Genomic DNA, 72,089 nt, shown 5'->3' with positions numbered 1-72,089 from the left:
GCCGCCGCCACCACCACACCACACCACACCACCACCACCACCGACCCACCACCAACCCAACCCAACCCAACCCAACCCAAACCAACTCAGGCAAAACCTAAAGACGCCTGCGGTGTCGGCAATCCCCTAACTTTTGGCGGGAACACATCGCGAAACGTCTTCGCTTTGAAACTTTGATCGCACACAAAAGAGGCCAGTCAAGAGAGACTGAATGATCTTATAATACCCTCGATTCCACCCCTCCAAAACACTCTGTACCACGCCACCCATCCTTAGACCTTTACCTGAAGCCTCCTGCTGCTCCTTTTTCCTATCGCTACGTTTCGTTTCGTTCCGTTTTCTTTTCTTTAAATTTTAATGATGTTGCCAAGAGGATGAGGATGAGGACGAGGACGCATTGCACGGCGGGCGACGTCATCGTCATCGTCATCGTCATTGTCGTCTTTTGATGACTTTCACTGTGCGAAAATAGAATTCAATTAAGCCGTAAGTGTACGCCCAAGTCAAAGCAATTGCAATTGCATTTGCATTGACATTCGATGCAACCAACATCAAGTCGAAATAACCATAAAAGCAAATGTCATGACATTGCCAACTCTCCACTGAGAAAGACGCCAACAGCAGCTGCCACATTTTTCCTTCGTGTTGTCGCCAATTAAAAACAGAATAGAATAGTTAACCAAGTCTAATTTGCATGAGATTCTCATGGATAAACACCAAGGAGGATGACTTTTCTCTCCCCGATCTCTCTCTCTCTTGATGTGTCACATGAAATTGCCGTCTTCTAAGCCTTCTTTTAATTAGAGTCTCAGTGTGAGTGTGCTCTATGATTAATCTAAGCCAGCTGGCTGATGTTGCTGTTGTTGTTGTTGTTGTTGCTGCTGCAATTATTAATAATAATGGAAAATGTGTAGAGAAAATAATTAAAACTGTGAAAGATGATTAAATGAACACCAAGCAAGATGCTCTGATTTGCTTTTAAATCCATGGAACTAATTTTGTGTAAAGAAAAGATCAAGGGGGATCCCATACCTTCCCCCCACTCCATAAAAAAAAAAGAAAAGAAAAGATTGATTAATGATGGGCAACTGTAAATATAGATAGATTATTGCATAAAATCAAATTCAACAACCAAAAAATGATACAATCAATAATATTTAGAAACTTTCATTAACCAAATTGAAGATAAAACTTGAAATCTTAATTCAAAAACAAAAACAACATTTATTTATATAGATTTTAAAACATTGCACATTAGTTTGTTTCTAATTTTAATTGAAAGAAATGGTTTTCTTAAATTTAATTATATTTTAAAGGTTAAAAACAAATATTTAACACAATTTTTCTTCTCTCAATTTTAAATGTGATTTAACATAAGAAAAAAATTGCACATTTCATTCATTTATTTAATTGTTAATAAAACCTAATATATGTATATATATATACATAAGCCACATTGAAAGTTTACTCAACTTAAATAAGTTCATTTCATTTCATTTGTTATTCTAAAACGAAACTTAAGGGGGATTTCTATTTTGTTGGGCCGAAACGACGCTGACAAATGGCGGGTGGTCGGCGCCGACTTCTCCCGCTCACGGAATTTGTGTGAATTTTTGAGATAATCTGAAACCAAAAATGAAAATATTTTTTGAATCTAGACACCATAGCGCATGGAATAGACTAGAATAAAAACAAAAAGTTGAAAAATAAACAAATTATGCAATTTTGAAAAAAAAATAGTTTTTTTACTTTTTTTCTACTAATTATTTTTTTTAAGAAACAATTTTCAATATTTTTTAATGATTCTAGTCTATTTCATGGGGACACCTTCTGAGCTCCATTCAACGGCCTATAACTTTCGAAATTTTGACTTGAAAATTACAGGTACATTCTTGAAACATGTATCTATCAGAAAATGCAAAAAAAAAATCGAATTTTTTGACTCAACAAGGTAGAAACCCCCCTTAATGCAATTTTTTACTTATGAAAGTTGTTTCGTTTAGTACAAAGAGAATAAAATTAAATTAAATACATAATTATAATCTTAATAATATTAATTATTAAAAACAAAATGAAGACTATCGACTATCTTAATCATTTATATATTTGGCCCACATGTGAGGCCAAGAGGTTGATCTGCTTTCGCCCAGTTCGTTTTCTTGATCCATCCAAAAAATGTTTAATTCCACGTCGACTTCTTTTAAAATTTCGTGAAATACTTGAAATAGACTCTCCTAACTGGAAAAATGAGAAAATTGAAAAATTATTCAAATATACTTAATTACAATGTCTGTAAATTCAAAAGTCTGCTCCGCAATTCATAAAATCAAATTTGCTAAAATTATGATATCAAAAGTTAAGGATTCTTTCTTCGTTTTCTTTAAATAAAATACAAATCGCGCTAAATTCTACTTAAAATGCTTCTGTCAACATAGTGAAGTAAAATTTATTTTTGAAAAACCTTAAAAAATTTCGTTAAAATTGATTCAGAGGGTTAACCCTCTAAGACTTAAGAGTGCCTTGAGGCCTTGAGGCACATATCGATACTTAATACAATCATTAATTCTGACCATTTTCTAAATCATTTGGAAAACTATTAAATGTTAAAAAGTTTAATTTGTTTATTTCTAAGTTAAATAAATTTTAAAAATGTTTAATTAGTTCTGTATTAGTTTTCATTGTTTGTTATATTTTATGACAATCGACTAAAAACTCACGAGCCTTAGAGGGTTAAGCTGCTGGGTGGGTTATAGATATGATAAGCACTGTATATTTCAAGTAAATACAACAAATTATAGAGTGATATTAAGATGAAAGCTCTCTTAAGTTTAAAAACCTAAAAATACGTATTTATTTTTCATAAAAATCCTTAAGTTTATAGTCTATTTGATATAAATGTTATTCAGCAATGAAAGAACTAACTTTTATTAGAAAAGAGTTTAGCCATTCTAACAAGTTAACAATTCTTTCTATTGCCAATGAAAAGTTTGGCCAATAAGTTTTGCACGCTTCGCTTTTCTTTAGGCAAGCTTTATTTAACCCTTCCCCTTCACCTTCACCTCCACCCCAAACCTAGTTTATAACATATATAGACATTATTTACGATTCTTGGCTTATATTAGATTATGCTTAATAATACTTAGTTAATACTTTTTATTAGCATTAGGGATTAAAAAGGCTTTTTTATTAATTAAAAAACATTATCTACCTAACTAGCTTAATAAACTTAGAAATTGTGTCTTTGTGTGTGTGCGTGCAGTTTTGTTCATCAAGTTTGTTGCTTAAGTCTTTCGTTTTTAAGCTCCAAAAATCGGCACTCTGAACGCTTCGATGCAGGGCAAGTGCATTATTTATTATTGAATGGGAAGCAAAAGCATTAAGTCAGCTTAATTTTCTTGTACAACATGGCATTAAGGGTCTTAAAGACCCTCCTAGATAAAGAGAGAGAGAGAGAGAGAGAGAGAGAGGGAGAAAGGGAAAGACTCCCACAAACTGATAGATTCAAGAGAAGAGATTCCCTGGCTACCTTTTGCCACTTGCCATCGAAAATTAACTGTTCATTCGAATAAAAATTAAACTATTAAATGGTTTTTCCTCTCTACTCCACCCAACTTTGCCTCCGCCTTCTCCTCCTTCATCTCGAATGCCTCTCATCGTGGCAGAAATGAGCTTAAACTTATAAACGATTAACATACTCGACACACACGATGGTTAAAGGCCAACAATTTGAAGCGTTTCCAATATGTTTCGATGTCTGTCTGTCTGTCTGTCTGTATGTGTGTATGTGTGTATGTATGTATATATATAATCCGTATAATAAAATATAACAATCATGCGATAAAAAATCTTTCACAAAATCGACTGCCCATCGATGCCCATTCACCTGTGCTGCTGCTGCTGCTCTGAGTGTGTAAAAGTGTGGGAAAGCGAACAGAAGATATCGCCCATCCAAAATAGAAACGAAGCGAAAAATTGAAGAGAAGGCTAAAAACAAGCAGCACCAACAACAACAACAACAACAAACGAAATGTTGAAAATTCAAATTAGCTCACTCAACTCGTAAATAAATGATATTATAGCCAATCCGAGACATAAAACCAGTTAATCTCTAAATGTGGCGAGTGGAAGCAAAGTGCCTCGGCCTATATAGGAAAGGAACTACAAACATACAGATGCCAGATACAGATATATATACATATATATGTACTGAATGTTCTGTGCAGATTTTACGAGGAGGCGTAGAGAGAGAGAGAGAGAGAGAGAGAGAGAGAGGGAGAGAGTGTGAGCGATAGAGAGAAAGGGAGCGGGTGTAGGCCTTTATTCGAGCTGACTGACCGACAACCAAATGAATGAGTAGGGCAATCAAATCAATTTTATGGTTGCTGTTGCATCTCTTGTTCTTTTCTTCTACTTCTTTAAGCCATTTTATGGCATTTCTAACACACAAAACCGCAGACCGGAAGCGCGTTTACAACGTTCAAAAGCTCAGCTTAGCCACAAAATGCACTGAGAGGTGGATTGGGACAAAGAAGAAGGGGGAGAAGGTGGAGGAGATGTGGAGAGAGATTGGGGTTATTAAGCCATTTAGACGACGTGAGAAAATCTGCCAATCTATTGAAGCGGTTCGAGCGGATGTTGTTGCTAGGTTTTTGATTAAGAAATTGTAAAAAAAAAAGCAAAAGAAACACAAACAAAAACAAAGTAGGGGGGCTAGAAGGGTAGCAAATTATTTATTAAGGCCAATCACATAACAACAACAACAGCAACAACAGCAACAACAACAACAACAACACTGCCTGCCTACACAAGAAATTAAATGATTTCGTTTAATGACTGTAATAAATACGTTTTGGCTCTCTGTCTAACTTCTTTTCCCCTTCTCTCTCTCTTTAGTTCCTTTTCTTCTTCTTTTTTTCTTCCAGCTTAAACAAACCAACAACAAAATCAATTAAACAAACACCAGTGGCTACAACATCACTTACAATAATCACGACAACAACAACAACAATAGTCTAATGAAGGGACAGAGAAGGCAATAATACAAATTTCAACAGGGACATAAAATTGAATATCTAATACAACATATTAGATATAGATGAAAAAGGGGAACGCCTTTTGGGATAGAGACTCACAAGGGATCATAGATCTATGGTAATTAAATGCGAAAGCTTTGCCCCCTAAATTATGCCAAGGAATTTGCTTTAAAAAAAGAAATTTTAGTTTCTCCTGTGAATGAAAGAAGAATTAACGAATCAAATATTATCTATAGACAATTTTTAAGTTACAAGCCATTCGAACAACTATTAATTTGTTTGATTTTTCAACATATTGCCTACTTTAAGGGGCAATATTCCCACATTTCATAGCCCTGAAACGGTCTGTAGTGGAATTTATCAAAAGTATATCAAACTAAAAAACCCAAGATACTTTTTTTTTACAATTTTTCAATCTTTAGGCTAGTTTATTTCATTCTTTTTTTTTTGTTAGCACAAATTTTGTTAATTTTTTACAAAGTATTTTTTTTTTTAAATTTATTAACTTGCAGCAAAGTAAAGTTTTAAATATTTCATAATGCTTAACAAAAATTTATCAATTAATACAGAGAACCAAAAAATTTTACAAAAGTTGAATATTCTAAGGATCTTTTCCAACCTTTATGATGTTCCACAACAAATTAAAGTTCTAAAAGAGAGAGAGAGACAAAGAGTGTGAGAGAGAGAGGGAGAGAGAGAGAGTAAAGAGAAAGAAGATAAGATGATGGTGCCAAAATATACTTATAACTAGGCAAAATATGTATTACTTATATATACTTATTCAATAACAAGAGAAAATGAAAACATAACTTTTTGAAATATTCTTTTCATCACCTCTCTCTCTCTCTCTCTCTCTCTCTCTCTCTCCCTCTAAGAAGAGAAAGAAGATGCATTATGTTTCTTGCCCTAAGAATCTAAATTAAGATCAGTTGAATTAGTTTATAGGAAAAAGCCTTAATTTTAAAACCCCCCCTTACTTTGCTGACTTCCATCTACTTCCCTGGATTGTGTCATTAAACTTTGTTAGAGTTTTTTTCGGGATTGGGTTAAGTCGACCTTCTCATTTAGTTGGCTCTGTGTTGGTCTTTTTTTTATTTGCTGTTGGCCAGATTTTCATTAAGACAAACCAAGTGTTTTTTTTTTTGTGAATGAAGTTGAAATCAGCCCCCGCCCAAAAAAAAACAACAAAAAAAGAAGCAAAAAAACCCAAATACAACGCTGTAGGTAAATCATTCGAAATTTGTCTTCACAAAGAAAAAGAGAAGATCTCTTGGCCAAGATTTCAAGGCGTGCGCGTGATTTAAGTTCATGTTGGTAGCAAAACTACAACAAACGTTTGTTGTGCTTTTTGTTGTTGTTTGTGGGGAGGAAGTGCAAAGTATTTTATGGATAAGATCTTCAAAGAAAAAAAAAGTGGCAAGAAACAACTAGAATTAATTGCTCCAAAACAGGCCAAGACCAGACCAAGCACACAGGGAAGAAAGCAAAAGCTCATCTAATGCAAATCCTTTGCGACGGCAGCTGCCCTCGGAATAGAGTCCCAGAGTCCAATCTAGGGAATAACCGATTCAATTGCGCATCAAAGAACCTTAATTCTCTCTGATTCATTAACCATGCGCAGCTGGCATTATCTTTTCTCATAAGAAAACACACACATACATGGGTTTATGTATTTTTTATTTGTGCTGCGACGCAGTTGAGGAAAAAAAAAGAGGGAGGAAAGAAGGAGGTAGGTATAGCCTAAGGGTGGTGGTGGTGGTGGTGGTAGGAGGAGGAGGAAGAAGGTAACAAAAAGGAGCAGCCCTCAAGCCGGTCTATCCTGCTATATGCAACGGGTTTTGGGGTGGCGGCGTTGGCGAGAGAACTCAAAAAGGATCTTCGAACTACTTGCAAATGCGCAAAAGACTTATTCTCAAGTCAAACAAGGGGGAATCAGAAGGGTGGTGGGTTGAGACAAGAACACAAAAACCGTGGAAAGTGAAATCTTACCTGGCAAACGCGTTTTCCCTAAATGGACAGCTGCCGTCTTTTGCCAAGGCAATGACGACACATTTGATATAGTAAAGGAGAAGACGCTAGATTTCCTGCAGAGATTTCATCCACTCTCCACACTCAATCTCATCCTCCTCCTCCTCCTACTTCTACTCCCCATTCCTCTGAGCCATTGGACTGCTGATGATTCAACTGTGTGTGTGTGTGTGTGTGTGTGTGTGTGTCTCTGTGTATATTTATGTCATTAAATTTAAGCATTTTCGTTTAGGCCATTCAGGCCTGAGTATACCCTGTGATTAAGTTGAACTCGGAGTCGGTTTTGCCTGTGCCTCTTGGCCAATTGCATGTCCGGCCGAGCCTAATAGTTGGAGAAGAAGAAGAAGAATTTCATATGAAATTATAAACGCTTTAGTTTTATTGTTGTTACTGTTTGGTGGAGGAGTAGGTAGAAGAAGGCGGACGAGGAGGCGGAGGAGGAGGAGGAGGAGGAGGAGGCAGTGATAAATGTTTCCTACGCGCCAAGGTATTTCACCCGCGGCAGCAACCACAAAAAAAAACAAAAAAAGAAACCAAACAAAGAGTGAAAAAAATATCATACAAATGCAAATTTAATTGTAGAGAGAATGCTTCTCTGTTTCTCCAGTCTCCAGTGTTCAGTCTTCAGTCTTCAGTCTCCCCGGTCCTTCTAAAATGAAGGCACGCAATTTAAGTGGGCGTGGACCTTGGGGGCATACACAGATATACGAATTCATTTGAATTTCTTTAAATGTTTCTTTAAATCATCATTTCAGTATGCCATTTGTGCTAACGGTATTTAGTCCGACTTTTTTTTGGGTTTTTTCAACGTCTAGCCAGATCACGCAATATATATAAACATACATATGTCTAACATATAGATTGAAATTTGGGTTCTTTTTCTCTTTTGTTGGCGTCTTGCATATGTCATTTTTTTTGGCCTAGACACTTGTTTCGGATCCTTCAACTAATTAATGGACAACAATTGCCTCCTCCTTCACTTTAACCAGCTGACAATTCTCGCACATTTGTTCACGCTCTTCGGGAATATGGGAATCTAAACCGCAATTGCCTTTTCCCAACTCTAATTTCACATTTCCCTTGGATTTTGGCGCGTGCTCTGTGTAGGTCGGTTTTGTGTGTTTTTCCTTCATCTTTTCATCTGTCAGCTGTTCGGCTAGAGATTTTCCTTCCTTCGCTTCCTTGGCCAATAACTGCGCGCCAAAGACGTCTGCTGATCCATTGCACAGCTGGTCGAGTTGGTCCTGTGCTACTGCAACAGCAGCAGCAGCAGGAGCAGAACAAAGGACTCTTCCAACCATCGTCTTGGGCCTGGTATTTGTCAAGAGGTCAATAATCTCAGCCCTGGGGTTACTTTTTGTGCGCTTGAAAAATGGGAAAGGGAGGGGAAAAACAAAAACCATTGAGGAAAAACTGAAAAGAAACAAAATCAAAACAAATTCTGTTTGCCATATGAAAACTGCTTATTTCATGTCTCTTAATAAAAAATCAATAGAACTAGAACTAAAATACTTTAATTTCCATTTTAGAAGCAATCTTAACCCTCTAAGACTTAACAGTGCCTCAAAGCACATATCGTCACTTAAAATCATTAATTCTGACCATTTTCTAAATCATTTGGGAAATTTTCTAATGTTAAAAAGTTTAATTTGTTTATTCCTAACTTAAATTTCACAGTCGACAATCGTCTAAAAACTCACGAGTCTTAGAGGGTTAATTTAATCTTATTTACTATACATTAATAATGTGAATAACAAAATTTTCTTTCATTATTTTATAAAAATTTATATTTAATTTATAAAAATATTCGCTTTTTTTGCAAATTAACATTATATAATAGGTTCAAATAGGTCGTAATCTAACCAGATAATATAATAAATATTTTTAGTAAATTTGTTATGTTGAATAAACTTAAACATTAGATAAATACTATGAAGACTCTCATAAAATTTAGAACAAATGATTTACTAATTCTATTTACCCTTGTTTTTTTTCCTGATATAGCTCTTACTTTTATATATATATATATACATAGTTATATATAAAACCGATTTTGTGATTTGCTTAAAAAAAATATAAACGCCAAGTTTTCCTTCTTCTTGAAATGTGCAAAGAAAAATTCAAACTCTAGTATTGCAAATATAAATTTTAGAACTTGGTAATTCTTAAAAGAACTGATTATGATATAATATTATTCAATTACAAGTAAGTAATTACATATATAGGTTTTCCTATTCCATTCCATTCCTTTCCCATGTAAATACAAATACAAAGTACAAAGTACATTCGAAATATTATATAATATCCTAAACGAAAAGACATAAAATAAGTCTAAACTCAGAAATGTTTATAAAATAGCTATAAGCTAAATAAAATAATTAAGGCAATAGAGCATAAAATCTGAAAATATTTGGAATCAATAATTATTGATCTCAAATAAAGAAACAACTTCAATTATATATAATTGACACTAAAAAAAAAAAAAATAAATAAAACTTCAATTATAATTAAAGTGGTTTTGATTTGAGATTCCTGGGTTTGAAAACTGTGAAAACTTTGAAACTTATACTTAAAATACAAAAAAGGAGTTAAGCAAATTATGAGTAGATAAATTCTAAAGTAAAGTAATGGTCACGAATTTATGACGTTTTCAGTTCAGTTTCAGTAATTTGTGTTCAAGAATGTTCAGATGCATTTGAACAATTAAAACGCCAATTTCGGAATGGGTAAATATTTATTAAGATTTTTCTAAAATCGTTAATACTGCATATTTATATCTGAAATCTTTAAGAAAGTTGTAGATCTCAGCTAATAAAGTTCTGAATTTTGTACTACGAAGGAAAGTAAATCAAATTCCCCGTCGGAAGATAATTTTCAACGTTTTCTGAAGTTAGTCATCTAGACAGAGTCGGAAGAGTTCCAAATTCAATATCATTTGCATCAACTTTTAACTGATTCAGAAGCAAAAGCAGTTTTTGCTGTTTGAACAACAATAATGTATATAAGACAAGTATTTATTATTAATTGCATTCCTTGATAGTTAATGAACTATTACATAAAATGCCATAATCCCCTTGGGCTGTAGTTTAGTTTGGTCTTGTGAAAACTTACTTGCTTCTGAATGTGGTATTTTGAAAAGAAAAAATAAAAAAATTCATTGGATATGGATATAAAGTAATGAGGGGCATTCATCGCCTTTGAATTTGATGTTCGTCCTGCCTTAAATATTTAATGTCATTAGCGTGGAATACAAATATGCAACATTTGCTACTTCAGGAATCCTGAAATCCTTATTGCGGGATGCGGGTGTGTGTGTGAGTGAGTGTGTTTTCTTCCTTTTTATCAGATGTTTCTTTTCTCCTTTTGAAGACAAATCAGAGCCAAAGCGGTTGATGAGACATCTTTGGCTGGGTAGGTAGGGATAGGTAGGTAAGAAAACTGTTATGTAGAGGTCTCTAGGTAGGAAATTAGATGTTATTGTATAAGAAGAAAACACACCGGGCCGTAGAAAATAATGATAATAATAATAATAATAAGAAGAAAAGAGAAGAAGAAGGAACGCGCGCCAAGAAGAACAGCTGATGATGAGGGAGGCAGTAACAGAGACAGAGAAAGAGAGCGAGAGAGAGAGAGAGGAAGGAACTGTTTGATCAGATTTCAGATTGTATGTCATGAAAGTCTCAGTTGTCAGTTCTCAATTCTCAGGTGCGAGGGTGTCGGATGTTGTTCTCGTTCGTTCAGCTCTGCTTTGTTATCGTCGTCTCCCATGCAATTTGTAGCACGTGTCCCATGTTGGCGCTCTTTCTCCTTTAGGAATTTTCGTTTTTTTTTTGGATTTTAACAAATTATTCAAGCAAAATAGTTGAAGGCAAGAGGTAACACTATAATCTGATACGATATGTAATACTTTGTTGCACCCACACACACACACACACACACACGAGACGGTGAAGGAAGTGCGACAAAAGGAAATCAGTTTTGATGGGGCTTCCCAGGAAACTGTTCTCGCTCGATCTTGCCATTATGATCTGCATACAAAAAAAGAGTCTTACAACATCAACATCAGTAACAAGTCGAATGCCAAATACCTATAACCAAACTTGGTTATAATTGGCCCAAGGCAACAGCAGCAGCAGCAGCAACAACCAGAGAAACAATTTATCAACGCCGATTGCCTTTTCTGTTGACAACTAACATTGTGAAAACTTGGACACTTCTCTCTGCTCTCCTGTAGTTGGCATGAAGCGTGTTGATTTCGCACTTTACAGCTTGTAAAACCAACCAGCAGCAAAAGTAGCCAATGCCAATAGCAAAAATGCAGCAAACGGGCACTAACTATGAAATTATGTGTATTTAATAATCATCCAATCACTAAATATGAGAGACTATGGACAGTCAGTCAGTCATTCAGTCAGTCAGTCAGTCAGCCAGTCTCGGTGAGTCTCTAAAAATGCGCTAATTGTGCTCGAAAATGCCGACTATAGAATTTATTACATTTCAATTATGTATATGGGCAAATGTTGGCACATCCAATTGGCATAGAATTCTAACTAGACTCTGGGCCAACATCTCTCTCTCTTAGCTGTCAAATTAGTCATCAGCATTTGGCATTTGTTTAGCATCATGCTCAAAATATGGCAACGCTGTCTAGCTAAAGACTTTAGTTCTGATTAGAAGACACATACAGATGAAATATTATTTTAAGATTTCGTTTGGTCCAACTTGCCTTACGAAGAACTGACTAGAATTTCGATCTAAAATGTTTGAATTCACGTGTTTACAATCAGTTTAATTCTTTTAATCATTAAGTGTACGATTTATGGGACACTTTTTTTATCGGGAGCCTGTTTTTCGAGTCCGGGAAAAGTTATTAGAATTATGTTTCCCCAATGGGATTAAGAACAAATTTAAGTGCCAAAAATGCTTTCTCGGTACGAAGGCTGTTTAAAAAGTTAGCTAAAGAGGACTGCTGCTGCGGCAAAGATAATCTATTAACTTGATGCAGGATCGTCTGGATGTAATTCCGGTGCAAACGTCATTCAGAATCTTGGCCTTTTTTTGACACAAGCGTTTTGCTTATTTTTTTATTTTATATTTGTGTTTGCTTATTTGTTTTTTTAATAATAAATTGTATTTTCCCAACCAGGAAGACCAGGAGGAAGGATCCTAGAATGAATCATTCTTAATTTATTTTTTATTCTCTATAGTTTTTTTTATTATTTTATATTAACGTAGTTAAAGTTATTGTCATTTTCCCGTAGAAATATAAAATTTTGGTCTTTATTTTTCCTGCATTTCTTTCGAAAATGTTTAGAAAATATACTTTTTAAAAGCTTAAACTTTAAATTCAACATTATCTACAAGCAAGCTGACTCAAAATTAATTAAGAAATTTAAAAGAAACAATTGAATTGAGAACTGAAAAAAAAAACTTAAGGAAAACATTTGAAATAAGCTTTATTTATAAATTTAATTAAAGAAATCGACGAAGGAAAGATGGGACTTAAATGAGATTAACAATAAGTTCAATAACACAGAATTTTCACCTGATGCTAGATCTATAATGTTTTTTAAAGAGTTCATAGTTCTATCTGTAATATTTAAGATTTTAGAAAAAACGACAAAAATATTTTGCCAGGCAAAAAGGGAGTTTCTTTGTTCAAAATCACCTGTAGAAAAAAACGGACAAAGCTAAGATGATCAGATTTACGGATCATTATCTGAATACAATAACCACAAATTTCTTCATTGAGTTACTTGGAAGCTGAGAAAATCAAAACCAAAGTCGGAAAATCAAAAGGTCATAAATTGGTGGCCAGTACTGTACATCTACCGAAAGTATAAGAAAAGTTTTTTGTAGTTTTGTTAATTGTAGTATTTTCCTATAATATTAGTTAACCTAAATAATCGAAATAATAACTGATAAGAGTCATTTAAATACATTCCAAGGACTTAGAATACCCTATCGACTAAGAAGAAATATGTGAAACTTATTGTTAGGCTCTAAGTTAGAAGAAGAATCAACAAATAGATTAAATGTTACAAAAAAGTCAATCTTTGCATTTAAGCCGACTCGAGGACAATCTTGAAGAGAAGATTATTTCAAAGGCGGCACAAAAAGGTGAGCAGGTCATCAACAGACTTTGTCAAAGAATCTCAATGGCCATTCCATACGCTACAACGCCAAAACTACGCCAAAAATGGAGCGAGAACAGACTGGCAAGGCTTACATTATTAGAGTCCTCCTTTAGAAGTCACTTGATTTGCAATGAAATACTGCTTGACTTAGAGAAATACTGCTTGAAAACTATAAAACTGATCTATAAATTTTGCTCTGTTGGGATGAAATATTCTTGACATTTTCTTAAATTTTTCTTTTCTTTTTTTATTATTATTTTATTAAAGAAATCTCAAGCATAATGTTAAATCAAATAATTTCAAGTCATCTCATCGCGGCAACATTTCTTGGCAACATTGAAATGTTGCCAGTACCTTAAGAAGCAGTGGCCACAACATCAACAGGAGCAGCTGCAGCAAGAGAATCTTCATCTTAAGCTACGCTCCCCCCTCTCTCCTCACTCCCCATGGTCACAGACAATGTGTGTGGTCCTTTAGTCACATATGCCAAGTTAATGTTGCTGATGCAGTTGCTGTTGCTATTGCTATTGCCGCTGTCGTTGCCTGTTAGCCAGTTGCAACTTTTGTCGTTGCTTTGTGCATAAATCGTGTGAAATATCGCATTTCGCGCATTTTCGCTTCGTGTTAACGAGTGTCACACATATATATGTGTGTACACACACACACACACACACCATATTTATTTGTCTTAGTTGTTGCTGTTTGCTTGGGCCCTAGTCTAGGGGGCATTTGCATATTGACAGCGTTGTGTGATAATGCTGTTGACATTGATATAGCTTCAAAAGTCAGGTTAAAAACTATAGAGGCCATGCATATTGTTGTCAGTTGTTGGTTGTTTTTCCTTTTTTTTTTTTTTTTGGTTTTGTTTTTTGTTGCTCCTGCTTGCTGTTGGTTGCTGTTTGCTGCCTGCAACGCCCACCAAACAATTGACAGTCAACAACAACAACATGCTGCATGGAAAAGACAACAAGAAAAGGCAAAAAAAAAAGGCAAAGAAGAACTTTGGGCTGCTGCCACTTGAGCGCAATGGCAAATCTGATAAAGTTGCGCATGCGCATGTTGCACGCCTACAAAATCATGTTGCACGTCAGTTGTTGTGAAGCCAAAGAATACATATGTGTGTGAGCGCGGATTTATCCCCCTCACAGCCCTCTCCCCGTCATCGTATCGCCTTCCTCTATAGACTTTGTCTATATTTTTATTTATTTAAATTTTGTGCTGCAAAGTACTTTCAAGGCCGCCTCAACTTGTGTGGCCATAAATAAACCATTTTTTCTTTATTTTTTTGTGTGTTGCCTAGGTGGGGCGTCGCGACGTCAGGTGACAGACAGATGGACAGACGGATGGACGACGAATGGTGACGACGGACGGCAGCCAGAAGGCGGGCAAAGCCATATCGAATTGCTACTTTGACATTTTAACAATTTTTACATACAGTACGTGTTGTTCGGCTCGAATGTTGTTGGTGGCTTTTGGTTCTCGTGTTGACAAATTGGCCACAAGCAAGCGGAAATTGAAAATTACTTTAAAAACTTCGTAAAACGCCCACAAAAGAAAAGAAAGAAAAAAAAAACACTGGGTAAGAGAAAAAAATGGCAGAAATTGGGTAATCCTTTGGCCAAACTAATAATCGCATAATACACGTTCCAGGCTAATGATTAACTTGCATCATTATCGCACAAAGATCTTGGTTGTGTTTTGTTGCTGATGTTGCTCTTGCTGCTGTCGCTGTTCAACGAAAATTAGCTGCTGTATCTGCAGAAGCTGTTTTGCAATGGGCGGGAGGGCAGGACAACAGCAGCAACAACAACAAGAAAAGCATCCTGCACTTTTACTCGATTCATTGAACGACAACCCCACCAAGACGAAAGACGAAGACCAAGACGAAGACAACGAAGAAGAAGATGCCCCGAAGGCAGGAGACCTGCAATCTGCTTTTATTTTATGCGCAAAGCGCGCTTAAAAATGCAGTCAGCATCTCGTGCGATGGTGCTGAGGCTAAGACCAAGGCAGCGGAATCTCTGCGACGCTTAGGCGAATGCCTCATGGGCCCCAAAAAGGCAAACGTCCCGACAACAGCAGCAGCAACAACAACAACAGCAACATCAGAAGCAACAAATGGCATTAAGCAAAAAAAAAAAAAACAAAAAGGAAGCTAACCAAAGAAGAAGGTGAACTACTGACTGAAAAAAAAAAAAAAAAACACCACAAAACCGACACACACCCAATTTCAAATACCCTTTAATAGAATTTTTGATCAATGAATTGGGTTTGGAAATAAAACCAATATTAACAATTGACTTAAAGTATAGAAAATTACATTAGTTAACAGTTAATATTAAATTATTCAATCAATTTGTCGTCTATATTATCAAAAGGTCGTTGCCAATTTCAATTCTCGCTTGATCCAAATATGTTTATGCCCTTTTTTCAATTGGTATTCGGATATAACAAAATCAAAATCAAAAAAAAAAAAGTATCACAAAAGAGAAAATTCACTGCATCCTCCCACTTTTTGCTGTTGCTCCTGCTACGTGAATGTTACCTCTAGATGGGGCTATTATATTGTTGTTGTTGTTGCTGCTCCATAATCATTACAGTTTTGGTCTTTCATTCTCGTTTTTCTTATGCGGGAGTTGCTGCTGCTGTTGCTGCTGCTGTTGCTGCAATTTTTTGATTTATGAAGCAACAAATGAGTTGGCAACAAAAACCCAAAAGAAACATGAACAAGTAGAGAAGGAGAAATAAAGTCTGTAAAACAGAACATGAATGTATATCAAATATGTATGGCATACACACCCACACTTCCGGCTGTAAATTGAATTGTGGGCGTGGTGCAGGGTACAGAAACGAAACGAACCGAGAGACAGAAAGAGAGATAAAGAGAGAGAGAGATAGAGGCAAAAGAACGAAGCAAAAAAATTAAATGGAATGTTGCACCCAGGTTGCTGATGGGAGGAAAGAAAAAATAATTATGCGTATGTTGTTGATGCTGGCTGTTGTTGTTGTTGCAGTTGCTGTGTCTTTAAGTTGATAGTTTTGTGGCCAAACATCTAAAGTGGAAGCAAACAGACAACGTCGACGACGACGACAAATCGTTGAAAGTTACAGTTTAAGTTGCTGCTGCTACTGCTGCTGTTGCTGCTGCTGCCAATCACCGCAGCAAGCTGCAGATAATCAGAATTCCAGCATTTTCACCTGTTGCCATTTTGATGCCCCGCTTCGAGTTTGACATGTGCCGCACATGCCGTTGCCATTTGTCTGCACTTTAATGATGCGCCACCAGCCAGCAAAGAAACCCAAAGCACTTCCCCAGCTGCAACCTGTCTGCTGCTTGCACTGCTATCAGCAACTATCGCCACTTCAGACTTTGACTCCTCAGCAATCAGTTGGAACATCTTGCGGCTGCTGCTGCTGCCGCTGTTGACAATCTATGCGCATAGTTTAGCATTTACTGTTGCAAATTATTGAACAAAATGCGAAATGCGAATGCCCAGGCTATAGCGACTGACTGACCCAGTTGGAGCAACAGGAAGAGGAACAGCAACAGCAACAGGAAAAGGCATTGGGCATTGGGCATAGGGAATAGGGTCAGATCTGGTTAAGCCCTTTTCTCTATGGCATGTATGTACATATATTTTAATTATGTAAAAGTGAAATTGTAAGCTCCACACACACACACACACACACATGGGTAACTCAATCAAATCTTCTTATTTGACTTAACTGACCCCTTAGATGGAACATTTTCCACTTAAAAAGAAATTTGCATTTGCATTTTCCGGTAACATAGACACACACATAAAAAGTAAATGTGCAAAAAGCAGCGGGAGCCGACACTCCAATCCAACTCCAACTCCAATCCAACTCGGACTCGGACTCCAACTTCAAGTCTCAAAGACTCCAACTCCAACATCGCTCCATTCAATCGATGCCTAACTAGAAACTGTACTTTATTTATTTTTTATTCTTCGCTTTTCTTTTCTCTCTTTTTGTTTAGAAATTTATGGGCAAATGCCATTTGTTAGGCATTTGAAAAATGCATGCTTTGGCCACACTAATTAGTTTGTCTTCGCTATGGAGCAGGAGAGGAGCCAAAGCATGGGGATAAAGGACGGTAAATGGTTAAGAGGGCTTGTGTGTGAGTGACGTAGGATTCTTCTGGTCTGGATCTTTACCCTTTGGGCTATTGCATAATTTAGGTAGCAACCGCATAACAAATTTCATTGTGGGGATAATTTTTGCCCGGCTTAAAACGCCCACACACAGAAGCGCAAAAGACCTGGCCAAAAGAGACGAAAGACGACCAAGACCAGGCTTAATTTCCTGGAACTGAATCATTCGGCCTAGGGCTATGTTAAATATTCAAAAGAACTTAGCATCAGAGAGCGAGAGTGAGCAAGTCAAGAATACTCTCACCTTTTTCTATATATTTGTTCGTACTCGCCAGAAAGAGCATCTAAAAGTTGGCTTTGAACTTTGGTATTAAAAACGAAAACGAAAACAATTTTATTTAAATACTTATATTTTTTATATATTGGCAAAAGAATGTTATCCAAGAAGTTATCGAATCGCCGACATTTGTCCATACAAATACCTGAAGAGTTCGGCAAGAGTTTGTTAAATCAAACGGTGCGTCCACAAGGTTTCAGCTCATTCAAAAGGAATATTGGGTATTACATATCTATGTATATATATACATATGTGGATCACGACGATGATTCATTATTTTATAATTTCAGCATTACTCTGGCCTTTCATCCGCACATTCATCGCAATGCCGAGCACCCCATGACGTAAGCAGGCTGAATCAAAGTGCATTTCATTGAACTCTTTATTTCGCATTCTCTTAGGGACTTTGAGACCTTTCTCAACTTGATTAAATGTGCCTTGGGAACTGGTTGCTTAGCCATGCCCAGAGCTTACTGCAATGCTGGATGGCTAGTTGGCTTAATTAGCACTATTGTAATTAGTTCTTTTGTCGTCTACGCAATGCATGTCCTGGTAACGTATTGAACATTTTGAAATCAGATTCTCAGACTCTAGATATTACTCCCCGTATGTATGTTGGCAGTTGAACGACATCAATGATCTATGTAAACGCTATAGAATCGCACTCTTGAATTATAGTGAGACCATGCAATTGGCTGTTCTATGTGGTCCTTATTGGATGCAACCTATGAGCAGGCCCTTTGGGTAGGTAAAAACCAAATCCTTTTTTGGGATTCGCAAAGTGTGAACAGTTGTACAGGCAAATGTATGTATATATAATTTAAGGCATAGAAGAAAGCATCTTAATCCATATAAAGCATATATATTTTTGATCAGGTTCGCGTATCATAGAACACTCATAGAAACCTCAAAGTCACAAGCAGTGAATTTTCTCAAAACTTTTACTTAAAGTCTACCTATCAGACGAATATATCGTATAACTCACATATATATAAATCCACATAGGAACATTTGGTCGAAAAGAAAGACTTTTATCAATAACTTTGTTAGTTTTCACCCGATTGTTAGAAAAATTAATATTTGTCAGTTAAATATAGCTGTTAATGACTATGTCAAAATTCACTAAAATCGGATGACTGTATTATATAGCTCTCATTAAGACCGGTCGAAAAAGCTTATTAACTTACGCCTATAATAATCTATAATTCTGTCAGTTGTGTTCAAAATCGGTTATTATATATTATATATCTGTATTATAAACAGTAGCGGCAAAAAAATTGAGAAATCGTTTTTCAATTCGGATTTATGCGGTTTAAATCTGACTGACTAAGAAAAAGCTGTTGGTCTAGTAAGACGAAAATAAGATCCAACTTGGAGACAATTGAAAAATTGAATTTTGCATGCATTTTTTTGGTCTCTCAACTTGGCATTTTCCTACGACACTTATTAATTCTACAGTTTTAGTTTTTTTAACTATGAAAGAAAGCGAATTGAAATATATATTTTTCAGCAAAATCGTATAGAAATAGATAGACTTAATTTTTCTCCGCCCTCTGTTTTACATTCTTTGTCGTTTTGAATGGATTTTAATGATTAATCTTGTAATTTATTCTAGTTATATGGTGGATTTATTCCTTTGTGTATATCATTTTGGTGTGGATTGTGTCTATGTGGTATTCATAGCCAAGAATTTGAAACATTTGGGCGATATGTATTTCATTTCTCTGGATATACGACTTTATATGGCACTATTAACTCTGCCACTGATCTTAACTTTTCTGATAAGGGATCTAAAATATTTGGTGCCATTTGCAATCATATCGAACATTTTAATTATAGTCTGTAAGTGTCTAATTTATAATCCATAGTCTCCGTTGAGATTATACCAGAAATTCCTGATAGGTTTTGGTATAGTCTTAAGCTATATGCTGGGCAATTTACCGAGCCTACAGCAACGTCATGCAAGCCAATCGTTGACCCAATATCCATTGTTCTTCGGAACGGTTCTATTTGCAATTGAATCAGTCGGCGTGGTAAGACTTACTCCAGAAGATATTTTCTTTGATGCATTTGAATTACTATTTTTGGTAATAGATCTTGGCTCTGCAAAGGAACATGATAACACCACAGAACTACTTGGGTCCATTTGGTGTACTCAATCGAGCAATGATTCTAGTCATTATATTTTATACTCTGTTCGGTTTTATGGGTTATTGGCGTTATGGTGATAATACAGCCAGCTCTATATTGAATAATTTGCCCTTGAATGAACGGTAGGACTATTTTGTTTACATACTCAGGATTAATCTCATTATTTTGCACTTTCAGTCTACCTCAATGTGCGATCGTCATGTTTGCCCTTGGCATTTTCTTTAGTTATGCCCTACAGGGTTACGTGACCATGGACATCATTTGGCGTTACTATATGGAGCCCCAATTGAAGGAGAATGCCACAAGATCACTTGAATATCTCGTCCGTATTGCCCTGGTGGTTGCCTCAGTGCTCGTGGCCATTGGTTATCCCGATTTCGGACTATTACTCGCTTTTGTGGGATCGTTTTGCCTGGCTCAATTGGGTCTCATCTATCCCGGCATTGTGCACTTGTGTGTGCGTTATGAGGAGGGCTATGGCATATGCAAATTCAAACTTTTTCGTTCGTTACTCTTTATTATCGTCGGTCTATTTGGGGGCATTGCTGGCTCAATAGCCTCGGTCAAGGCTTTAACCGAGCAGTATGCTAGTTTAATGTAAAATATTAAAATAATAAATTTTTACCTTTGATTTTTAAGTTCAACATGAAATCTTTCGAAATAGTTGACTTCTAAAATCTTTGCAATCGTCTTTTTGTTTTTTTGTATTAAATTCTTTCTTAAGCTTTTTCCTTAGAATGGACAATGGGTAAGTATTTGTGAATAATTTCTATAGATTAGTATAATTCTATAAATCGATTTTATCTAGGCCATATAATCCTTATGCGAATCGAGATGTTCAAGTGCCACTTACGTGAGTTGGTGCCAATATTTTTGGGGTATTTCCCATTAAACTTGAAAGTTGTCTTTTTGCAGAAACTTAGAAGCGTTTTTTTCACTACTTAAGTGCATTGTGGGCACAGGAATTTTGGCCATGCCGAAGGCCTTTTACTACGCTGGCATTTTGGGTGGTATTATGTTAACTATTCTGTCTACCATTGTCCTAATGTATGGCATGCATTTACTGGTGAGTGTAAGTAACGTTTGACGAATAAGATATAATCTTTCGATCTCACTGATTAGATCAAATGCATGGTGGAAAGTGCTCGTCAACAAGAGATACCGTATTGCACATACTCCGAGTCAATGGTATATGCCTTTTCAGTGGGTCCAAATTGGTGTAAACATTGCTCCAGAGGATTTGGTTTTATGGTTGATTTGGTTTTGGCCCTCTCACATTATGGTGTTGCCGTGGTCTATATATTGTTTGTGGCAAAGAATGTCCAACAGCTAATCCATTATCACTTTAGCTATTATAGTTTGGAGATCTTTGTAGCTGTGGTCGGTATTCTGTTGTTGCCCCTATTTATGGTCCGACAATTAAAATATTTGGTGCCATTGAATGTTCTATCCAATGTTCTAATGTACATGGGATTCTTGCTCATATTTTATTATCTTTTTCGAGGCCTACCTTCGATGTCTGATCGCAAAATGATTGGTGCCTTCGACGAGTTGCTGGAGTTTTTTGGCATCGTCTTCTTTGCAGTCACTTCTGTGGGAGTGGTTCGTATTCGACTACATAAATAATTGCTATTCGATAATAGATGTGACCCTTCTCTTTAGATGCTGGCCATTGAATCGAAAATGGCAACACCTGAAAAATATATAGGTTGCTTTGGCATTCTGAATATTGCTGCCGTAATTGTAGTCTTTTCGAATCTATTGTTTGGCGTGTTGGGCTTTTGGCGCTATGGCGATGAGATTCGAAGTAGTGTCACTTTGAATTTACCCTCGGATACAGTGTAAGTTAATAAAGTATAAACAAATATAAAGGTTTATTTAATTATTTCGCATTTCTCTTTCTTTAGGGTCTCACAGATATCAAAGATTTCCATTGCGCTGGGCGTCTTCATGACGTATCCTTTGTCAGGCTATGTGACCATTGACATTATTATCCGTGAGTGGGTGTTAAAGGGTCGTAGTTATCCACATCCGCACATGATTGAGTATATAGTGAGGGTTCTTTTTGTCTTCTTGAGCACCATCAATGCCATGGCATTTCCAAAACTGTCACCTCTGGTCGCTCTGGTGGGCTCAGTTACTATTTCGGTGCTCAATCTCATCTTTCCCGCCTTCATTGAAATGAGCCTTTTGTATAGCAATTCCTATGGACGCCTCAAATGGATCCTGGTCAAGGATATCCTATTGGTAATATTAGGCTTCTCTATACTTGTCCATGGTCTTTATAGTGGTACACGGACCATGTTGCGCACATATCATCCAGACTATCAGGATAATCAGAAATGTTTGAACGTGTCAACTAAATCTACTTGTCAGATCGATGACCTTTAGCTAACACTTTCTTATAAGTATCTTTCTTTAAAAGCCAAAGCCAATAATGCATCTTTCCAATTTCGGCCCAAAAGAAAAAATTGTGTGACTCCTATAAAACTCTTTCATGTATGAAATTTGTAATTTGGCATTAAAAATTATTGTATTCGTTAGAAAACAAAAATTAAAAAAGCGTTTCCTAGTTTTAAAAAGTGCCTTTAAGACTGTTCATTCTTCCATTGCAGCGAAGTTTGTGTGATTGATCCATTAGGAATTCGATAATGTAGATTTACGGTCTTCCCTTACATAAATGACATTACTTGGAATAGAAATCTACTGAAAAATTAAATATAAAAGTGATCTTAAAAAGCATTAAACAAATAAATCTAATTCAGATTTTATTTGTTTTTCTTTTTACATTATAATTTAATTTCATTATTCACCCAGAAAGAAAAATGATATGATAAAGTCTCCAAAATGTAACATCCATTAGGAACCATTTTTTTGATCCCATAATATTTTTATACCATACACCCATAGGGTAAAATGGTATATTAAAGTCGCCAAAATGTATGTAACAGGCAAAACAAAGCTTTGCCGACCCCATAAAGTATATATATTCTTATTCAGGATCAATAGTCGAGCCGATCTAGTCTGTCTGTCCGTCGGTCTGTCCGTATGAACACCTAGATCTCGGAAACTGTAAAAGCTAGAGCCACCAAATTTGGTACGTAGACTTACACGAGTATGTAAAGTGATCAAGTTAATTTCAAATTTTTGCCACGCCCCTTTCCGCCGCCGTAATTTGAAGAACTGTCTCCCGTAATTTTTTACCTTGTGCAATAAAATTTGGCGCACTTGAATTTGATATTAATTTCCAGCAAAATACTAAATTTGATTAAAATCGGGCAAAAAATAGTCGAGTTATGCATATAAACGTTTTTCCATATGGCCAGAGTTGGCCGTTGGCTGGTGGTGGCGCTAGGGTGCTCGTACGCTTAAGTGAGCGAGATACTAAGGTATACTATGGTGTATGGTATACCTAAGTCGGCGAGACGACTTTCTTACTTCATTTAATTATGGCTGCGCGACAAGATTACCAGGTGTTTACACTAGTGTGCCCCAGATTAGGAATTGGTTCTTAAATAAAGTCGAAGAGCATACACCATCTGACTCCGCGAATAATTCTTCATGGCCATGAGATGTCAATTAGAATAAATCATTTATATAAATATTTTAGGGGTGGGCAGCGATGCAGGTTGAGAGGGGCGTTCGCGATAGTTCAAAAACTTTTCATAAAATACAATTTGCAAAAAAAAAAAAAGAAAAAACTTAATGTCAGTTTGTTGATTAACTGATTACTTAATTAGACTTAGGGAACAATCCAATTAGCCATTCGTCATCTTGATGGCATTTTAAGGGCTTATCAGTTTTCAATTAGCCGAGGAATGTGACTGGATATAGTTGCATATGCATATATATATAAGCGTGTTGCCAATTGAAAAATTCAGTTTGTAAAATGTTAAAGCTATTCGTTTGGTTGTGTCTGCTGCATTTTCTTGAAGGCTCCCCACCACAGGGTAAAATCTTTGGCGGTGACTTTGCTTCGATTGCGGATTATCCACATCTTGTAAATCTGAGACACAAGGGTGCATTCGACTACTGCGGTGGCTCTTTAATAACGCCAACTTGTGTGCTCACTGCAGCTCATTGCATTGACGGACTAAATGGATTTATCAATAATGTCACAGTTCATGCCCAGCAACAATGTCTGGGTGACCCTGTACTCGAGGAGCAAGTGCGTACGGTCTTGTATGCATCGGTATCGCCAAATTATAAACATGGCATTGACAACTACGATTCGGATATTGCAATCCTAAAATTGACGCGCCCCTTTGATATAACAGGTAAAGCAAGTTTGGTTACACTTGACTTTAATGAATTGCCAGCCAATGCGAATCTAACCATAGTTGGTTGGGGCTTGACCTACGACAAACAGCCACCTAATCCGAATCAATGTCTAAAGGCTGCCCAAGTGCATTTAGTCCCGCAGCAGGAGTGCATTACGGGAATAGGTAGCTTCAGTCCTGTGACAGAAAATATGTTCTGTGCTATCGGGGAGAATGCCACAGATGCCTGCAAAGGTGATTCCGGTGGACCCATACTATTTGAGAATCGACAGACGGGCATTGTATCGTGGGGTTATGGCTGTGGCAGTGGTTTGCCAGGTGTTTACACAAAGCTTGGCAGTCCCGCAATGACATCGTTTGTCAAGTCTGTCTTAGAACGTCATTGTTGAAAACAAAAAAATTTTGAATAAATGCTCATTGTGTCCTTGGTCCCCTCTTCCCTTTGATGGGATTATAATGTACTTCGATCGAATCACATTAAAAGAATTGCAACATATGAGTTAACAATAATTATAAGAAAAATGTTTTGATTCATGATAATGGGAAGAGAAATTACTCTTCAAATTCTCCTCCAATTTATTTGCTTCTGATGCAGATCGCGTATAGTTGGCCCGGTTCCGGCAAAGTCAAAATTTCATCTGCGATGGCTCTTTACTGTCTCTCAAATGTGTCCTAAGTGCAGCATACTGTGTGTATGGATTCCAAGCCAAGGATTAAACAGTTCACCCCGGAGCTACGCGCTTAGATGAGTTTTGATGAGATTTTAAGCTTTCACATTCCACTCAACTTTTCAGCAAATAATTTTGACATGGATGAGCCTAAGTCCTGGACAAGTGGCCGAAAATAATCGAGAACCTTCGATCCAATTTCAAACGGCAATGGTGCGAGTGTTGCCTATGCTGGGCAGGCTCAACGTGGTGCGTGGTCTTAAGGATTCGTGCTCTGGTGATTCTGGTGGTCCACTCGATTATCGGGGAAAAGTGTGCGGTATTGTGTCCTGGGGACACACTAGCTATCCGGGCGTATATACCAACGTGGCAAGTGTTCGTGTTTGTAAGTTTATACAATGTGGCGCAAAAGAAGTCATCCGATGTTGTTTGGCTCTTATTTTTTTTCTAAATGAAAAACTTCGATTCGACTAAAAATAGCCAAGTTATGCATATAAACGTTTTTCCATATGGCCAGAGTTGGCCGTTGGCTGGTGGTGGCGCTAGGGTGCTCGTATGCTTGAATGAGCGAGATACTAAGATATGCTTGTAAAAATGCATTTGTTTAATATATTTGAAATATTTGCTTTACTGGTGAATGGTACACCAAAGTCGGCGAAATGACCTACTTATTCATTTTTTTTTGTTAAGTATATTTAAAATCAATCCAGACTTGGCAATGGTTAAAACCGATGAAAAACATATAAAGCAAAGCCGCAGAAGGGTTCATCGGGTGGGTCTTCAATCGTCATCTGCTGAGACCGAGGAGACTAGCTCTACCAGTCAGGATAAGGCCTGAAAGGCAAATCCAGAGGGTGCAATCTTTTTGGTCTGCCAGCCGGTTGGATTGATGGGTGAGTCTGCCGAGGTGGCAAACTCCGAATTTCAGGACCTCCTTGTGGACTGAGGGGATTTGTTCCGGACATATATATTCTTGATCATCAACTCAAAACTTTAGACTTCTCAGAGCGGGCTAGGTATAAATTTAGGACATATGGTTTTTGGTGAAAAATTATTAGAAATCCTTGTCGATTCCGAATCTGGAATCGACCTTTTTTTATGGCCCAATACAAATGTACACCTCCTTTAGTTTTTAGACTTATCTTACAAACAGGAATAGTGTAAGCATCATGAAAAGTAGGCAAATCACATTTCACCTTCAATATTAATTTTAAAATTTCAATGCTAGTGCCAGTCTAATCTATTAAATTCTAACACTACCAAATGTAAGTTAATGACTTTGTATCGTAACTCTCCTCAACTGGTCACTTATTCTCTAAACAATAGTCCTTCAGAACGTCTAATAAAAAATATGAATGATTTGGGATATTGGGAAGTTCTCTTTATTTCGCTTGTCTGTTCTATCTTACAGTGTGTATCTATGGAGACTAGACTAGACTAGATCGTATGGAGACTAGACTTGAATCCGTTCAAAAGCAGTTCTTGCTATTTGCTCTTCGTGGCTTAAGCTGGGATCGCATTGTCAATTTGCCTTCGTATTCTAGTAGTTGATTAACCTTCCTTCCTTCTATTTATGGTAACGCCGAATTGCCAGACCACCTCAGAACAGCTGTTAAGCGACGGTGTGGCAAGCGACCCACAAAACGACGATGTGGCAATGCTGCTACGAGACGACGAGGAAGAATAACTTTTTAAGACGAGCCAACGACGAGAAGAAGACGAAACATAGAAGAAGACGACTATATAGTTTTACGGAATCGGAACCCAGTCCCACATATGTATATGATATAGTTATTCTTTATTTTCATTATTTGCTTTATTCTGTACTTGCAGAAAATATACCTACATAATTTATTTTCTTCCAAATAAACCAGGTCCCGGTTTACCGCTATCAAGTCCTATAACAGATTTTCATAAATTTTATGTTGGAGAAAAAAACAAAGTAAACATTGTTATAGAATACTTTGCTTACCTGGCGAAAGATATGCGATTATGGAAAACATCAACAGGAGACAGGCTGTATATAGATTGAACCACATTTTTTAAGGTCAATATTCAATTTTTGAAATATAACTATAATCCAAACGTATTGATCTGGCCTATTTATAGCAGTTGTAAATTAGTAATGGAACGAATTTACATTATATACTTATATACATACCTTTTCTTTTTACCAGAAATCAGTTCACAGAAAATATGTTTTTAAATTGTTTTTATTTATTATACTATTACTATTAAATAGAATTAGTTTGTCCCATGGATTTATTTGCTAAATAGCTTAAATCAAATTGAATTTATAAGTCAGCCAATACAAAAATGATAATAAATGACATTTTCACATTATTGCACACCCTGTAGACGGGGTAGACATCCTATTTTAACGTTAACCCTTGGTCGTTGTTCTTCTAACTATGCCATGCATGAACATTTTAGGGTACTCTGCTCTGATTACAACCTTCTATACCCTGTAATCTGTTCAGAGTCTTCTATTACTATACTTAAAACTTCTATCCTTTCCTATTTAGTTCATAGATAGCTATAGTAACTATTATTTGTTTATTTGTGTTTTCTATTGTGTATTTGTCCATGCGATTCGTACCATGCGTTATACGGCTGTTTGGGCTTGCCCGTAACAGGCTTTGTCCTGGTGTCCTGTTGTCGTAGGGGCCACTTGAACGTACTGCGCATAGTATCCTTAACGTCCGCTATTAAAAAAGACAACTGCTTGTGAAAAGTATTTGGCCCGTGGACCGTCAGTAATTTTATGCTATAATATGATTCGTAAAATTATTATATTTTTGGGTTTGCTGTCATATATAGTGCTTAAACAATTTTAGTTATTTTGATACTTAACTGTGTTTGATTGTTTTCTAAACTAACGAAATTTTGTGGTTTTATTTGCAGTGTGTCGTTGTGTGTTATGTGTGTCTCTCTGGTTAGACAATACTTTACAGCGGTTTGTTTTTAAAGAGCAACACAGAGTAGGGAACTATGGCGGCAAGGTGAGTGTGAGTCATATGAAAAATGAAATGTTTAATTTCCTTATTTTGTTTTCCTTCTAATCAGTTCTTCTGTGTACAATCCGTATGAACATCGAGAAGTATTTGCTCCACTTTCGTAAGTCTGCTGTTCCAATCTGACTTTGGATGCATAGTATTCAATATACAGTCTTTGTGTCTTCTTAGCAATATAGATGCGTTTATATCGTTACTAAAATGTGTTGTTGGCACTGGCATTTTGGCCATGCCTCTGGCTTACCTTTATTCGGGCATGATAGGAGGGACAGTGTTGACCATTATAACCACCATTGTGCTCATCCATGGGATGCATTTGCTGGTAAGAATCCAGTCCAAATCGATCGAGTTGATTATATACATACATATATCATTTGTCTCTTTCTAGATTTTGTGTATGGTGGAGTCGAGCCGTAGACAAGAGATGCCGTACTGTTCCTTTCCGGAGAGCATGTCGTATGCCTTTAGTGTGGGTCCAAGTTGGTGTCGGTATTGCTCGAAAGCATCTGCCTATGTGGTCGATGGGGTTTTGGGCCTCGCACATTATGGCGTCACAGTTGTCTATATTGTTTTTGTGGCCGAGAATTGCCGCCAGTTGCTGGTGGCCATCCATAACCAAAACGTGGATTTGCGCATATTCATTGCTGTGGTGGGGTTTTTAGTGTTGCCCTTGTTTCTGGTGCGGCATCTAAAGTATCTGGTGCCCTTTAACATTTGTGCCAATATACTTATGTATATGGGCTTTATCATAATAATTGTTTATCTCTTTAGAGGATTACCGGCGTTTGGGGATCGGCACATGTTTGGAGATCCCATTAAGCTGCCTCTATTTTTTGGTATTGTCCTCTTTGCCGTCACCTCGGTGGGCGTGGTAAGTAGCCTCTCTTGATCGTTGTCCTTCTCATAACATTTTCCGTTTAACTTAGATGCTAGCCATAGAAGCGAAAATGAAGACTCCCCAAAAGTATTTGGGCTGGTTTGGCATACTCAATTTGGCCTCGTTTTTTGTGATCATAACGAATATTATTTTTGGCGTTATGGGCTACTGGCGTTATGGTGAGGATTTAGCGGCTAGTATAACCCTTAATATACCCACCGATCAGTTGTGAGTGTCAAATTAGTCGCATTAGTTGTCTCTCTCGGGTGAGATTTTCAATGAAATTCTTTTTCTTAGGTTTTCCCAATTATCCAAAGCCCTGATAGCAATTTCGATTTTCTTGTCGTATCCTCTGTCCGGTTATGTGACAATTGATATTATTATGAATCGGTATATAGCCAGTAATCGTGAACTAAAGCATCCACATTTTATTGAGTATGCAGTAAGGATAATTTTTGTCATCATTGGCACACTCAATGGCATTGCCTTTCCGAATTTGGGTCCATTGCTGGCTCTGGTTGGTGCCTTTTCAATATCCCTGTTGAATCTTGTATTTCCTGCCTGCATGGAGTTGAGCCTGTATTATAGAGAACCCAAAGGCTATGGCTTGGGCAAATGGAAGCTGTGGAAGGACATTGCCTTGATACTTGTTGGCATTGTTATTCTATCCTATGGCACCTATGCGGCAGTCGTTCAAATAATTGAGGAATACGGTGAAGGAAATAAATCATCGAGAGTTAATGAAAGACATTTAAGTGATCCGCTACTTAAAATCATTGCCGAAACAATGCAACCACCTGAAGCTGGCACAGATTCTCCCATAATGTTATAGATTAGTTTCGTGTAGTAATAAATCTATAGACCCTTCTTCTTCTTGGTTCCATCTTTAATATCATCTCATCTCTATACACTTGTGTCTTGTATGGTTTTTCTATTTGTTGTTGTTGTTGGTTGGGTTTTTTCGTCAATTGCATTGCATTAGAAAGTCCATGTGGGGACACGGACACTTTAATCTGAGCCGCTGACTGGCTCGACAAATTGCTGATAAATAAACCAAAAGATTTGCAATAATGCCTTTCTAATTTCATGCGTCGCCATACGACTGTGTGCCAGAGTTGCCAATGTTGTTGCTACTTCGAGGGGCATGCAAAGCGTTCAGCAGCAACAACAACGAAAAAAAAAAAAATCTACCTCAAGCCTATGGCGCCTTCATTGAACATTTTATTTTTTTTTCGTGTAGCCGCCGCAAATTTTAAACATTTTCCACACGTAATGTGAAAGTTTGAATCATTTGTCCAATGGCAACTGCAAAGCGATTTTCATTTAAAATTCTTGTCACAGACATGTAATTGCAACGCGGCGGCAACGGCCAAACCGCCGCCGATTCGCAACTTGCAACTCCCAACTCTTGACTGCCGGCTTCAATTCCGATTTTAACTCTGTGGGCAACCAAACGGATCTATAATGCTATTGACAATGCGTTTGTCAAGTCCTCCCCCCCACCCTCTCTCTATCTCTCTGACTCTCTATCCCATCGACGGCGGCTCCTTCACCATCTCCATCTCCATGTCCATGTCCATGTCCAAAGCTCCCTCACCCAACTACGAATGCAACTCCTTCACCATCTCTCCATCACCATCTTTATCTCCATTCTCCTCTTTCTCTGTGTTGACACAGATAAAATTGCGTGGCATGGCGTGGCGTGGCGTGGCGTGGCATCAGCATCGGCATCGGCATCGCATGGCGTCGGCATTGTCAGCGATAAGTAGCGTTTTATGCATTAATTTTTGTCTCAAAACGAGCATTATTTATTGCGCATTAATGCGCTGAATTAACGTTTATTTAATTAATATTAATGCTGCCGTTGTTGATGGCGTTGTAGCTGCCAGTTGTTGCTGGCGGTTATTGGTGGCTGTTGCTGTTGCTGCCGTTCCCGTTGCTGGTGTGTGTGTGTTGGCGTTAACAATGCTGCATGTTGCTGATGAGCATAGGTTGACATTTCATCATACATTGTTTTCTTGTTGTAGGTTGAATTTCGGAAATTAAAGTCACCGCAGACAAAGTCTATTTATGCAGTCAAATCAATCAAATCAATTAGTTGACAAGGTTAAGAGAATTTCAATCCACTTCAACCTGAAAAACATATATGAATATGTATAAGTACATACAATTTGTATTCATAAATTATTTCAGTTAAGTCCGAGATATATAGAAAGGATATCAGCTCAACGACTTATTTACAACAATATCCTATAGTCATAATAATACAAATAATAATAATAATAATAAAAATAAGCTTGATAGGATTTACGAGGGTAGTCTGGGGGGTCTGGACACTTCCGAAATGTTAATATTTGGACAAATTAGTTTTCGTTTTTCATGCTAAACAAGTGAATTATTAAAGTGGTCGGGAAAATTTGATAAGTTCCTAATCTAATGAATGGCCATTTCGGTTGGTCCCAATACAAACTTATATGAAAGGGCCTCCGGTTAGTACGTCTTCCGTCTTTCGGATATAATGAGAAAAATCGTCGATTTCTTGAGCGTCGCTATAACCGGATTCTACTGTATTAAATAATTTCCATGAAATTCGGCAAATTTATATAAAACAAATAAAACTAAAAAGCTTTGCATAAGTATTTGTGTCTGGAAACTGAATATATTTTATATATTTGTGGGTTCCAATACTGATTTAAATACGATTGGAAAATCTGGATAATAAAAAACGAAATGTGTAAATTTTTTGATCGAAACCAACAAAAAGTGTCCTAAATTACGAGAATATTATCTTTATTAACAAATTTCATTTGGCATTAAATAATTTTAATAAATTTTAAATATAAACTCAATACGAATTCGGTAAATCTATCGCTGTAATTGAATAGTATGGAATGAAATTTATGAAATGGACTTTAAGAATTGTTAAAAGTTTACAACAAATAAGCATACACAACCCATATCCAACACTAATCCGTGATACTCTGATACGCCAATTCCCAACAATTAACCCACTGTCTAGGTCACTCACGCATTCATTGAAGTGAAACAAGCCCAGAACAAATTCCCAAGAACAATTGGGTTCAAAACAAAATAAACCAAAAAATATCTGGCAAAAAAGATCAGACTAGACAGTCAATCTTACAATTAGTCAAAGCTCAGCCTCCCAAATAAAAAACAGAAGACCCCATTAAGACAGGTCGACATCCCAAATTTTGAAACACTTTGATTTAAACACACTCGCTTACCCCATGAGTTTCTTCCACCATCTTGCTACAATGGACATAATTGAACATACAGAATGAAGTTCAGGAAGAAGTTCCTTTTTATCTACACTCTTGATTTCCTTAAGAACTTTAACGTCCCATCCATGTCCAAGAGCGTGAATTTCGCTGGCTTCACCCAGGAACCCATTACCATGTGTGGCTTGGACCGTTTGTACACCAAACAGAGTCTCATTGAACGTTTGTTGGAAAAGGATAAGAAAATGACAGAGGCCTCAACTTATACGAAATCTCTCAAGGACATTAAAACCCTAAAATTGACACCAAATTCAGCCGATAAGGTCAATGAGGATGAAACCGAGGGCTTACTGGATACACGCCACGTAAATTAATCATAAACTATGCACTATCTACCACTAATTCCTCATCAGTAAATATAATTTTAGGTAGACTAATCTAGAATGATCTAAGGCCTAAGGTCTAGCAGCTAACTTAGTGTCAAAGTGTTTAGTTTAGTTTCTTGTATGGTAGCTCCTACTTCCTTCAACTTGCTAAAAGGGACTTCATGCCTGAACATCGCTTTGACTGTGTTTCTGCCCAGGATTTGCCTTCCGTTTTTCCTTCCTAAGCTATGAGTATGGGTTGGGTTGGGGCTGGAGGTGAGAGGGAGAGAGATGGAAGAAAGATCTTGTTCATTTATTGTACAGGTCAAGGCCTTTTTACTGGCATACCCTTTTATTTCCTTTTCCTCCCCCTCTCTCGCAAACACACACACACACACACACATACACATACACATTGGTTTTTCTTGATATCGCTGTTTCTCCTTCTGTTTATTTATTTTCAGTTGACCGTTAAGTTGTGCAAATATTTCAAAAAAATAAATTTCGATAAACAAATATTTGTTTCCGACTTTTTTTTCTCTTCTGATAAGCCCAAAAAATGAATGTATGTGTGTGTGTGTGTAAGTTATGTATATGTAATCCATCAGTGTCGTTGGGGGCGTTCGTAGGCCATAAACCGAATAATTTATAGACCAATCTAAGGGGGCAGAACCTCACGCATTGGAAAACAAGTGAACAGAAATCATAGACCAAACACACATAAGGCATTAGCCAGGACTCGGATGATGATGATGATGATCGGATCAGGAATATAGTGAGAGAGAGAGAGAGAGCGAGAGAGGGAGGGGAGAGGCAATGCAATTTATAGGATGGCCAAGGCAATAGACACCGCACAGCGGGTTGTCGCGTCCCAGAGATGAAGTCAAAGTCGAAGTCCAAGTCGAAGTTGGTCTTGCGAAGTCCACTAGCCAATTGATTTATACAAACGGCAAGGCAACGGAACACAAATTGGTTGCCTCAAAAGATCTCAGTGACTGTTGGCTGGATCAGGGGGAGGAGGAGGAGGAGGAGGATGAAAACTGGCAATGATTTGTGGTACTTTTGTTTCGCAATCTTACGCAAGAACTTACAATCCTTTTGGCCAGTGTTTAACCTATTGAACCCGCATCACGTGTGTCTGGTTGCCCGCTTGGTTAGGATTTTTTCCATTGAAATCATTAGGCAATATCCATTTTGGAGGATGACTTTGATTTTGCATGCCATCGATGTCTCTAATTAGAGCCATAAATGTGGAATCCCCCAATGTCAACCAGGCTGGCGGGCAAGTGTCTCGGCGGATTTGACAGAAAGTGAGGCGTTGGTTGGCAAGTGCAACATAAAAAAAGAAAAACACACACACACACACACACACACACACAGAGAAAACGACAAACAACAAGAACAACGACAACTACAAGCTCATGCGAACCCATTGACCATTTTTGTATTGGGGTTTATCAAGTCCGAAAGGCATCGAACAATAAATTACGCAATCCAAATGCTGCCTAGTCAGTCCATCAATGGCATAATGAGGCGGTGGCGGTGGCAACTGAGGTGCAGTGTCTCCATGTCGTTGCTGCTATTGCTGTTGTTGCTGTTGTTGTTGTTGCTTTTGTTGTCGGCGGACCGTAGGATGCATTACCATATCGGCATAAATTCCGGAGCATCGTTAAGTGGGGATGTTGGCTCGTTGGCTGACTGGCTCGGTGAATCGTTTGCCTGCCTGCCTGCCTGCCTGCTGCCTGTCCAGACAAACAGGCTCAGTCTCGGTCGCAGACTCAGTTTCAGTTTTCAAGCAGGTTGCATGCCACCATGCCACATGCCAAGCTGCTGCTGCTGCTGCCGGTTGTTGGTGCTGGTGCTGGTGCCACTGGCAGCCACCTAATGAGGGAATTACCAACGCCAATGCCAATGTAACATCATCGTCATCGATAATGCATCCTTCTTGACGCTGCCCGTTTTCTTACCTCCTCCACCAGAAGCTCCACCAACAGCATCAGCATCAGCAGCTGCAGGTGGGAGGCGTGGCATTATTCCAAGAGGCAATCGACCTATTGAACTGGCGCCTAATTTATGACCACATTTAACTAATAAGACATCATCCAAACTGGAAATCACTCCAAAAGCCTCCAAAACGAATTGCAACTTAGCCAACAGTTGCAAGTTAATATAAGAAAAACTTTTAAAATATTAAAAAATATTTCCTTTTATATGTATCTATTTTGTCTGAATAACCGTAACAAACGTCGACTTATTAAAGAGATCATATTTAAAAAAAAATACCTTTGCCGACTTCAGCTTAAAATTCTTTTCACATGCTTTATGGTAATCTTTTAAGAGTGAGTGAGATAGCAAAATATGATTAAATATGTTATTTAATAAGAATTTTAAATAATAATTTCAGAGTTGATAATAATGATTCTTCCACGATTTGATTTTGTAACCATTTTAGACTCTCGGCCAAAAGTTTAAGGTCATTTGGTCACATAGAAGAAAATTGGTAAGCCAAATTGCCAAAAAAAAAAAAAAAACTAAATGTTACAGTTTTGCATTCTCTTAGTTTTTAAACATTTATTTTTTTAAACTTTTTGTAATGGTGCCTATGGTTTTAACTATTATTTTAATATGCAAAAATAAAAAATTACTTTTAAACTTGTATTCGTTTTATTTCTGCTTACCTTAAATTCATTTTTTGCCTTCAAATTATTGGTTTTTATTTGTTAGTTGGTGGTTTCACAATATTAGGAAAAATTACTCTCTTGAGGTCAGGACCTACATATGTTTTACCTACTATGAAGACTTTTTTCTTGCAATTTCTTGAAATATTATTACTTTTACACTCTTCCTTCAAGAAGTTACAAAAATTCGAATCATACTTTAAGTTAAATCTGAAAAGAGCTAAGACTTCAAACTGGTGCTGCATTGAGAAAAGTTATTGAGAAAAGTCAATGTTCGTGACTTTGTCGTTTGTATGGGAGCTATATGATATAGTGGTCCGATCCGGCTGAATCCGAGATATAAAACCTGTGCACTATATACAAGCCTACGTGCAAAATTTCAGCTCTGTGGCTCTTACGGTCTAGGAAAAGTTTGCGCTGATCCAGACGGACGGACGGACAGACGGACGGACATGGCTATTTGAACTCGTCTCGTCGTGCTGATCAAGAATATATATACTTTATATGGTCGGAGATGCTTCCTTCTATGCGTTGCACACTTCTGACCAAAATTAATATACCTTTTCTGCAAGGGTATAAAAAATGAAATTGCAGAATTTCGTGCTTGATGAAAATAATAAGTACACTTCAATTGACTAATTGTAAGTGATGTTTAATTTTTTTGGTTTTCAAATCACTGAAAATCTATTTTTGTTTCATTATGTGATTAACATCCAATGTATCCATCATTATTTTACCATTACTTTTTCTATCAGTTTAGGGATACTCTTAATAAAAGCATGGCAGGACTCTATCGAAATCTTCTTCGACGCACTCCCATAGGTGTCGATTGTTACCATTTTTTCTGTTCCCGCCTAATTCTATAGCTCACCCCACAAGTTATCGATGAGATGTATGTATGTATGTATGTACATACATTTGTTTTTATATATTTTAAATAGTTGTTTCAACTACTACATGGTATACCGAAGTCGGCGAGACCATTTATTTTCGAAATTAAGATCTTGTAATTGTAATGCAATTTGAACGCAAAACGCAATTTGATATTAAAAATAAAATATTCTAGCAAAAATGTTAAAAAAATATTTCTTTGATCCGTCCATAAGTCTGGAAAAAAGTTGTTCTTCAGAAAATTGATTTAAAGTTTTTTGCACTCGCACTTTTAAAACTCACTTTTTGATCAATTAAAAATTAAATTGAAAAGATTCCTTGAAAATGCTTTCAGGGGGAAGAGATTGACTTATGATTTGAGGGAGGCAAACTTACAGAATCGATTTTTTAAGTTAAGAAAGCAAAGAATATTATATATATTTAATTCATTTTTTATCAAAAATGTAATCGACAAATCAATTTAACTTGCTGATATTAAAAAGAAGCTTGAATGAGAGGTTTTTATCAAAAAACTGGAAAACTAATAAAGTGAAAGTGTGAGAGATCTGATTGAATGGTAAATGACAGACAGATAAATTTTATTACACCCGCTTTAAGGTTATTAAAATTGATTATTCATTTTAAAATTGGAATTAGCGAAAGGATTTGTTGATAAATTGTATATTAATATCTGATTTCCAACATAGTCATTTTTATGATAACTAAAAAGAGATGGCCACAGCAATTACTCGAGGTTATTACCTCGAGGAAATCGTTAGAGCCGGATTCGAATATTATGAATCGCAGTAATAAAAATTTTCCATTTTTCCACATTAGAGCCAATGGATGCTGTGGAAAACGTTGCTCAACTTAATGAACTTGAATTGGGGAATGGGGCTTTCGCCCACGCCGCAGCTAAATGTTAACTGATTTATGACCCTTTCCCCTTTGGCCAACTACAGCCATCTCTACCTGCTGCATTAGAACTCGAACTAACTCCAACATAATTCAATACAATTCGGCCCTTCTGCGCGCACTGTTAACAAATAACATGGGCTTATTAAATAAGAAAGAGGTGGAAGAAGGAGAACAGAAGGCTGAAGAACGGCCACAAAAACAGAAGAAACGCTACCGTGCTGAGAGCTGGCCAGCAAAAGGCAAAAGCAAAGGGATACTGGGCTGGGACAGATTGAAGCTGCAGGCGTGCAGCCACAATAAATCATCACATCGAAGGCTGGCCAGGCCATCGAGGGCAGGAGTAACCACACAGCCAAGTTATGTGGCTTCATTGTGGACAGAATGAACGCTTTTAAGCAGACAATTGTTGCCTGGGGCGAGGCACCAGCACCAGCACCAGCAGCAGCAACTACATATAACAACAGGTAGGAGGCGAATGAGTAGGAGCACCACCACCACCACCACCGTCACCGTCACCGTCACTACGACCACATCATCTCCCACTGAACCCCATTTCCATCCCGATTCACGTCAACTCAACCCCATGGCAATTGCAAGAGTCTCTACGTCTGTTTACCCCTTCTATCCCTACTCTTGTCTCCTACCATAACCCACTCTTTCAACTGCACTGTGGGCAAATATACAACATTTTTTGTTTAGCATTAATTGTACATTTTTAAGGTTGTCTACTCCGCGGATAATTAAAGCCATTGACAGATTCTCAATTGGACTTTCGTCTCTAGATTTGTTAACTTACAATATTTCCTGACACGATCTATTTTTTTGAATCGATGTTTCAATTGCATGAACAATGTTGTTTTAATTGGACATGATAAGAAAACGAAAAACCATTGTAAATATAAATTTATAAATAACGAAATTATTAACAATTAATGTTTAAGGAGTTTTCCATTTTAAACCTCCATTAAAAAATAAGGGAGAAAGTAAAAAATATATATCAATTTGTAAGAATGATATTCTAAGGTTTAAGACTTTATGCTACATATGTAAGTATTTTTTATTAAAATAAGTATATTATTATTAAATTTTGGTGCTTAACGATAAATTACAGATTTAATTGAGAAGAAAATTTGTATTAAGAACTAGTGATGTAAAAAAACATCGATGCATCGAATATCGATGTTCTTTTCATAATTAGATGAAGCTGTCTTTAAAAAGCCCTTTCAAACAGCATTTTTTCAGATTGACAACAAAGATAACGTAAAAGGTTTTTCACCGACTGACAAAATGTTAACAGATACAATAAATTGAATAAGCCCAAATCAGGTAAACGATATTTTATTTCGGAAGGTAAAGCCCATAAATACTTTATCAAATAGTTTTTGAAAGATAAGAAAAGAGACCAGCGGGTTTTAATATTTTATTAATACCTTATTCATTTAAGATTAGTTTTAAATACTATTATGAAAACTTTTAATTATTAGAAAACAGTGAACTTTATTAGTTTAGAAAAACATCAGACATACATCGATGCATCGAGATATTAGCCTGATGTCTTAAATATCATCGAATATTTATTATATTTAGTTGATTTAATTTGGCTTATTTTAACGAGATGCAAATGTATGAAAAGCGACTTGCCTGGGGCGAGTTTTATTGGTTGACTAATATAATGTAGCATGTAGATTCTTAAAAAAGTAGGTCTTTGTGTATCCAGGACATTTAATGGAATCAGAAGTTGGTTTATTCTATGTAAGACCATTATTTCTTTACCAACTTGAACAAAAGATATATTTTTTGACTTGACCACTAAGAAACGACCATTCCTTGTCCACTCTATCTGATTTTTATATTTTTAATTAAATAAATTATAATCTATAAGATAAGATATTAACAGACACACAGCATTGCACTTACATGCATATATTTTTAGTATTTTCTCTAAAATTGTCAAGGACCTCGTATGAAAAATGTTAGGATTTCATAGAAAGTCTCAAACTAATTAGAAATTCAAAAGCAGAATTATAAAAAAAAGGACAGTTATGAAAAAATCAAATTTAGTTAACGTTTTTTTTTCTTTCTTATAAATATATAGAGATCAAACATAGTTTTCAATCAATTTTAGAAAAGAAATTTATGTTCAATTTATCTTCAACTTTTTTCATACTTTGGATAAAGATGAAATCAAACACGTAATGAGGTATGAGTCGGGAGGGGCAGGTCCCACTCTTGTAGTGTAAAATTTTCAAAATTTTTTGAAGAATGCATTCAATTTAATATCTTTAAATGTTTCTTTTCAATAATTCAATTAAAGAATATGTTCTATTTGGCTTTTTTTATGAATTCAAATGAAAATACAGAAATTCAGTGCTGTTGAAACAATTGTTTGTTATAAACAACAAATTCTTGTGGATTTCTCCTTTTTTTTTGGTGTTAAGACATTCGAACTTTTCGAATTGAAGACAACAACATTGCAGTTTTTGCCCATAGTGCATGGCTGGCTATGATATACATTTTCGAATGATATAAATCATTAAGCGGGTCTACTACACCCCTCGTATCTTCAGTCTCTCCTAGCTTCTGGTGGGGACGGCAACTGCAATTGCAATATGAGTTAATTTTTAGAGTCCCGCCTAAGAGAGAGAGAGAGAGAGAGGGAGATAGCGAGAGAGAGGGAGAGGGAAAGAGACTGAGAGAGGGATTGAAAGTGGAAAGGGGAGAGAGACTCCTCCAAAAAAGCTTATTTGCGTATTTGTCAACTGCAAATTGCAACATGATCGTGCTACAATTTTCCTTTTTTCCCCTCATTTTCACTCTTTTTCCCACACAATTTTTGACTTTATCTATTCGCCCAGACTTGTATTGGTGGTGGTGTGTGTGTGTGTGTGTGTGTGTGTGTGTGTGTGTGTGCGAGGTGTGTGTCCGAGTGGGTGGCTATAGCGTGTTCCCTGGTTGGGTTGAGGTACTTGGCTTGCCTTGGTTGAGGCTGAGACTGAGGCCGAGACTAAGACTGAAAATTTATGGTCCTCGTGGCATTATAAATTTTCCATTAACTTGGTTACGAGACGCCGTTTGCAGATTTGCATTGAATGCCAAAGCCTTAGGCATTATCTGTTTAAGGCTTTAATTTTACCCACATATAAATATATATACATACATAGATATATATGTATATAGATTTCTGGCCGCCAAAACCATACGCAAAATAAGGAAGCCTTCTATGGTTCAATTTGCATGCAATTGACTTGAAAGGCCGCTTAGAAAATATACAACATATATGTGACTCGTGACTACCTCCCCCTGTGCTCTGGGTCCTGCTCCTTTTTCACCTCCTCCTCCTCCTGTTTATAGACTGCTGCTGCATCTCATTGCACACCGACAAATTGGTCATAATTTTTCGAAGCAAAACTAATCCCAATAAACATGGCCCAAACATTGTGCCACTGACATTAAGCTGGCATCTAAGCAAGTCGGGAGTACCGATAAAGTCGATAGTCTTTGCTTTTAAGTAGCCAACTAATAAAATGCCATTTATCTGGGCATCGATCAGTGGCCAACTAGAAAGAGATTGCCACTGAGAAAGACAGAGAGATACACAGAGCGCGCCAGACAAAGAGGGACAGGCATATGGCCAAGTTATAAACTTAAGCATTGAAATTGAAAGCGCAACCAATCAATTTCGCCAGCACCACTCAAACATAAATTGTACATTTACAATAGTTAACTCAAATCGGAAAATCGAGAAAAAAAAACAATACAAAACAAAAAGACTGGGCGAAAGCAAGTTTCGGGTATCTACCATTCGGATACTGTTGCTCATTTGGAGGGGGAAGTTAAGAAAATATGCTGTTGTTTTTAACTCTTTTTCCAAATCAAGAATTCATAGCAGGAGACTCAACCATTATTACATTATCGTAGATCTCTCTGACTCAAAGAAACTCCAATCAAATTTTAGTTAAAAAATACTAATTGGTGCTTGCAAATTGAAAGCTGAAAGTCTATTCTATGTCAAGTGACTACTTGGAAATAGATGCCCATCATATAGAAGCATATTTACTTTTTTAACAGGGTCTAAAGTGCATTGTTCAGCCTCTCATCATACGATTATTGTACCTTACTCGGCAGCTCGACTATACTTTTGGCTTAAACAGTTAATCATGTTAGGAACCGACTTCTTTATGAGACCTAAGCTTCTTGGCGATAAAAAATACCTAGACTCAGATTAGGACATACAAGAATAATGCAACAAAGCTATATCGATCCCAATAACATTATCTTATGTACAATTGATCTCAATACTTAAACGAAACATTATAAACGAAACAAAAAACAGCTGCCCATTCTCCATATTTACAAATCGAATTACTTGAGAATATCGCGAAAAGGTGTTTTGAAATCCTTAAGAAAAAATGTGTTGAAAAAAATAACTTCAAACTTGAAACCACGTTTCTTAACTGGCAGGAAAGATACAGTCCGTAGTTTTGAACGAATTTTGATGAAACATAAAAATATCCAGGCAGAGTTGCCACCATTCTTGTCGTAATTCTCATTCGGAATTATAGGATTTTTTTTACTTCCCCAAAAATATGTTTTCATTTTTAAAGATCCAACATTTTTAATGAGGTCAAGATTAGAATATTAGCTGAATCCTAGGCCGGCTTTAACTTTAATTGCGGACGATCCTAAAAACTTTTCTAACAGCCCTCGTACCAAAAATGTTTTTCAATTTATCTTATTTCAATAAAAAACTAGAGGACCGGGACTAACTTCGACGGCGTCAAAGTTTGTATACCCTTGCAATTTTTTTGGTAACTCTTTCCTTACCTAAAGCCATTAAAGTGGAAAAACGCTTTAGCTAAAAAGGGTAATGGTTGAGCAAGAACGGCCTACATTCTTAGCATAGGAAATAACGAAGTTTTTGAACAAAGACAAAAGTCACTGTTTTCCACCGATATTTCCACTTTAATATATATATATTTTTTCAAATTCAAAGTCTCAAACTAGCCCTCCTCGAAAATTACTGTTCTCTGTTTGTGGTACCCACCAAAAGATCATCAATAGAAGATTATGGACAGATAGTCCTTGAATACTTCTTTTTGATTTTAGGATGAGTATTAAGCACTTAAGCGTAGCACTTTTTAGTATTGTAAACGATTTCTAGAGAGATTTGACGGTTGTCATCCCAATCACATTTCGATACATTTGAGTGGATTGATTTAAAAATGCAGGACTTGAATTGATATCACAATGGCCATAAAAGAAAAACATTTCTCAAAGTGTACCACTTAGTAGCTGGAAATTCATTGTGAATTGGTTTTTGTTTTTCGGTCGGATAACATTTTTCCAATTTGTATTTGCATAGAAATATATTTTATTATACTTATGCATTTCCAAATACGATTAAGATTTTGTTCAGTTTATGTTGAAATGCAATAAAAGTGACCGAACAGTTCGAACTGTATGCATTGAATGATAGATTTATCATCAACCTGTAGATAATGTCTAAACGGCGTGAAAGGTGCATCCAACCCACACACGCATTCACACACTCGCACACACTCACACACTCTATGGTCAGCTCAATGTCTGATTGGTTTTCACACGCTTCACATGCTTCTCGCCGCCTGAGCGACGCTTCGCTTATCGAGAGACTCTTGGACACTCGGACTGTCGGACAGATACATATTCCACAATTTCTCAAACTGAGCGCACGAACTTTAAACTCTTCTCTTCTTAGGTAAATAGTAATTTTTCAATTGTAGTGGCACACACACACTGAGAGATGGACAGCCGGACGGAGTGAAGTCGTACTCCCAATCCCAACCCATAATCGCATATTTCACTTCACTTCTTTCTACTACACTACTCTCATATTGCGTCACAATGCAAAACGACGCTTATCGTGTATGAGTAAAAAAAAAAAGAAGTATCTTATGGATACGAATACACTGTATAAATACATATACACACATACATTCATACATATGTACGGCGAGTCGTTATAATGATTTTTTTTCTCGTGTTTTTGGTTATCTGTGGGTGTAATTTTCTCACGGTTCATTTTTCAGTTGCTGCTCGGACTTAAATTGCGTTTGCACATTTCCCTTTGGTGATTTTGCCCCCTTTTTTTGTTGTTGCTGTTTTGTGGGTGAGACAAGCACCTGAATAAATATCTTATCACCGAGTTTCGTTTCGTTTTCAAGTACCATATATAATCATTTGAAAGAAGCGTGGGAAAGCCCAGAGAGAGAGAAAAAAAAAATTAATCAAAATAAGCAACAGGAACAAGAACACAACAGAGAATAAAAAAAAAAAACATAATATTGCAAAAAGTTTTTCAAGCTGCTCTTATATATCAATCGGCATATTATCAATGAAAGCAAATAGAGAAAATGTTTGTGTTTGTTGGCTGATGTTTGCCATTTAACTATTCACTGGGAAATGTCAATAGGAAATCATATTTCAGACTTTACATTATTATCAGTGAATCTCCAAATAATACCATTTGATTTTCTACGATAATTTTTGGTTCTATGTCTTATCTTTTGAGCAAATAGGGCTCAATGACAGGAAAGAGTTTCGCACAAACCGATTTTCAAATCTTCAAAAGTTAGCATATCTGATATTTATATCCTCGCAAAAAGGTTTATTTTCGTATGTCAATATATAAACTCACATAGGAAGGATCAATAATATCAATATTTATCTATAACTTTGTTATTTTTCACACGATTGTCATAAAAATGAATATTAGTCAGTTTATTATTTATTAATGGCTATGCCAAACTTCGGATAACTAATAGAGATGGCAAGCTTTCGATAGTGGTCCCATTCGATATTAACAGTTTAAGGAGCAAATTCGATATATATACGTATATATCATAATTTTTTTTTTATTGATGGAAAATGTTAACAATGTACGTTTAATTAACTCAAGGCCAACAAATTAAATAATTGATAAATCGAAACTGGGAATCCATCAGAATTAGTATAAAGGGCTTCGCTTAATCAAGTAACCGATAAATATTTATTCATTCTTTGAATTTTTAAATCAAAGCAAATAAACAGAAGTATTAATTTTAATCACATTCAAATTTCAATTTAAATTAATTGAGATCTATTAGAATTATATTACTTAAATATATTATTATGTATAAGCTGCTTTCAAACTCAAATTTCTGACTCGAGTTCTCGATTGACCAAAACTATCGATACAATTTCGCGATATAACGCATATAATAATCTATTAAAATAAAGTTCCAAGTCGTATAGTTTATGACCCGTTTTTCTCTGAAACGACTTTTTTCGACGTTTTCGATCAACTTTCAGCCCTGAAGGTATCGAAAAAGTGACAAAGAAAATTACTTACTTCATTTTTTTGCCTCTGTTTTAATTTTCTTGCCTTTTTGGGTTCATTATAATGATTATAATGATGGTTTTAATGATTTATCTTGTAATTTAGTTCATTAATTGATGGATATATTTCTTTGTGAATATCAATTTGGTGCATCTATGTGGTATTCATGGCCAATAATCTTAACTTGATCTTAACACTGATGTTAACTTTTCTGATCTAAATACTTTGTGGCATTTGCAAAAGTGCGACTATGTAAAGGACATCGTTGGTGTTGAGTGTTACAAGAAGATTGATTTTATGGTATTCAAACAAGATAGATAGACCAGAAATACATACGTATGTACATATACGCCTGGAAAAGCATACATACAAATTTATACTTTATGGGGTGGGAAAAACTTCCTTTTACCTGTTAGATACATTTTGTCTACTTTAATAAGTACACCATTTCACTCTATGGATGCGTGGTATGAAATGCGGTCGTCATTTTTGGCGCTTTGCGATCACAAATTACTATACAAAAGTGTTTAATTTTAAGGTTCACTCGATGTCATTAAAAACTTCAAATATTATTAACCCTAACATTGCACAGATCTGCGGTTATAATTCATTATAATTACAACTTTCGAGAAAGAAACCAAAAACTTGTTGTTGTGTCATGGAATTTAAGAATCTATGAAAAGTGTTGCATACTTTCAAGCGAAAAACTAAATTTTTAAATTTCTCATGTTATTCGGTGTGTCACAAAAATCTTTAGAGATTTTGAGGTAGATTGTTATGCAAATCTCCACAATGGAAATATCCGACATATCATTTTTATGCCCTTAAAAAAATGGTATATAAATTAAGGTCAGAAGTTTGTGGATGTATTTCCGACCATACAAAGTGAGAATTTTCTCGATCAGCATAACGAGACGAGTTTATAAATCCGTATATCTGCCCGTCCGTCCAGAAGCAAAAGTCACGGCATTTTCAAAACTTTTAAAGAACATTTCGAGTCGGTTTCAGTGTGTTATCAATTTCGTTGGCCACTTCGATGGAATGAATCCAAAACGAATATTCTGCCAAAAAGTATGCATTTTATTCTACAAAAATTCAGTATGTCATGATAGTGAACTTTCAACTCAAATGTCTACTTACGTTCTTCATAAGTAGACGTTGGGAAAACACTTTAAGGAAATTAAGTTTTGGGGAACAAGTAAATACAAGTATATATCAAAGCACTAAGATCTAATTGATTAAATCTAAAAGACTGACTTGACTAATTTGAATAAAGCATTTTCATTTGCCAAAGCTAAATTAAATTAAAACATTTTGTTTGCTGTTTTTCGAGTGCCCATTGCATACTTAGGGAGGCAAATTGTCCAGCCTTTTTTTCAAATCCTTTTTGAAGTATGTGGCATTTATTTTAGCAACCTATTTATCATTATAATCGTTCGAATGAGCAGGCTTTTTTAAGTATTTGAAATGTCGTAAAGTGATTAGCTAAACACAATTTCAAGGAGATAATGAAACGTTACACTATATTGTTTATTTAACAAACAACCAAGTTTTTAATTTATTTATCGACTTTATATAATTTTAATAAATTCTATCATGAATTAGCAAATGTCTTCCAAATGATAAGTGCCATGATGGATAAAAATTTATTAAACCAGTCAAATTTAAAATGCTAAAGGGCTGGACTTATAGAAATGAAGGCCTCGTGTTGACAGACTTGTGGGCGTAAAACTTTTGTCAATATACATACATACATACAGTGCCGGTGAAAAAATAGCACCAAAACAAGCAGCTCACTTCATTTTACAGTAAAACTTGACTAAAAGAAATTTTGGTTTGCAGTTTCTTTTCTCTTGCCTTACTAACAGTCTATCTGATTTTGGAGACCAAGAAAAAAAACAAAAATGATGATGGTTCTTCTGAGAAGAAGCACAATCGAAAGGAGAATGCAAATTAGCGCGGTGAAAAAAATATTACTAAGTACATGTTGTCATAGAAAAAAAGCATTTGCGCGAAAATTATCATTGAGAAATCCTAGTGTTTATTAGAAAAAGTTATTTTTTACGGAAAAACTTAGTTTAAAAACAAAATTAATAGCTACTTTTTAATATGGGTCGCGGAAAGCATTGCAGTTATACTGGGCTGTTCCAACAAAATGATCAGTAACGCCAAAAAATTTGTCCCAAATGTGAAGTCTCGTGGGCAAAAATCCGTAATCTCATCATTACTCGTCAAGCGTCTGGTAAGACAGAGCAAGAAAGAGCCGTTTAAGCCAGAACCAGAGCATAAAAAAGATTTCAAAATTTCTGCATCTGTTGAAACCATACGTACTAGGCTACAGGAAATAATTGAAAAGCTCTTAGTCCGGGACAAGTGCCACTATTGACTATTAAGATTACCAATCAACAATGGCCAGTGGAAAAGTGAAGGAATATATTGTGGACAGACAAAAGTAAAATCGTGTTATATTGTGGGACAGGATTTCGTATTTTCGTTCCACCAAGTAAGGAGTACAGAAATATGTACACCAAAAAAAATCGATAAAGCACGGGGGTTCCAATATATGATATAGACGTGCTTTTCGTACTTTGAATTTCGCAACATTCTATGGTGCTATTATTTTTACCGCAGCTGTATATTTGCCAAACGTTTCTAAACTTTTAACAAAATCTGGTCTCTGATCTCATAGTGTAGGTCACCGTTCCCCGAAGTCTTCTCTTGGAGGCTTGGCTCCCAAATTCCGCTCTGTATTAAAAAGCACGAATCAAAAATGTGTAGAGTTAAAACAAACATCAAATGGATAAAACTTCGATCGCTTTTTCAAAAATATATCTTCATACATATATGTACATACATATGAATTTATAATTCCTTGCCGATAATAATGTTGAAGCAATTATTGTTATTATTTCTAGAAATCTTTATTGATTGTATTTGCACAGTTTGCTTAAAATTAATGCAATTTTGCAATTTTGGTCTTTGAATTCCCTTTTCGTTTTCTCTTTATCTTTATACATACATAATATATGTCATATTTGTAGTTGAAATAATAGGGCATAAGGTAAAAGATCAAAAAAAAAGGGGAAAAAATCAAAATCGTAAAAAAGAACAGATGATTATTAAATTAAAGAAAAAAAAAAGTTATTATTTAAATAGGTATAATTATGTTTATATGTCAAATACATATTTTTTTTTCATCTTTTTTTTTGTTGTTATTTCTTTTTACTAATTTAGTTTAGTTCAGGAACTAAAATTACTACTAATAACTAGGATGTATTTTGTATTTTAAAATTGATAGTCAACACAAATTAGAAAAAAAAAAATTGAAAAAATATATAGAATCACTTTGTTTACAAAAATCACTTTTATGCAAAATTCTCTAACTTTTCTCACACACTCTTTACTCTCTCTCTCTCTCGCTCTCTCTTTCTCTCGCTCTTTGTCTAATGCCAAACAAATGAATGGCATTAAGTAATATTGAAATACTTTTCTGTTACTTTTCTCTACCTGATGAGTCGTATGGCTGGTTGAGTGGGGTGTGGAATGGTGGTTGGGGTGAGGTGGGGGTGGGGGTGGGGGTGTGTTAGTGCTAAAGGGTATTTAAATCGGCATGGATTGTGGGTGGGATTTGGATAGGGGAAGACAAACAAATTGAAATTCTTACAAATCAAAAACTTTAGCCCTAAAATTAGTTAAAAACTTAGCTTAGACATCCCTGTGTGTGTGTGTGTGTGTGTTTGTGTTTACATATGTTGTGTGCGTGTGCGTGTGTGTGTGTGTGTGTATTTAAAACTAATTTAAATTAAATTAGCAATTATTTGTTTTCCTGTTCAATGACCACCACTGAACTCGGCATGGAATTCGCGTATACTGACATATGTGCCCGTTATGAAGCCAACAACACCAAACAATATCAGACCCGAATTCTTCCACAATCTCCATTTGAAGCGGCCATAGCCGGGATCCTCGTGATAGACAGCCAATTCAATGGTAGCTGGCACAATCATGCCCAGCGTACTAAGGCACACGGCACCAATCAACGAAATAAATGGACCCAAATTGGGTAGTGCCACGGCAATGGCTCCGCAAAGAATCTACACACAAGGAATTGAAACATTTATCATATTGTCCAATTGATATCTTCCTATCTACTTACCACTAATGCCACACGCAGGCCATATTCGCTGGCATTTTGACGTTCTGGTGAGATTTTATGCTCCATGCCTTTCCACAGAATGCTAACGGGCACATAGAACTGCAGTGTAAAGGTGAAAAAGATCGCTATGGCTATCATCAGTTTCACGGATTGGGCCAGTCTGTGAATAAACAGAAGGAATTTCGTAACATTAATATACGATTCCATGGATTTTATACAGAAAACTCCATAGTTAGGCAACTATTAATTAACAAAGTGTTCAAATGTTTCCTTAAGTATGCTATACAAAAGCAAGAGCGTAATAGGCATTTGTTTATATTCAAATATCAACTCACTTGTCTTCCAAAGGCAAATTCAATGTAATGCTAGCCTCTGTAGCATCACCGTACTTCAGGTAGCCAAAGAATCCGACCAGAGTGTACAGGGCAATGACGAGACCCATGCCAAAGTTCAATACCGAAGGGCAGCCAATAAAATGGGATGGATTCTTCATGTCATTCTCCAGGGACATGACTACACCAATGCCTTCCAGGGCGAAGATAACAGTGCCGAAGAAGAGGGGCCATTGAAGGGGCGACACAATACCCGAACGTTCAGCTGGCGCTGGCAAGTCGGAGAACATGTAGATGAAAGTTATCACAATGCCCACGAACATCAGTATATTGGCAATCATGGAGAAGGGCGTTAGGAACTTCAAGTTTCGCACGAGACACATGAGAATCAATGGAGCCGTTACAATCATAATCCACACACGGACACTCAGGTGCGTTTCCAAGTAGACATCGACCACCTGTTGCACATTGGTGGCCACAAATACGAGATAGATGCAACAGCATCCCAGCAGATCGATCACCAGAAACGTATTCACCATGAAGCGTATAAAGCGGGACCAGCGATTCAGGGACGGGGGGCCGTCGAGGAAAGCCTGCTCGGCCACATCGGCGAATCCCATCATCGGAATCTTGCGACGCCGACACAAAATGTGGGCGCACTTCACCAATATGTGGACGCAGTATGTGCAGAGAGTGCCTACAGCGAAAGTGGCCACCAATCCAAACCACAGGCCTGCATTCATGAAGGCCATGGGCATGGCCAATATACCGGAGCCCAGAGATCCCTTAAGCAGATGCACAAATGTCTCCACATCCCTGTAAAGAGTGAAGAAAAATAAAAGTAAGCAAAACATTATAAATTTCATCCATAAAAGATTCTCAAGAATTGTTTAAAAAACTATTAAGACCCACAGGAATCTCTTACTAATTTATTATTTCAAATTATTTGTTTAACTCTAATTGTTATGCTTCTTTTGTTCGCCTTATTTTATACACTACAAACTTGTTAGGTCGAATTCTTAATACATTTTACATATATTTTGTAGTTAAAGATTTCATATAATTTGTCGACTTTGGATTACGACTGGGAAGATAGATAAATACCAATGGAGTTGCAATTTGCCATAACCAGGTCTGTTCTACATCTTTGACAGATACCCATTTCCAATAACCACCTGTTCTCCCAACTTTCCTTATCGTGGCTTACTTTCTCTATCAAGGCCTTCAGAAAGAAACATAGAAGAAAACAGCTGGGAAAAATTTACTAAAAATTCAATATGGTTTTAAATATAATCGAGAAAGTTTTTTTTTACATTGTTTTCAAATAGTAGAAACCTTTTTGGGAAAGGCTTTTTGGGAAATAATTTTGATGAGATAATTAGGTCGTAATTCATGTGTGACATTTAATTTTAAGACATTTTCTAGGAGGCTAAAAATAGTTCTTTTTTGTTGTTACTTTTTCTTACATATCATTTAATTATTTTTGTAATTTTGTAATTGCAGCACTTCCTAGACTACTACCAACGAACAGAGAGTATCAGGAAGACCCATTTCCCATCCACTCTTCCCTGAATCCACCTTTCCACATTATCTAAAGACAATATTAACAGAATTTATAACTTCCTCAAACATTGTAATTTACTTGAACATATTTAAGTCACTCATATATATCTTAGAGCCGAAGGCCTCGACGCTAGCTCGTCGTTACTTTGATTAAATTAGATTTCCTTAAGCAAAAGGGAGTATGATTTTGATTAGTTAGTTTTACCTTACATTGTATTAAGACCTTTTTTCATTTAGCAAATAGTAAGGTTCAAATAAGCGAAAACAAATAGTTTACAATTCATTTCAAATTAAATTAAATTGCAATAGATAAAGATAAATGTTTTATGTTTATGCATTTCAATTCCGATAGTCAATAGTCATTATTATTATTATTATTATTATTATATATATTTTTTCTTCCAAGCTATAGTAAGAAAAACTTAAAAGAAACTATGTGAAAATACGTCTTTAGTTTTATTTCCAAATGTTAAATTTTTTTCCCCGCATCCCAAATAGAGGTTTCGCTTGAGTTTTTTTCCCACACCTAATTATATGCCTATGTATATGTATGTATGTATGTGTGTAAATAAATAATTTTAGTTGCCAAAAATCTGATGAGTAAAAATACTATAAATTTCAATAAAGCAAAAAAAAATAAAGGAAAAAACATTCACACACTAAAGCTGATTATTTTTCCTGCTTTTCCGTAGTTCAACAATGTGCATCTTGACGATGACCTGTAATCCAATGCCTAGAAATGGCATATTAGACTGCAAACCCGTAAAGGTTTTTAATTATAAAACATAAACTAACATTAAGGGAATCGGTTCTGGAAACTAAGCATAGTAATTTACTAAGGGAGAAGAATGTTGTTAGTTAGATATGAGAGAAAAGTGTAAGTTAGTAAAGGGCATCCATGCGTCGTTGTCCCTCTTATAAATGGTTTGCCGCTTTTTTCCTAACGGTTGATTAAACAAAACTAAAAACAAAATGCTAAAGGCCTTTCATCGAATAATCATGGAGAATCAAGATTGTTAATTGCATTTGTTATAGAATATTTCAATTGAAATCCGAATTGGCAATTGTTTTAGCCATAAAGCGTTTGTCCTCTCAGTTTGTCTCTCTCCCTCTCTTTCCTCTGTGTTGCTACATATAAATAGACAACAAAAATTTCACATACTAAATGAATCGAAAAGCGAAACAAACGGCAAAAAAAAAAGAAGAAAAAAAACACCGAAAAGCCGAAACTAAATAAGCGAGAGCACACACAAATACACATTTTATTCGGCATTACATGAATTTACTTTATTTTTAGTTTGGAAGCAATTGCCAGCTGAAAAGTCCAAGGACAATGTCAATTCAAATTGCATTTCCGTTCAAATCGAAAACGATTCGAAACGATACAAAAACGTAACGAGAATGTTTTGTTATTTCGTTATTTTACGTTGAAATAAGGTAAACTCAAAGTCTCTTGGGTAAAGTTCAATGACGTAAATGCAATTCTTTTCTTTTTCGGCTTTTGTTAGTCATTGAAATTGATTATACTATACTATAGATATATGTTGCTATATATTTGCACGATCAGCTGTTTATATAAGCAACACGTGAAATTGAAAAATTTGACAAAAATGCATAGTTCAATTATGTTTTCTTTTCAATTATTTCGTTCAATTTAGTTTCATTTACTATTCACATCTGCCAAAAGTTAATAATATATTTTAAATAATAGAAAATTTTAAAAAAGATTATAAGGATATGATCACAAGTAGTTTTAGTTTAATTTCTAAAGAAATCAATCAAAAAATTTATGTCAAAAAATTTAAAAACTTGTCCAAGTTTCACCCAAAAAAATTTAAAAATATTTATTTATGATAACTAAAATGTGGTATTTTGAATAAATAGTTCGGAGCTGATCCATTCCGGATTAGATTAGCTTAAAAATCTATATAAACAGGGAGATTAAAATCACTTAACTTTATCTTAAAAAAAATCAAATATGAAGAAACATATTTTTTAACATTAAAAACCGTCATCAAGTACGATTAATCAAAGATCTGAATTATTAGATTCTGCATATTTGAAACCTCTTAGAAATTTTCAAATCGTAGTTTTAAGTCCTATAAATTTCAAGTGATTTGGCATTTTTGTATTAAACTGACCTGTCCAATTTTAGACCAATTGTATATGGTTAATTTTCATTGAATAATTGATGCATTTATTTCTCAATTTGAAATAGTTTAAATTCAATGAATTCTATGATATTTTCCATTGTAGATAGGCACTTTCTTGTATTGTGAAAACTTTTCTATTCACAGTTTGCACTTTAAATAACTAAAGGGTATATTTTGTAGGTACTTACGATGTTGGATGCTCCACTTTGCGATGCTCAAATGGATTATAGTTGCCATCCTCCGAATCATCACCGCCGCCTTTTTTCCGTGTTATTACCAATGGTAATGTTGATCCTGCAGCCTGTTGTACGGGTACATCAGCCATATCCGATCTTATGAATCTATCCGAAGATGAATACATTTCAAACATTGTTGTTGATGAGTTATTATCAATATTTTTGTACATTTCGAATTAATTAATTATTAGTTAGTTAGATGTTTAGTGGCACTGCACTAGTCAACCGAACTGAGGCGAATGAATTCAATAAAGGAAAAATGGACTACTATACTCACTTGGGTTTGCTTATATTCGCGATATTCCTTTGGCCGTTTGCCTCATACACCGACGACGATGACACAACCGAGGGAATTTTCTAAGAGAAAAAAAGGAGAGAGATAGAGAGAAAGAGAGGAAGAGAGAGAGAAAGAGGAAAATTCTTAATAAAATGGCAAGTAAGAAAGAGTGTTTTAAATTATGTAAAAGCTCTCATCATCATGATTGTACCCCAATTCCCATTCCCATTCCCTTTCCCTTTCCCATCGCATCGTCTTAAACATCATCATCTTGACTATCAGCTGCAAAGTGACTATAGAAACGATATATTCTCTTTTTTTGTTATTGTTTTTTGTTTTTTTGGTTCTTTTCTTTTCTTGGCTGGCAGGCAAATAACAAGATCAACGAACAAGTTCAATGCAGTTTTATGACCACCAATACGAATTTTTCTATCGAAAATGTGTGCGACCTTGATGTGAGATGCATTCATCTATCTATCCATTGCAACGCATCACCTGTTTGTCCAAGCTGACGCCACTCAATGAGGTGGTCATTATCATGGCAGCCCCACTAGAGCTAGCTGGGGGTGGTCCACCTCGTTTTAGTGACATTTTCAGTTTGTGGCGACTCAAGGCGGCACTCGATAAACGCTTCTCATGCAGCGGCCCAAAGGAGCTCAGCTCCTGTTGCTGCTGCTGCTGCTGTTGATGTTGCTCGCGGCGAGGCGGCAAAGGTGGTTTTCCCTTTGGATCGTTCAGCTTGAAAACATCTGCAATGGGTTTGGATAGGGGGGAAAGTGACCAGGACCCAAAAACCGGGACTATCCAAAATAAGGAAGAAAAAACAAACAAACACAGATGCCTCTGGCTCTAGCCAAATACTAAATACAACTAAATCGGAATAAAAATCTGAGGCGCTGCAGTCAAATGACGACGACGACGGCAGCGACGACGTCGACGACGACGACGACAACGACAACAACAGCGACAACGAAAACAATCATCATCATCATCATTATTATCATCCACATCATCATCATTGTGAACGTGATGATCATGATCATCGGGTAGTAGTTGAGGGGCGACAACAAATCAACGCCAAAAGTTGCCAATCACAAAACACACAAACACAAAATGAGAAAAATTGCATACAACAAATCTAAATTCTCTTATTTTTACTTTTTTTTCTTTTTCTGTTTTGCGTTTTTTTTGGTGGGAGTAAATCTGTTATATGTATTTCGTTGAGTTGGGAAAAGTGGAAGATGACCATCAAATGGCTGCGCGTGATCTAAGAGATCGCATTGTTTCTACATCTCTCGCACGTGTTTCACCGATCCGGTCTGGGGTTTCTCTGTGAGATGCGCAACAAAGCAAAAATTAATCAGGAAGTTGCAAATTTGTGTCAACACATACATAAACACAAAATAAAATAAAATGTTTGTGTATGTACATACATACATATGTGTATATTTTTTGCAATTTTATTTGAATGATGGCAATCCGTTAAATTAAAAAATTGCTAGCCAAACTAACTGAAAGTGGGGGGTGGGATGCATTGTTTTTGTTACATGTTTGAAATTTATAAAATCAGTTCGTATTATTTTATAAATAACTACGACCAATTTCGCAATGTCCTGGATGCTTTTTCTTGTTTCTTGTCGAAGGGTCAAATTAAAATTGCAAAAGTTTATTGGTTTATCTTTATTCTCATTCAGTTTATTTGTAATAAATTTTAATAAAAAAAAAGTTAAAATTGTTAGAATTTAGACGAGAATGTACACTTTCGCTTATTTGTTTGGATTTGTCAAGCCAAACGGTGCGTATACTTGATTCACTGCACTTGCACTGCTTGTAGTGAACTGCACAATTGCACTGCTTAGCGGAATACCGCCTCACGAGCACAGTGGCGCACCGACTGCTTTGTAACAAATGAACTGCTTGCATGAATTGTTCTCACTACGTGGGAAATTTGAATTTAAATTTAAACTTGACCTCGTTAAATCGAAAAAGATAATATTTATAAATATTTGGAAAATGATTATTCTTTTTTTTCATTTCCTTGAACTAAACATTTAAAAGTATGCTACTCAATTATGAACATAATCATCAAACGTTTTTTTCTTTCGCTGCTTTTTTCTTTCCTCTACTAATATGAATTTTTAACTGCGTCTAACAGAAAGAATTTCGCTTTGTTTGAAAGCAGTTTAGCCCCGCTTTTGTTTTCTATATTACATTTACAATTTACAATCAGATCGCTTCCATTCAAACACTGAGAATTTCAATTTTGTTACGCTTAAATGGTTCATTTTAAGAGTCAATAAACCAAGTTAAACTATTTTTTGTTTTTGTTTTTTTTCGGGAAACGGTAGGAGGAGGGATGAGTGTGGGGAATTTACGCCTCAGTTAACTTAAGTTATGGACCACAGACAAGAATATTCGAAATGCGCAAATTGCACATTCTGACAACAAATAGTGAGAAAAAAAAAAAAATGATTGTTAGTTTCTGACTAAAAATATACATTAGGCAATAATTAGACAGCTGCATGGCAAACTAATGGAAACAAAACGTCATTCAGGCGGGGCAGGGCCGGCAGTTATTCAATCTGTCAATTGCGTGCAATAAAATTGAAGCGGAAAAGTTCAGGGAAGTTGGAAGTGCAAAAAATAAAAACGAAAACTACGTTGCATGAGAATATTTCTCTCTAACAGCTAAGCAAACATCAACAGAGAACGGTGAACGATGAACGGAGAATGGAGAACGAGCACAAATCGAAAAATAAACCAAAATGTGTGCAAATAGTGTTGCATTTGCAATTGCCCTGCCAAAGGGGCTTGGGCAACGGCAGACGAGAGGGAAACACGTGTCGCATTGCCTCATTTCAAGTTCAAAATGGCTGCAAAAAATGCAATCGCTCTCTCACGAAAATTAAGAAAATGAGAGTAGCAAAAAGTGACAGAGACTGATAAAAAGTGCCAAAGAGAAAAGAGAGAGAGAGAGAGAATTGGGGGGGGGGGGGGGGGGGAAGTTTGTTTTAGATCCATACCCGCGAGGTATCTATTCCTAGATAGTTGACAAATATTTATTGAATGACATATGAGTAAAACCTACTGCAATAACTTTTGCCATATGAATAATCAAATTTACTACGACTTTAACATAATTTTGTAAAAAAATACTTTAACTACATAAAATATTTATAAATTCCTAAAATCTTTCTAAGTAATCTTTCCCTTATTTGAATATAGTTTAAGTTTGTTCTATATATTTCTTTCGAGTCATGTTAGCGAACTTAAGAAGTTATATATATTGAACCAATCCAATTTTCTATATTTAAGAATATCTCTCTGTTGACTACGTTATTGAAAATATAATCATTGCAAATTATGAAAGTTTCCTTTTAATTATGTTAAGAGCCAATATCATTTTTAATAACCAAAACTGTTGCATACTTTGCGAGCGACAACTACAATGTTTTCCACATTTATAGGTCAATCCATTTTATTATCGAAGTAATTTAAACTTCATTTGTAGTTTACCAAACTGAGATTTAATCTTTCTTTAAATTTGTAATCCTGGGCCAATCAAAGGTAACACTGTGATAGTCGAAAAAAAAGACATGGCAAAATTCGATGGTTTCACCCTATTTCGGGTCCTGCGAATCGAACTGCATCATTAGTTTTTTAAGTTATCACGATGGTTTCATACAAAATTTTTTCGGGAAGTTTTTCATCAAAGTTGCCGTTTTTTCGAAAAGGGTATTTTTTTCATTTGCTTCTAACTTCTAAAATATTAATTTTTTTTACAAACTTTCTTCATTAACGTTTCTTAGAATTAAAAGAGCTACAAATGTTGGGAAGACATCTAGCCTCTAAGTCCGTCCGTTCCCGAGCTTTGGGACAAAATGTAAAAAAAATCGAATCTTGACCCAATTTTTTTTATGTTTTCTTTCTCGCATTTTGCTAATATTGAAAATTTTCCATTCGAATCTGGATCCTAATGTGAGAATTTACTATGCTCAATGGCAGCAGAAGAAACACCAGACCTATCTAATTTACGGTTTATAATATAACCATTTAATCAAATTGAATTTTTATACCCTTGCAAAAATGGTATATTTATTTTGGTCAGAAGTGTACAACGCATAGAAGGAAGCATTTCCGACCATATAAAGTATATATATTCTTGATCAGCATGACGAGACGCGTTCATAAAGTTATTTTCTCAATAACTTCATTATTTTCTGAGCTATTGTCATAATTTAATATTGGTGAGTTTATTACACCCATAAAGAAATCTGCCAAATTTGATCAAGATCTTTCTTTTCTTAGATATGTTAACAAAATTAAACTAACTGTATTTGTTTAGTTTTTGAAAAATGATTATACAGTCGGTATAATAAATGCATATTATTTATTTCGCAACAATATTTGTCAAGGGCGTAGCCTGGTTTGAGCACGGGCGGAGGAGGGAGGGGTCCATTTAAATCAATGACTTAAAGGTGAAGTTGATACAACTTTTTATAGGTTTTCAAATCAAAATGTATTGAAAAAGTTAAGTTAAGAAAAAGTCACTGTTTTCGAAAGATCTTGATCAAATTTGGCAGATTTCTTTATGGGTGTAATAAACTCACCAATATTAAATTATGACAATAGCTCAGAAAATAATGAAGTTATTGAGAAAATAACTTTATGAACGCGTCTCGTCATGCTGATCGAGAATATATATATTTTATATGCTCGGTAATGCTTCCTTCTATGCGTTGTACACTTCTGACCAAAATAAATATACCATTTTTGCAAGGGTATAAAAATTCAATTTGATTAAATGGTTATATTATAAATCGTAAATTAGATAGGTCTGGTGTTTCTTCTGCTGCCATTGAGCATAGTAAATTCTCACATTAGGATCCAGATTCGAATGGAAAATTTTCAATATTAGCAAAATGCGAGAAAGAAAACATAAAAAAAATTGGGTCAAGATTCGTTTTTTTACATTTTGTCCCAAAGCTCGGGAACGGACGGACTTAGAGGCTAGATGTCTTCCCAACATTTGTAGCTCTTTTAATTCTAAGAAACGTTACTGAAGAAAGTTTGTAAAAAAATTAATATTTTAGAAGTTAGAAGCAAATGAAAAAAACACCCTTTTCGAAAAAACGGCAACTTTGATGAAAAACTTCCCGAAAAAATTTTGTATGAAACCATCGTGATAACTTAAAAAACTAATGATGCAGTTCGATTCGCAGGACCCGAAATAGGGTGAAACTATCAAATTTTGCCATGTCTTTTTTTTTTTTTTGAAAAAAACTATCACAGTGTAATTAAATGAAAATGTAAATTGTTTTCCATCTAATGGAAAGCATAAAAAAAACTATATTATAATTAAAACCTTAAAAATTTCAATTTTTTATGTTTTTCTTTAAAAGAAAATTCATTCTCAAATTTCTTGGTCATTACATTTTCCATTTTAAATATTATATATAAATGAAATCGTAATTTAGCATTTATTAAACGGAATTTTGAACTCGATTTTTGATCAGAAATTTTTGCCAAAATATCCAATATACCAAATGTTTTCCTGGGGCTGTATTTTAGCCAATTCTTTAACTGTTCTCAATATGTTATATATCAGTTAAATCGCAATTTAGCAAATAAACTGCATCAAAAACTAATTTTAATGATAAATAACACAATATTTTAAAATTGGAAACAGAAGTTTGGAGTTTAATTTATTTCATCAAAAACTTAAAGAAGAAAATAAGCGAAAATTTATAAGCTCAAGTTAAAAATCAAAATAAAAAGTTACCATTTCTGTATTTCTCTCAGTGTAGCTTGACGAATGCATTATCAGCTAGCAATCACAGTAGCAGCAGTTTGTTCGATATAAAAAAAATGACATAAGTCGAAGCATTTAAGAAATAAACTCATACAATCAAAATGTGTCGTTCATTCACTTATGTGGCAGGTCTTCCCCATAGTTGTTTGTAGTGATAAGAACTAATCTCTATTGAATTTGAGTAGTTTCTATTTACTAGCTAGCAATCTTCTTCAAAAGTTAATTGTGCGGCAATTTGTGACTAACGAAATGATCATTGGAGCATGAGAAAGCATTTTAAATTGCGTTTTTGTTTCTTTTTGCATGCCATGACGAAATCGGAGCTCAGGTATTTACATGGGTTTTTCATCCCTCTCTCACTATCGTTCTTTCTCTCTCTCTCATTGTCTTTCTGCTAGTTGAGTTGAGTCAGTTGAAGCCAAGTCGAAATCTCTATCAATATTTCTAATTGAAACTGTCAACCATTAAAATTGACTTTGCAACAAATACAACAATAACAAACATGCCATTGAACTTACATAAGCAGATATGTGAGGGGAAGGGGGTACTGCGGAGGTGGTGGCGGAGTAGGAGAAGGCGCTGGGTGGAGATGGGGCACGGAGGAAGTAGAATAGAAAACGAAATCGGCAAACGCTAACAATTTTCTGTTTGCAATGGAAATTTTTCCATTTTTGTTTTTGTTTAAAAACTGCAGTTTGATTATTCAGCATTAAGTCACGTGGGCCCCCTCATCCCCTCCACCACACGCCTCTGATCGTGCATTAGAGAGGGAACAAATTTGCAGCAACAACAATTCGGCTCAATTTCCAATGAAAATTTACGGCATTCTGTCAATAAACGAATGATCAGCCAAACTGAAGGAAGATCGAGCTATCAAACACTGCCAGGTTTTGATGGGGGTTTGCCTGGTGAGGGGTATGGGGGGTCGAGGGGACATTATTTGCCGTTACATTTTACAGGAGATAAGATAAAATGATTCACAATTGCACGGAAAAATCGTTTGTGTTTCAAGTAACACAAAAAACACTGTGCACAGTGGATAATTTTCAACATTTACAATTTTCATATCAAAGAATTTCTTTGATTTATATATTATTATTGTTATGCCAACTTTAAATTCAAAAGAAAGCAAATATAAATATCATTTCTCTACTAAGAATTAGCCCAAAAAATAAGCTACACTTTGTTTCTCCAATGTATTTCTAATTTGAGCTTAAAAAGTTAAACAAAAATCTACAAATTGTGAAGAAATTTTAATTTTTGTTTATTTTTTAATAAAACTTGCACGAATTAAAAGAAAATCTTTTTCTCAGACTTCCAAAGTCGTGTTGGTACGATCATATTTTTTCCTTTTGCCTTTCTGTTGTTTCTTGATATCAAATAATTATAGTTATCCTATCTAAATGTGATTTGGTGATAGGTACAAAATATCGTAATCGTTATCCGATCTAAACGTGATTTGGTGATATGTACAAAATATAATAAAATCGTTTCTATTCAACAAATTCTACAACTTAATCTACCTAATCAAGTATCAATCCAAATGCTTTTAAACTGAGGCCGTAAGATCTATACAGAAAGATGAACAGATGGACAGGCGGAACTATAGGGCCAGAAACCTTAATAAACTACAAAAAACTCAACATTTTTAGAATGAAAACTATAAAATTTAGCTTTCATTTACAAAAACTGCTTAATTTAATACTTTTGAAAAATAAACGAATTTCGACAAGTCAACAGAAAACTTGCCCACTGTATAATGTAAATAAACCCTGGCATATCCAAACAATAATTTAGCAAACTCAATCGATTTTCAATTTATGATAATTGACTATACGGCGCATATTGAAAGGATATTAGCAACATTTAGGAAAGAAAAATCTACACCGAAAAGTAAATTTAGTCAATATGAGTTTATTATGAAACTAATTAAATTAGTTTCCTTTTAACAATTCACCAATGATATAATTATCTTCTATATCTGTGAGGATATATTGATAAAAAAATATTATATATCAGGTCAATCAATTTCAGTCATTTAAATCATATGTAAATATTTATCAAGTTTTGTGCCAGTTTTGACAAGAATTAAATTTCTTATAGCCAATTGATCCAAATAGATCAACAAGTATTGGAAATTTGAATCGAAACTTCTAGAAATGGAAATGTTAGATAATTTATTTACCTGGCCCAATACCCTTTGATTCAGGTTCAAATTTCAAGTGCATTCTGATGCAATTGGTGAAATCTATTGCAAGAAAGTAAAAAGACACAATGCGAGAGAAGGAGAGAGAGAGACAGAGAGAGAGAGAGAGAGAGAGAGAGAGAAAGAGAGGGAAAGAGGGAGAGAAGAGTGAATTGAGAGCATGAGAGAGTCTCTCGCATTGGTCACACAGTTCCTATGTTTGCGCTCTGTTTTTAATGCCATGGAAAATTACCAGACATTTGTCGAACTCTCCGCAACAAAATGCAAACTCAGCGCAATTTGTGCAGCAGCCCAAAAAAAAAAAAAAAATTAAAAAGAACAATAAATAAAAATGCAACACGAAAAACGCAAAATGCAAAAATGATTTTGGGTGCATTCTTTATACATATATGTACACATATATATGGCTATATATGTTTGTAGATATGCGATAATTTTATGCATATTGCCACGAAATTGTAAACGTGCAAAAAGTTGAAAAATGTTGCAAATCGAAACCCTTGAAAAATGCTGACATAAGTAGGTAGACATGAGAGATATCGCCAACACCCAAAAAAAAATCAGAATCTGCGTAGTATATCTAAACCTAATACATACATATCATACATACATATATCTAGGCAATGGCACACTCCGTTTCTAGGTATTCCACGTGAAATGAAAATGAAAATGGAAACGAAGACGGAGACACGGACAGGGCAAACATAAAAGTGCAAGGCTCGAGTCGGGGAATTTTAAGAGTGGAAATTTCCATTGAGGTTCTCTACTCCTATAGGAGTGAGGGTGGATAAACGCACTGTGGTTACTCATAACAACAACAACAACAACAACAACAACACCAACTAAATGGAAAGAAAAAAAAAACATCCCCGAAATTAGGCTTCAAGTTTGTTCAAACAAACAACACAAGATTTGCATAGGCAATTAGACCATACAGTAGAAACAGAAAAAAACAAAAAAAAAAAAACACAAATACTACACCAGAAAAAAGGCCATCGATCAATAAACAAACAACAAGGGGGGCATTAGAGGGTTAAGACCCGAATACAGGAAGAATTGACTAATGGCCAGTAAGCGTATCGAATCACATGTCAATTTGAAACTTGGCAAGTCATTATGGAAATTTTACATTACAATCAGAGCGACTCGTTATCATATGATCCCCAATTGGATCTCATGCTGATTATACTATACATAGGCAGGATTACTCATGAGCGATATGATATTTGATGGATGATTTCACAAACGAACTAAACGAAGAATGAAGAAGAGCATTAGAAACGAAATAGGAAAGAAATTTGGCAAAGAAAGGTCTGTCCTTTATTTTAAGTTAAAGCAATAAAGGATAATTAAAATAATGAAAAAATAGACAATCCCATTGCAAAATTTCATCTATAGAAGAAAGTTATATAAAATAAATTTGGAGAATGCTATTTTCAAATCAATCAATCAAATCGAGTAATACGGTATTCTTTAAAATCATTTTATAGAAAATGTTTCAATCCATTTTTAATTATTAATCGATTTTCAAAGACTTGAAATAATATTAATTTGGGAACATCTGCCAAATATAACTAACTAACTTGCAAAACTAATTAATAATGACTTAAAATAACCTTTAAAAACTATATAAAAGAAACAAAAAAGCAGCTAACTTAAAATTTGTTGCAGTTTTTCTCTATCAGCTAATTTATTTTATAACGAACTTGACTATTGCTTGATACCAAAGCAAAGAAATATATTTTAGAACTCAAAAGATTTTGACTTAAAGTTAGGAGTTTTCAAGAAGATGCTAAAACAAGCAGAACTAAATTAGTAAGAATTACAATACAATTAGAGCATTTAAAGAACAATCGAATAATTCAAATTTGAATACTCTTTAAAAAAAAAAAAACTTATTAATGGGCAAGGCTTTAATTTAAAAAGTAATTACATAATTAGTAAAAGATTGTAAATATTTTGAACAAAAGCAGTTTGAAATAAGTTTCAAAAGTTGTGTAATGAAATTACACAAATGAAAATGAAATTCGTTAGCAATAAGCCGAATAAAGAAAAACACAACTTTCTAATATATCGTTAAATAAAGTAAAAGTTTCAATTTCGAATTTCAAAAAAATGCCACAAAAATAATTATTATCACTTTCTTTTCTAGAAGATGTGAAGTTTTTTTTATTTCTATTGATGTTTACTCGATAAAATTACACTAAACTACAAGTTGTCTACAAAACACACATTAAAAATTTGGCACACCAAAAAAAAAAAACAGGACACACCAAAGTCCTGTGGTCCCGCAGAGTGGGAGAGAGTGGACATTCCCAAGGGTCTGGGTTGGCCGCACTTTTTGTGGTTTTTTGTGTGTTTTTTGTTTTTTTTCTATTTAATTTTTTACTTACAGTGTACTCAGCCGGCGCCAAAGGCGTTCGCGAGTCGCTTTTGTGGAAACTCATGATGCACTTGATGACGAGCTAGCGACTCGCTATGGCAATCGTTTCTAATGCTATAATCCTTTGGCGGTTGCCGATGATATCCTTCGGTTATCCTCGTACAATTGCCACACACTTGTTTACAACAACAACAAATAAAATATAAAATTTTATGGATAAATTTTGAGGCAATTTTCAGACTCAATATTTTTGAAACAAATTTCTTTCGTTTTTCTTGGCAACTTTCAAATAATTTATTTTTTTATTATTTATTCTTTTCAAAAAATTTTTTAAGGACAAAAAAATTATATGTAGATTAATTAATGCAATATTACTAATAATGCAACTTGCGAGGCGTTTCTAGTCGAGACGAGAAGGGGCGGATTTTGTTGAGGGAGCGGGTCAGACGGGGGGTGTAATAGAGGAAAGTTTAAGTTCAAAAATTTTCTTCTATTATTTCTCGGTTTTTTTTTTTTTGTATTTTTGGAAAAGTTCTGAACAACCGCACGCTTTGAGAAACAGAACAAGAATGCCAACCTTTGCACTGAAACAAGCGAGTAAAACCCCGCAACACACACACGTTCGGGTACTCACACACACGCACGCACACACACACACACATGAGAGAAGACGAAGGCAAAACTATGGAGAGAAAGAGAGAAAGAGGGAGTGTATATGACATGGACATGGGCGTAGTGGGCAAGGGGATAAAGTTTCAAACGCTCGCAATTTCAGACGAGTTTCTCACTTTTCACTTTTATTGCTTTTGAATCTTTAATTTGGTGAAAGATTCCTTCATTTGTAGAGGGATTGTCATTTCAAAATATTGAAATTTTTCAATTTTTGAATACGCACTACAAAAATTAAAAAATTACTTTGCAAACTTAATTATACAAATAATATTAGAAAGTTTCTATTCAAACTGCTTACGTTAGAAAAAAATTGATAAAAAATAAGTTAAAGTAATCTTATTCGAATGGAGAGGACTCGATTACTTTTTAAATTAAAATTAATTTTAGAATTCATAAGATTGAAATATGTAAGAACAATTAAAATGCTTTCTAAAGAAAGTTTTTTTTTATTTAGAAAAATTTAAAATAAAAACCAAATTTTCGATTATAATTTGTAATAATAAATATTTCAATTCGCTGCACTTTTTCGCTCTAGTCCGATAGATAATATTTTTGAATAAGTTTTACGGTCAACTTTCGGTAATATAGTTTTGATTTTGATTAATTGTTTAGCAAATAGGTTAGATCATTGCTTTGTACCAAATTTAAGTTGATGCTATTAAAGTTACTTGGAAGTCAACTTTATTCGTGATAAGTCTCCTATATTTTTGAATTAACTACAACCATGGAGTTAGTTGGGACTCGAGAGAAGGAGAAATGCAATGAGTGGGAGAGCGAAAGCAATTGCCGTTAGGTGAATGGGAGTTAGTCTCTAGCAACCTTGTTAGAGCCCATTTAAAAGGAAACTTGCTCCTAGGCTTTTTCATTGTCAGGTTCCGCCAACAAAAAACAAAAAATAATGCGTCACAATCAATGAATCAGTTGCCACAGGTAACAAAAATCAGAGAATCGACGATGATGATATACGAAATAGATAGATAGATAGTTAGATAGATAATATTTGATTTAGATAAGGAATGAAACCATTAAAGCTTATTAATTGATATCATATGCGAGATAAGAATCAGCGACGGTTTTCGGCGCAATGCCTTCGGTTAATTGTCAGCCAATTGAAACGTGTGTGACCCAGCATTGACCTAACATCAATTGCCAAAATAAAAAAAAACTGCCCAAAATGTTCACGACCAAGGCTAAAAGCTCGACTTTTGATTACCCAATATTGGAGTGAAGAAATAATTCCCAAAACTCCATCTATAAATAGCTGAAGTGAAAAAAAAAAATTGATTGAGAAAATTGACAATTCATTTAATATGGTTTTCTGTTTGATTATCCGTATTTCTCAATTAGATTTGGATTGAATTAATTTATAATATATTCTTCTTTTTATAAAACATACTTCAAAATACCTAAATGAAAAGCCAAAGTTAATTAAAAAAAATATTTGCTTTAGGTGCACGAACTGAACACCACGAACGTGACATATTTTTTTTATTAAGAATTAAGAATGTAATTCGCATGTAAGAATGTAAAATTATAAAGGTGCATTACTCTTAAGTCAATTAATTAGTAACAATTACAAAAATATTAATTGAATGAATGATCGGAATACAGCTTGGAAATTCCATGTTAATGATATTCCATCAATATATATTCATATTTACATGAAATATTACAAAATATTTTCACCAACATTAATGGTTTTCTCTATTTAAAGAAAAGGGCGTAGGAGTAAAACTAAATGAATAACATTATATAAGTGTGATTTTAAAAATGTTAAATAATAATAATTAAAAATAGAAAGTTGTTAATTAATTACTTAAAATGGTCACTGTTTTTGACATTAAGCAAAAGCAAAAGCATACAAATTCAAATTCTAAATCATAAAAAAAATATCTCATGCCAGTTTGATGTAGAAGAAATTTAAGTTGGATACTCAAGCAGCTTTATGCCATATGATATTTGTATAACCTACTGGGTATAAAAACACTCTCAACTTTCCAAAAAACGAAAAAATATAAGAAAATAAAAAGGGTGGGGGGAAAAATCAACAAAAAATTTAAATCAATTTCAATTTTTGCGTCGCATTTATTTATATTTAAGTGTGTGTAATTTGAAACGTGCGCCAACTGCAGCTGTCTACAAATAGAACGGCCGCACTTCTCTTTCCCCTCACTTTTCTGACCCCATCCCGATCGATCGTTTCGATCACCATCATCGATCAGCAGTCATTTGAACTGTTCCTTCTGACGAAACCAGTTGAGAGCGGTTTATTCCTTGAAATTCCTTCTTTCTCATATTTATGGAAATTTTTCTTCGTTTTAAATGCTTTTTTCATTTGGAGCACAATAAAAACCAATTTACCTAAACTTGACCGACTTATGCGCTAGAGATCACTGAAATCAAAAGAATTTCAACTAAATGGAATGAATACACGGGATTAGATTGAAGTAACCTTGGCTGCGTTATTACTGATTTGGCTGGGATCAGTTGGATGAATAGTTAATAAACCCAAGGTGACATTTATTAAAAAAGAAAACAAATCAAATGGTTTAAAGAAATGTTTTGAACACTGTGACCCAGATACAATTAAATTCATGAGTTTTGCTTCGATTTTTAAATGGAACTGCTTTGAAGTTTGGACAAATGTAACGGATAAAACCATACCATTGCATACTTTTCTGCTGCTTGCTAAATGCGGTTGAAATTAAAAACAAAAACAGTGTAAGCAGTTTAAAAGCAGTTTTTTGCTGCTTTTTTGCAGTTCAAAAGCAGTTCGATGCTTGCCAGTGTTAATTTTAAACTGCTTGACCGTTAAAAATTGCATTTCAATAGTAATGTAGTTGTTTTTGCGATTTTCAGTCATTATTATTGTGAAGATTAAATTGGGTACTTTGTAAGTAATTGTTAAAGTTAAATTTATATGTCGGTAAAGCTGTTCAACCGCTTGTTTTCAAACTTTAATCAATGGAATAAGCAAAAATAATTATATCAAAAATAATTGCAGCTTGAAACACACTTAGTCCCAAAAATTAACTATTACCAAATAAATCATTAACTCAATAATGAACTTATTTCTGCTTCTATAGCCCTTAAAAATGTGGTCTGACTTTTAAAGCATTGATTGCCAATTTTGTAAAACTTAAATCCTTTCCTGTTTCTTTTCACAACTCAAGAATAACTTTCTTGAGAAGCTTATCACTGGCAAAGTAGCTTAGAAAAGTTCTCAAACTTTAACCAAAATCAAATAATCAATCTCCTTTTTGTGTATTTTCTTTCTTCCCGTCGAACTCAGGAAGTAGTTGCTACATATATTCTCACTCAACTTTACACATCGAAATGTAAATTAAAATCAAGTTGTACTTGAATGCTTATTTATAGCAAAACTCAAGTGAAATGAAAACATTTGTTCAAAATAACAAGAAAAATTCATAATATTTATAATACAAAAATACGAATGTGCATGTTACAATGCAAAATGCATCCGCGAAAAAATTTCACCTAAACTGGTTTTGTTTCACACTCATTTTTGATAGCACAAAAAAAATGAGAAAAATTACCTAAAAAAAACTCATTCTTGAGAGATATTTACCCAAAATAATTCAATAAAATAGCGGGAGGCAAAAAAAAAAATAAAAGAAAAAAAATACAAACAAAATAAAGAAATAAATCCCCGAATTAGGGTTTTTTTTTGGATTCGTTTGGTTATCGAGAATCAAAAGGTTGTTGACTTAGAGCCTTAACAGCGAGTTAAGCATCAACTTCACTTCACTTGCACTTTAACTCAGTTGGGTTTCAGTTCAGTTCACATTGAAATTATAAATCCATTACTTGCTCACCTTTCAATTAGCTCAGGTAGCAATAACAAGAATAGAGACGATCAACTAACACATTTGAGACAATAGGCCAAACTAATCCTAGTCGACGATTTTTGCTTGCCAAGTAAACGTTTTTGCAATCGAAATTGGATGGATAAGACCTTCTTTTCGTCAATATCTAGTCATATCCGCCATGGATGGGTACAAAGTATCAATTAATTTCAATATTCAATGACGTTATTATCTATTACATACATAGAAATGTGCATATGGTTTCTAGGTCTGTTGATATCCAAAGAAAATTATATGTATATATAGATAGATCATAGTGGGCCGACACGATCGGTCACACGACGGCTCGTGTCGGGCCAGACAAAAGAGAATATTCGTTGTTGATTTAATTAAAAATACATGTATTTCAATTTCAGCAATTTATCTGATTTCTAAATTTAAAATAAAAATAGTCTCTGGCTCTAGGCTCTAGTTGATACACATACAAATAAATAAACATTCTAAATATGATTCATTCTGATACTTAAATTCCCAATACTTTAAACGGTGACTAATATTCTAGATATTGGATATAAAAAGAAAAACTCTCCATAAAGTGCTTCAATTAGTGTCGATAATAAATGTCATTCGAAAGAATTTGTCGTTGACCATTTTAATATATATTTTATATTACAACGAAACCTATGAGTACAGTAGTCATTCTTAAACGTTTTTACCGAATTCTCAGAATTGTAAATGACTGTAAAATAATCTTATAACTAAGTGCTAATTGCAGCATAAAGAAACTTTTGATCAGAACAAAGGATCAATAGTTAATAGTACAGTATTTAAAGAAAAGGCAAATATAAATCCAGGAAGGTTCCAAATTCATTTGACTCAAAAACTCGTAAGAGTTTATTTTAATAAGAACTAAACCAATAATAGTAAAAAAAAAACAGAGTTACTTGGCTGCGTTTGGTTATTATGTGTTAATTTCTCCTAAAATAAAAATCCATTGTTCATTTATTTTATTTAAGTACTATGTGTAAACTAGTAATGAAAAAAACATCGATCCATCGAACATCGATGTTCTTTTGGCGATGTTTTTTGATGTGTTTGTTGATGTCGATGTTGAGCGATGTATCAATGTTTTACTAAAACATCGATTTTATTTTTCACTTATCAAATTTTATCATATATTTATATGAAGCTGCTTTGAAAAGCCCTGTAAAACCTTACTTAAGTTATAACTTTAAGCGCATTTCTTTCAGATTGACAACAAAGATAAGGCAAACGATTTTTCCTCGGCGGGAAAAATGTTAACAGATAACATAAATTAAATAAGCCCAAATCAGGTGAATGAAAGTTTATTTCGGAAAGTAAAACCCATAAATACTTTTTAAAATAGTTTTTGAAAGATAAAGCTAAAAGGGGCCAGTGGGTTTTAATACTTTATTTATTTAAGATTAATTTTAAATACTATTATGACATTATTAACATTGATAGCATGAACTTAGACATCGATGTTTTTATTGAAATTTGCATCACTAGTGTAAGCATTATCAAAAGAATTCAAGGGTTAAGGCCTATTGAAGACGCAGCTAAAATTTAAATAAAACTTGATTAATAGTAATTAAAATTGCTTGGTTTTAAATATACCACAAATAGGTTTGAAATTTAATTAGATTTCTTTTCTAACTCTTTAAGTTTTTACTTTAATTGGTTTTACTTATTCAATCCCTCACAAACAAGTATTATTACTTTAGTAATTGTTAGTTTACACTTATTGTTAGTTAAAGGAAAACTTTGGTCAATCGAGGCATTATTAAAGCCTTTTGCCTCAAGGCACTTATTTTGTTATTAATTTAATTAATTAAAACAAAAAAAGATCCTTTAGCTGTTTAAGTTTCATCACAAAAGGGGGAGAGTAGTATGGAAACTGTCACAAAATGTCACAAGGTGACCCCCTTATGGCGTCATGGGGGTTGATGCCTTGTATTACCACGATTTTGATTGTTATAGGTTGTTTTATGTTATAAAACTTCTGTAAATCCTAATTATAAGGCCAATAAAGTTTTTTTTTTATTTTTGCCATTAAGTATATTTGTTTACTATCGATTATAAACTGGCGTTATCAAATAAAGATATAGAAACACAGGAACTGCATCGCAGCAGCGAATTAGAAACGTGTGTCTTGAGACACCTTCCAGACATCACATCTCATAGGTAAAAGAAACCTAATACAATTTTTGTGGGATGCAAAATCGAACCACAAATTACTATATAATACTTTTATATTATAAATATGTTTTTCAATTATTTTGAAAAGTGATCCTGAAGGGTTAAGAGTCAGCCGATATGTCATCGATCTATTGATTTTGTTACCTTTTTTATAGGTAATTTATGTAGATAATTTTGTTGCGAAATTCAATTCATCAAAATTATAATTTTAAATTCAAATATAAAATATGTATTTATTTGGGAAAATATAAAATACGTTTTCCACCAAAACAGTTGTTTTTTTGCAATATTAATTTTGGTTGCAAACCCAATATAATGTGTAAAAACGCAAAATAAATATAGAGTAAAAATATAGTTTATTTTTTCACAACATGTTTTAGTTGCTTAAGTTTATTTTTTACACACTCTCTTTGCCTCTAAAAATTTGAGGCTCCGAAGATTCTTGGTCTGCAATTTCTTCAATCTCAAGATTAATAAGTCAAAAAAATTGAGAGCGAATTGTTTGGTCATTTAATACAATAGCAAAATACCTTTTAAATTTAATTAATATTTCTTTGAGCTCAACGAAACAAACGACATTGAGTTCGAGCCGAATCGAGGTGGGGCACAATATATTTGAAAACTTGCCTCAACATAAACGGCAATTAGGTTTGATCTGAGTAACCCACGTTGGCAATTTCCAACTTGCTTAAAACGTTTGAGTGAACAATTGAGATACATTCTCTCAATGGGCAAAATGAATGCAATTTTCGACTCGTATTTATGAACAAATTTTCTATGCACAATTAAAAAGTCAGTTGGGATAAGTTCTCTCTATTGTTTTGAGATTTGTTTTTTTTTTTCAAATTCTTCCAACAATAATTATCTATGTAGATATATTTGCCTAATGGGTGTTGGCGGAAGTCTTTTTAATAGATTTTGTTTTTATGCACAAAACAACACCCACTTTGAATCGAGATCGGCATTAATCACCAGCAAATAAGAAATTTGTCTCTTTCGACTGCTCCTCGAATGAAATAACGATTGTTAGGTAACCAGACCAGACAGGTAAACAGTAGGCCGACTACTGCTGCAATTTGGTAGCTGGGTAACTTGGCTAATGAACATAAACCCAAATCAAATAGTCATTAAAATATTGAGCGAGATAAGATGGCCAAGCCAAAATGTCATTTGTGTTGTTTACAGTTATTTAATTACAATCTCCACAGATGATATACGATTAAAGATAGAGATAGAGATAACACAAAACTACATAGATACATATATCCACATATAGAGTATGTTGTATGTACATATCTCGCACAGTTTTTAGTCAACTATTATTTTGGGCATTCGAGCATTGACGAATGTTTTTATTTATTTTTCGATTTGAATTTGATTTATTAACCAATTAGGCCAATTCATTGTGTTTAATCTTAACTGATAAATAACGATTAGAACTTACAATATCACAGGTCTGGCCCGTTGTTCCACTAATCACCGCCAGAGTCATTGTCCCAGCCGTAGACACAACAATACGAGTGAGATTAAGTATACGAGGTGTTGTTCTCCCGCAGATTGACAAGCACAGAATGAAAGAAAAACTTGCATCTGGGGCGGCAAAATTCAATTAAAAAGATTACAAACAAATTTAACTCACAACAACTCAACTCAAAAGCGCAAAAAAACACAAAATAAAATGTCTCGTAACTTGCTTTTTGAGTTCAACCTGTTCGAGTGACTTTGACCATGATCGTGGCTTAACATTCAGCATTGAAATAAAAATTTTGTTGCTTTGTTGAGGGGGAGGCGGTGGTGGTGGTGCCTTTTCTATGATTGCTGTAGTGCAATTCCAAACCTAGCAGCTAGACAACCTGAGGCCGGACAACAAAACGTGCGTTCCGCAAACTATTTAAATATTTCTCAAAAATAGAAAATAGTAAAACTGATAAAATGGAGACAACTCAGTTGTAGCAGTTGTAGGCCCAGTGCACGCAGCGATTAGGTTCGCTTATCTAGCATTTCGGGGCCCCAACAATAATAACTGAGTGTAAAACATAACTCAGATTAGTGGGAGTTCTTATTATTTTTTCTAGTGCCTCCAGTTTAATCGAGTTGAATGCACGTCTCTCTTTCTCACTCTCTGAGCAATGCGGAAATCTAAAAATACCTGGAAATACCTCTAAGAATGCCAGAAAAACGTAAA

General features: G+C 35.0%; 5 protein-coding genes across 8 annotated transcripts; 4 read left to right on the top strand and 1 right to left on the bottom strand.

Annotated features, from left to right (window-relative positions):
• The first annotated feature begins 17,653 nt into the window (after positions 1 to 17,653).
• Positions 17,654 to 20,439, top strand: LOC6645114 (proton-coupled amino acid transporter-like protein CG1139). Of its 2 annotated transcripts, none has more exons than XM_023177248.2 (8): positions 17,654 to 17,871; positions 17,941 to 17,994; positions 18,052 to 18,202; positions 18,273 to 18,394; positions 19,266 to 19,492; positions 19,553 to 19,683; positions 19,745 to 19,923; positions 19,979 to 20,439. In XM_023177248.2, the coding sequence occupies exons 1-8, from the start codon at positions 17,747 to 17,749 to the stop codon at positions 20,400 to 20,402; spliced, it is 1,413 nt and encodes a 470-aa protein (XP_023033016.1). In that variant the 5' UTR covers positions 17,654 to 17,746; the 3' UTR covers positions 20,403 to 20,439. The 2 variants fall into 2 exon arrangements, with proteins under 2 accessions (XP_023033016.1, XP_046867694.1); XM_047011738.1 differs by having other exon boundaries at positions 17,654 to 17,886.
• Positions 20,440 to 20,454: 15 nt separating this feature from the next.
• LOC6645113 (glutamate transporter polyphemus) lies at positions 20,455 to 22,340 on the top strand. The gene is made up of 6 exons (XM_002067842.4): positions 20,455 to 20,549; positions 20,610 to 20,654; positions 20,717 to 20,867; positions 20,924 to 21,403; positions 21,464 to 21,642; positions 21,709 to 22,340. The coding sequence occupies exons 1-6, from the start codon at positions 20,539 to 20,541 to the stop codon at positions 22,190 to 22,192; spliced, it is 1,350 nt and encodes a 449-aa protein (XP_002067878.3). The 5' UTR covers positions 20,455 to 20,538; the 3' UTR covers positions 22,193 to 22,340.
• A 1,350-nt stretch (positions 22,341 to 23,690) lies between these two features.
• LOC6645162 (trypsin 3A1) lies at positions 23,691 to 24,470 on the top strand. The gene has a single exon (XM_002067841.4). It carries the CDS (start codon positions 23,691 to 23,693, stop codon positions 24,468 to 24,470), a length of 780 nt encoding a protein of 259 aa, XP_002067877.1.
• A 3,082-nt stretch (positions 24,471 to 27,552) lies between these two features.
• On the top strand, positions 27,553 to 29,507 carry LOC6645161 (glutamate transporter polyphemus). The gene is made up of 6 exons (XM_002067840.4): positions 27,553 to 27,751; positions 27,816 to 27,866; positions 27,935 to 28,085; positions 28,152 to 28,634; positions 28,690 to 28,868; positions 28,938 to 29,507. Exons 1-6 carry the CDS (start codon positions 27,741 to 27,743, stop codon positions 29,470 to 29,472), a joined length of 1,410 nt encoding a protein of 469 aa, XP_002067876.3. The 5' UTR covers positions 27,553 to 27,740; the 3' UTR covers positions 29,473 to 29,507.
• A 17,462-nt stretch (positions 29,508 to 46,969) lies between these two features.
• LOC6645159 (proton-coupled amino acid transporter-like protein CG1139) lies at positions 46,970 to 71,418 on the bottom strand. Of its 3 annotated transcripts, none has more exons than XM_023177164.2 (6): positions 71,349 to 71,418; positions 52,785 to 52,864; positions 52,460 to 52,612; positions 48,559 to 49,371; positions 48,224 to 48,383; positions 46,970 to 48,161 (listed from the first exon to the last, which is right to left on the bottom strand). In XM_023177164.2, the coding sequence occupies exons 1-6, from the start codon at positions 71,394 to 71,396 to the stop codon at positions 47,898 to 47,900; spliced, it is 1,518 nt and encodes a 505-aa protein (XP_023032932.2). In that variant the 5' UTR covers positions 71,397 to 71,418; the 3' UTR covers positions 46,970 to 47,897. The 3 variants fall into 3 exon arrangements, with proteins under 3 accessions (XP_023032932.2, XP_002067874.2, XP_023032933.1); XM_002067838.4 differs by lacking the exon at positions 71,349 to 71,418 and adding an exon at positions 63,196 to 63,439; XM_023177165.2 differs by lacking the exon at positions 71,349 to 71,418 and adding an exon at positions 53,280 to 53,577.
• Positions 71,419 to 72,089: the final 671 nt, after the last annotated feature.

This window comes from Drosophila willistoni (genome assembly GCF_018902025.1).
Source record: "Drosophila willistoni isolate 14030-0811.24 chromosome XR unlocalized genomic scaffold, UCI_dwil_1.1 Seg105, whole genome shotgun sequence".
Lineage (NCBI taxonomy): Eukaryota > Metazoa > Arthropoda > Insecta > Diptera > Drosophilidae > Drosophila > Drosophila willistoni.
The sequence above is the reverse complement of the archived record's forward strand: the minus strand, read 5'-3'. Positions and strand labels throughout refer to the sequence as shown.

Coding starts and splice junctions, on each gene's coding strand:
- LOC6645161 (XM_002067840.4), top strand. Junction 28,086..28,151: donor TCCATGGGATGCATTTGCTG/GTAAGAATCCAG, acceptor GTCTCTTTCTAG/ATTTTGTGTATGGTGGAGTC. Junction 28,635..28,689: donor CCGTCACCTCGGTGGGCGTG/GTAAGTAGCCTC, acceptor CGTTTAACTTAG/ATGCTAGCCATAGAAGCGAA.
- LOC6645162 (XM_002067841.4), top strand. CDS start 23,691: ATGTTAAAGCTATTCGTTTGGTTGTGTCTGCTGCATTTTCTTGAAGGC.
- LOC6645159 (XM_023177165.2), bottom strand. CDS start 53,375: ATGTCACTAAAACGAGGTGGACCACCCCCAGCTAGCTCTAGTGGGGCT. Junction 52,613..52,784: donor GCGAATATAAGCAAACCCAA/GTGAGTATAGTA, acceptor ATCTTCGGATAG/ATTCATAAGATCGGATATGG. Junction 48,384..48,558: donor AATTTGCCTTTGGAAGACAA/GTGAGTTGATAT, acceptor GTTTATTCACAG/ACTGGCCCAATCCGTGAAAC.
- LOC6645114 (XM_047011738.1), top strand. CDS start 17,747: ATGTTATCCAAGAAGTTATCGAATCGCCGACATTTGTCCATACAAATA. Junction 19,493..19,552: donor GAACATTTTAATTATAGTCT/GTAAGTGTCTAA, acceptor AATTCCTGATAG/GTTTTGGTATAGTCTTAAGC. Junction 19,684..19,744: donor CAATTGAATCAGTCGGCGTG/GTAAGACTTACT, acceptor TTTTGGTAATAG/ATCTTGGCTCTGCAAAGGAA.
- LOC6645113 (XM_002067842.4), top strand. Junction 21,404..21,463: donor CAGTCACTTCTGTGGGAGTG/GTTCGTATTCGA, acceptor CCTTCTCTTTAG/ATGCTGGCCATTGAATCGAA. Junction 21,643..21,708: donor AATTTACCCTCGGATACAGT/GTAAGTTAATAA, acceptor CTCTTTCTTTAG/GGTCTCACAGATATCAAAGA.